At 33.4% G+C, this 63288-nt stretch overlaps 5 protein-coding genes and 4 pseudogenes across 6 annotated transcripts; 3 read left to right on the top strand and 6 right to left on the bottom strand.

Moving 5' to 3' along the window:
- Positions 1–4886: 4886 nt before the first annotated feature.
- LOC120170399 lies at positions 4887–5729 on the bottom strand. The gene has a single exon (XM_039178337.1). The coding sequence runs from the start codon at positions 5727–5729 to the stop codon at positions 4887–4889; it is 843 nt and encodes a 280-aa protein (XP_039034268.1).
- Positions 5730–8002: 2273 nt separating this feature from the next.
- On the bottom strand, positions 8003–15154 carry LOC120170443 (PH, RCC1 and FYVE domains-containing protein 1-like). 2 transcript variants are annotated; one of them, XM_039178379.1, is made up of 10 exons: positions 14600–15154; positions 13453–13539; positions 12523–12612; positions 11988–12068; positions 11673–11867; positions 11533–11590; positions 9461–11436; positions 9209–9355; positions 8510–8892; positions 8003–8414 (listed from the first exon to the last, which is right to left on the bottom strand). In XM_039178379.1, exons 1-10 carry the CDS (start codon positions 14666–14668, stop codon positions 8282–8284), a joined length of 3219 nt encoding a protein of 1072 aa, XP_039034310.1. In that variant the 5' UTR covers positions 14669–15154; the 3' UTR covers positions 8003–8281. The 2 variants fall into 2 exon arrangements, with proteins under 2 accessions (XP_039034310.1, XP_039034309.1); XM_039178378.1 differs by having other exon boundaries at positions 9461–11590; positions 14600–15153.
- A 17458-nt stretch (positions 15155–32612) lies between these two features.
- On the top strand, positions 32613–34626 carry LOC120170459 (protein LATERAL ROOT PRIMORDIUM 1-like). Its single transcript, XM_039178395.1, has 2 exons — positions 32613–34201; positions 34280–34626. The coding sequence occupies exons 1-2, from the start codon at positions 33487–33489 to the stop codon at positions 34603–34605; spliced, it is 1041 nt and encodes a 346-aa protein (XP_039034326.1). The 5' UTR covers positions 32613–33486; the 3' UTR covers positions 34606–34626.
- Positions 34627–37235: 2609 nt separating this feature from the next.
- On the bottom strand, positions 37236–41670 carry LOC120170458 (annotated as a pseudogene).
- Positions 41671–42223: 553 nt separating this feature from the next.
- Positions 42224–47004, top strand: LOC120170456 (annotated as a pseudogene).
- Positions 47005–49727: 2723 nt separating this feature from the next.
- Positions 49728–51328, top strand: LOC120170398 (annotated as a pseudogene).
- A 158-nt stretch (positions 51329–51486) lies between these two features.
- LOC120170397 (protochlorophyllide-dependent translocon component 52, chloroplastic-like) lies at positions 51487–54818 on the bottom strand. Its single transcript, XM_039178336.1, has 8 exons — positions 54278–54818; positions 54196–54200; positions 52861–53076; positions 52526–52721; positions 52275–52405; positions 52007–52194; positions 51764–51902; positions 51487–51717 (listed from the first exon to the last, which is right to left on the bottom strand). The coding sequence occupies exons 1-8, from the start codon at positions 54801–54803 to the stop codon at positions 51487–51489; spliced, it is 1632 nt and encodes a 543-aa protein (XP_039034267.1). The 5' UTR covers positions 54804–54818.
- Positions 54819–55890: 1072 nt separating this feature from the next.
- On the bottom strand, positions 55891–59167 carry LOC120170457 (protochlorophyllide-dependent translocon component 52, chloroplastic-like). Its single transcript, XM_039178394.1, has 7 exons — positions 58560–59167; positions 57554–57741; positions 57305–57390; positions 57033–57235; positions 56734–56922; positions 56386–56573; positions 55891–56207 (listed from the first exon to the last, which is right to left on the bottom strand). Exons 1-7 carry the CDS (start codon positions 59073–59075, stop codon positions 55952–55954), a joined length of 1626 nt encoding a protein of 541 aa, XP_039034325.1. The 5' UTR covers positions 59076–59167; the 3' UTR covers positions 55891–55951.
- Positions 59168–60196: 1029 nt separating this feature from the next.
- Positions 60197–62731, bottom strand: LOC120170460 (annotated as a pseudogene).
- Positions 62732–63288: the final 557 nt, after the last annotated feature.

The raw sequence follows: 63288 nt of genomic DNA, 5'->3' as shown, positions 1-63288 counted from the left end.
ATGTTAAAAAATTTATGAACTAATTTAAAATGAGGGTCATAATTTGGGATATATAATGTAATTAACTCTTATTATTTCTATATATTTGTGAAGCACATTGTTTTATAGTAGTATTTGAATTTGATATTATTTTGAACATATACTATATTTTAATCATTTCATACTAATCAAAATAATAATAATTTATAAAATATAACTATTATTGTAAGACATCGGTAAATTACAACATATGTCACTATATTATAAGTAAATTTACAATTAAGTCACTATATTTCATAAAAGTACAATTAAATCATTTTATTTATCAATTGTAACATTCGAATCCTTCTATGAGCAAATTAAACAAAATACGAGTTTCTAGATAAGAAAATTTTGGATCATATTTTAGATTTTTTAAATATTATTATACTATTGAACTTATAGTTGATTAATATATAACGTGCTATGCATATGCATGATCATGGGTTGAGTTGGATCAAGTTTTTAGCCTACATGTATATGACCAGAGTATAATATCGTCCACCTGTCACTCGATCCAAGGTAAGGAAGCTCCACCCAACATGAAATGTGAATCAATTTTTAAGATAAAATTTTACACCCAACCTGACATATATGTAATTCTCATTTTTCGTTATATGAAATCTAGATCTAACTGAAATAATTTAAAGAGATATTATAGTAATTATCTCTAAATATATATTAAGATTAGTTATATTATTTTTTTCTTAATCGAATCGAATCGAGTATTTTACACCCTAAACCCAAACCTGACCTCACCTAAAATTATCCTTTAAGAAACTCAACCCAATCCGAACCCTTTTTTTTAAAATAAAAAACCAATTTATAGAGTCGAATTTGGGTTAAATACCATCCCTAATTTTGTATGCGGTTGATTTTGGTTCGGGATCAAGTGGTAGCTCGTCAATGGTGATGCTCGATGTGTTTTGCTGCATAGCAATGCAATTTAGTTTAGCTGTCTAGTTTCTCTTCTTTATTAAAAAAATTGATCTCATTTTACATAAAATTCATTTTTATTAAAAATTTTAAATTTTAAAAATAATATTTCTTGTTCGGGGTGGAAATAATAGAGAATTTAATTTTTTTTTAAATTATTAGTCCAAATCACTTATTTAAATCTAATCTAAATATATGATTATTTAAAATACTTCCCAAATATCAATATTATCTCATTTAATATATCCAGTTCACTATAAAAATTGAAAAATAAAATATAATTTTATTTAATTCTAATTTTTATATTATTAAATTTTTTTATATATTTTATAAATATAATGAATTAATGATATCAAAATGGCATATTATTATATTATTTTTTATTAATGTTCTTGATTTTTCACAATTCATGTAACACCCCAACCCGTACCCGACCCGGATACGAATATGAGATATCACATTAACTTTTTAAAACACGTGTCTTACAAAATAACAAAACATTTGAATTCATATTAAGAAAATACGATAGTATACTATCTAATTATGTTCGTTACAACTAATTTAAGAAAATATATTTTTTTATGAACAGTGTATAGTGTACAATGCTACAGTGCATCGATGCATTGCTGCAGTGCATCGATGCATTGCTACAGTGCATCGATGCATTGCTACAGTGCACATATGCATAAAAACTTCGAATACAAATTGTGCATCGATGCACTGCTACAGTGCTACTACAGTGATTTCGTAAAACTTACTTAAAACTCGTAAAAATATAACCGTTCATTATTTTGCATTTATTTTTACATATAAATACGTTTAAAACATTAGAAAAGTCGATCAGAGTGTTCGTAACTAACAACTTATAACATGCCAACACACTTTATACAACTAAAATACATACTTTGTTGTTTACTTCTGATCTGATCTTCTAATGATGGTATGATGCGTTGCTGCTCTTAGGATCAATCTTCTTACTTTTCTGTACCTACGTGTAAATCACTTACACGTTAAGTCATAGACTTAGTGAGGCATATAAATATAATAATGATGCATTCCTTATGAATATGAACATGCAATCTATCCATTCAATCATATAACATGTAATTCAATATGGTAACATACAACAATAATAATGCAATTACCTTTGATAACATTTTATAAGCCCATGTACATTACTGAGAACTCAAGGTATTCGAGTACATTGAGGTTGTGCACTATTACTGTCACCACAGCTCGTATAAGTCCCACTGAGTGGCATATGAAGTTTGTCCCGAAGGACCTGTGAATATGTCCCGAAGGACCTATTAGTTGTCCCGAATGACCTATGAAAACCTCGACTCTTGGCATGCCAACTATACATATAGCTCTCATATCGTATATTATGAGCATTATTCTTATGTTTCATATGTTCATGTGCTCATGTCATTTCTCTTGTGATCGCATAGCTCATATCACTTATTACATCACACGTGCATTTGAATCTATTCACATATATCATTTATCAAATCATATGAACATATATACCTTATGCATGTATTATAATAATTATCATGTATGCATGTTCATAACTATTGTACTATAAAAATCAACATAGGAATTATACTTATCACAAGTCTTATTTCATTGTACTATACTTATAATATGCACTCACCTTGGCCTTGCTTTCGTTGATTCAATCCTAACTCTTTGATTGTTCCGGAACAAGATTACGTTCTATATCTACATAAACATAATTTTCATGATGGTTATCAGAAGCCTAACCCTTGTAATTTGATACTAACAACTTAGACTAATTTAATAACCAAACTTCAACCTTTTCCTTTAGGGGGAATCGATTCCCCCCAGGGGGTATCGGTTTCCTATGCATAATCTATAAATTTTACTGTTCAAATCCGAAAATTATCAACTCTTCACTAAATTTTCTCATACAAAGTTCCTTTCATACCACCAAAACTTAACTACAACCATTTTAACTAACTTCTATCATTTCAACACTTTATTATCTTCAATACTTCATTCAAATTCTTAAAACTAAGAATCATACCCAAATTTCAAACATGTTATTAATCAATTCTAACACTGCATATTCCTTAATTAACCTCTTGACAAGTTAAAAATCTTATTCAAACTTCAAAAACTCATCCATATCAAAATTTCATCTAAAAACTCATTTTTGAAATCTATCTCTAAAACACATATCTTATTGTTTTAACGCCATATAAGCTTTCCTTTAGCTTATATAACATCCAAACAATCCAAACCCTCTTTAAAATTCCAGAAATTAACCATAAAAATCCAACTTACCTTGTAGCCAAAGCCACCGTGAAGAAGAGGAAAACAAGGAGAAGAAGAGAAATAGAACTTGGAACCAATTTTGCCTTCCTTTCCTCTTTCACGTGGGTTAATATAAACCCATCCAAATTTTTAATTATTTTTCCTTGCAGAGGATCATTTTGTCCTTTAATTCATTTCATATTTACTAACAATCATTTTTGAACTATTCAATTATTCTACCTTAATCACCAAATTCTTAATTTTTACAATTTAGTCACTAACTCGTTGTTTGGGATGTTACAATTCATTTTCAAACTTATACATTTTGAATATTTATAAAATAATTATTTATCCAAAATTTTCAAATGAAGCATTTTGAACTATTAACATTTTTAAAAAAACTCCAAAATTTTAAAATTCTCTATCCAAGCACACCTTTAAGATTTCATAAATTTAAAAACAACCATTAAAACATAAATATTATATTTATCAAAAATAAAAATACAATATATGTAAAAAAAAAGTTGAAAATTTCTTCCCATATTTATTAAAAATTATATATCATATAAAAAAAATCTGGTTTTAAAAAAATCTAAAATATGCATAATGGGAACAAATAATTAATTAATTACCATTTTTTTGGTTAAATTGTTTGGGATAATTTTTTATTATTGGAAAGTATATCAAAACAGAGAAACACAAGAATCAATTTTAAAACCATTTTATGGGAAGCCAAACAAATCTTACTAATTAACTCCCTTTACTAATTCACTTCTATTTATGCTTTCTTTTTCAGAATATGATTAATCAACCTATGGACTAATCGATCATGGTAAATTAAACCAGATTTTATAGTTTTCTCTTCTGCAATACCTTGAAAGGGATTTAAGAATCCATTTTCTTTTTTTAAAGGTTAAAATTATTTATTTTAGTTTTTTGAATCCATATTATAACGTGGATTTCATAAAATATGAGAAATATTTTTACCTCAAAATTAGCTTCATGTTCCTGATTAGATTTTTACCTCAAGATATTCCTTCAAGCCATTCATTCAACTATCATCGAATACATAATTCTAATTAGGTCCTTATTTTATCAAATAAAAATATAATATTTTATGTTTTTATTAGATTGAGTCAAATATGGGTTTTAACTCAAAATACAAATCGAATTTGAGTCGAATGAGACCTCCATAAATTTAAATTGAGCTTGATTTGACTACAAGGGACATGCTTCGCGGGTCAGATTGGATTGGCTGAAAATTCAACTCAACCCTATTCGCAATCATCTCTTATTGATTATCATGCAAGATTAATGAAAATGCATGTCTTTACATATACAGATCATAAACTCAGTGAAAAACATCAAACTAGCATGTACAGATCATAGATTCAAGAAATATATAATATATACATGAACAGATAGAAGAACAGCTTGATTCATAATGATAAATGCCAACAAGAGTAATTGACAGCAACTAAATTATGCAGAAAACAAGAGTAAACAAAATGGGTTTCAGTCACAAATCCAATTTGAGAAACCTAAAAGATCTTTGAAAAAAACAAGAACCAGACATGTAATAAAAAGAAAATGGTAGCTGAAACCCAGAAATCTGTTCTTAAAAAACAAGCTAAATCCATAATCAGAACCATTATCTAAGCCTCACCATCAATTTCCTCAACGTAAGGTTCATTCAAATCAAAATCCAGCAGTGTTTTTGATGAACAAACCTTGCTGTTTGTCAACAATTGTTCTCCACTAGGGTTTTTAGGGTAAACGCTAGGTTTTTCATCAACCTGTTCTTCCTCAAGCTTCAATGGGGTCTTAAATCGATCAAAATCAAATGAATCACCTCGGGATAGCTTCATTAGACAATAAGCAGCCTCGGGTATTTCTTCGTCGTCATCATCGCCGTGATCGGAATCTCGTTTGAAGGTGTTGGTCTTCCAGTTTGGAAGTGATTTCAAAATATCAGAAACCGAGCCCTTGACCTGATCAACAACATGAGCTTCGTCGTTTTCCGAAACACTCGAACAGCAGCTGTTCTTGTCGGACGGAGGCGGCCTTATCCCTCTCCAGTTCCTCTCGGGATGGTTCCTCATGTGTCCGAACAACGATTTCATCGACTTGAAATCCTTGTTGCATATGCAGCAGCTGACTTTCTCGTTGCTGTCCTGGTTCCGATCACCATCCGGTGACGCCTTCATGTTCGAGATCGTCTTCTTCGACTTTGCGCGGTGATTGCTTCTTGGCTGACGTTTAGAGATCTTCCGATGACAGCTAGCTTTATTGCCCTTCATGTGGATCCTTATGTGACCACCTAATGCTTTCCCCGACGTGAACCCTTTGTTGCAAACCGAGCAGATATGATGGCTTCCTCCTCCGCCATGGCTGATTTTCTCGGAGATCTTGAGCTTTAACATGAGCTTGTTCGGCTTCAGTGCTGTTTCAATTGAAACTGACTCTTCTCCAATGATGTTTGTCACTTGATCATCCATCAAACACGAAGCTAACCCTAAAAGAAAAGAAAGAAAGAAAAAAAACTCAAAGATTTGGGAGTTTTTTTTTCTAGGGAAACTAACAGAGAAAAGAAATTCTGGTAATTTAGAAGATTTGAAGAATTAAAAATGGCATCTAGAGGGACAAAACAGCAAGATTGAAGTATTTAGGGCAATGAAATAGGGATTTGAGCTAATATTGATGGATAAAATAAATAAAAAAATTTAAAGACCCATAACTATCAAATATTAATTTAGTCCAGGAAGATGAGATCTTAAACTCCTTGAATAAGGTAGGGAGTTCAATTCTTGAATAGTAATTGATTTAAATTAATTGATTAATAAATAAATTTTAAATGATTATAAAAATATTATGATAAATAATAATATTTTCAATAGATTATTAAAAGTTTGATCGAAATTTTTTATTTAAGAAATTCAAAATGGAGATTCATGATCAAACTGTTAAAGGAATATCTTTAAGAGATAAACATGTAATGTTTGTTTTTATTGGTCCAAGGAGGATAATTAAAAGAAATAAAAAAATATCGGATCAACTTAATTTTTAAATTTTGAAAAGATAAATCCAATATTATAAATAGGGTAAATCATTTATTAGGATAGAGAAAATGAAAGAAAATAAAAAGTGTTACGTTGATATTGTCGTTAATTCTTTAACGACGAAGTATCAAAATAGAAATAAAACATAATATTATGTATGATTTTTTTTTAAATGATGACTAAAATATAAATATATAAATAGATAGATTACCAAATAAGTAAATTAATTTGCATTGGCATGCATTATATCATAAATGTGCTTTAATTAAAATGTTTACCTTAAACGGTTCATATGCCAAAATAATTATGTAAATAAAGATAAGGATAAATTTAATACGAGATATGTTTTAAAAGATATTCGGTGTATCAAATAAAATATTTTCAATTTTAGCATCTTCATCATCTTTCGTATAATTTACGGACTAAAGAAGTATCTTTTAAAATTATATTTACTTATTTGCTATTCATATAATTCAATTTTAACAATAATATTTTCAAAATTACTAAAGTAAATACTAACAAATAAGAATAAAAAAATACACTGATTTATACGAAAAAAACTAAATAAAAAAATTCACTATAACCGATGATAAATTACAAGAATATTATACGGGACTAGATCAAACTCATTAAATATATATATCGTCGTATAACTCGGGTGTTAATTGAGTTGAGCAGCTCGAGTTCAATTCGGTTAAAACTCGATGAACGTTTGACTCGACTCATATTCGAGCTCGACTCAAGATTTTAACGAATTGAGTCAAGCAAAGTTCAATTTGACTTGATAAGTTCACGAATAGCTCGTTAATTTTTTATAATATTTTTTATGTTGATTGTGTTATTTTTAGGATTGATTATATATATTTTTAAAGTTTTATTTTTTCAAGAATGATTGTAATACGTTAATTTGGTGTATTTCTATATTGTTCCTTTGGTTGTAAAATGTTAGTTGGTGCATCTGACAATTTGTGGATTGCTACTTTGGGTTTAGACTTTAGAATTGATTCACACCCTATTGATTATTTTTTCAAATTTTTGTTATTTTAGGTGTATATTAAGTTTTACATAGTATTACTAGATTTTACATATATTTTAGAAAAAAAACAAGACAAAAATATTTGGTTAGCTTAACAAGCAACGAGTCAAGCAAAATTTTATTGAACTTAATGAGTAACGAGTCGAACAATTTTCAAGTCGAGTCGAACATTACTCAACTCGTATCGACTCACTCAATAAACATCCTTAGTACAAACATAACCTTAACTGCACGGTTTGTGAAGAAGAATTCGAGAGTCTCTACATCTAATATATATTTTTGATTTTCCTCCGGATTTTTTTTAACGGTTCGTATCATAGTTTTTTTAGTATATATCAAATAAAATTAGAATCATTTTACTATTTTATTAATATTGTACGCGTCTAGAAAATAAGCTGTTAGCATTTAAGCTATGGTTTGTCTTCGTTCCAACACGTTAAAACCTAATCATCTTCCATGGAGTTTACCAAATCGCAGTAATCCATGGAGAAATCTCATACATTACAAGCCTTTACTTCTTTCCTTTCAATTGCTCATCTTTCCTCTTCATCATTTGCACTTCCCGACGCCTATGTATCATACTTCACTCGACGGTCGTCGCCAACTGTTTTATTATTCATATTCGAAACATAATCTTTTACCCACAAATATATGCATATGGCATATAGACCAAAAGAAAAGGAGTAAAACTGTTTGTTTTTCCTGCTGATTTAACTTCGCTTATGAATTTACAAGGCAACAAGAGCCAGCAACCCAATCAAAATATACATTATGGTCATTTTATAGGGAAAAAATGAAGTAAAATCAAGTTGGGGGTTGTTGGGGGGTGCAAAAGAATAATAAAAAGATGCAAAAACAAATGAAAAACCACTCTTGATCAATCAAGTTCCCAGTGTCGGGATCGGAATCTCGGAAACACTATATTGCATGTACATCATATAGTTACTTCATTCTGTTAATAGGCCAAGTCCTCGCTCCCAACACCAACGCTGGACTTGTCGATTGTGCGGACATTGTATTGTTCGTATACTCTCACTCTGTTCTCTGCCCACCATTGTTCCGCTTGTTTCTCACTGAACCGCTTACGACTGCGATCAAAGTTATTTGAAACCATTTAATTCCCGATCCGGGGTATAGCTTGTCTACACAAGTTAGAATTGCCAGAGAGTAATGCATAACATACCTGAACCGAACCCGTTTGAGATCCTTGGCACCTCCTGGTAGCGAGGTAAGTGTTATATACACACCGGGTTCATCTTGCTCAACCCATTCATTCCCGTTTCGAGATTCACCTTCTTTTGTTCTGCCTCCACTTTTAGTGGCTGGTTCAAGGCCTTGTTTGTTATGGCTTGAACTACGGTTACTTAAGGTGGTGGACCCATTAGAAAGAAACTGGCTGCTTGATACATTTGAATCCAGTTCTCCACATGATATTTGACCGTTTGATCTTTCAAAGGAAACACTAGAGACATCGTTGGAAGGAGGGCTAGAGCCAAACGAAGTAAACGAAGGTGACTTGATGTTCCAAGCAGCCCCGACAGGCAGTCTTTCAGCCATATCCTTTAACTGCTTAGCATATCAAATAGCATTCATATCAGTAGATAAACAAGATGAAAGTACTCGCAAGTCCAAATTGAAGTATAACGAAATTTGAGAATTCTCGTGATCTTCTCACATGCTCAGTTTGTAACCAAAGGTAAGCAAAGAGCTTTAGACATAAATAAGAAGAAATTGAAGTATAAAAACCCGGCAAAATGACAATATAGCTAAGTATAGTTCAGAGCTATGATTACTCAAAAACATCACAATGCAGAGACATGCGGCTAGAGCTTTTATTAAAACAGATATCCGTGGACGACCAAGATAAATTAATCCGTCTTACTTGTGCAGTAAGTGACTTGATGACTTCCTTTGCGGCTTTGCATTTTGCACTCTCCTCCTCTGCGATTGCAATTGCCTCCTTCAGCTGTTTGGTCGTTCTTTCCAGCTCAACTTCTTGAAGTTTTGCTTTACGGGTAAGATTCTCCACCTGAGAGAGAAGAATGGTGAGGTGAAACGAATTAATACTAAATAACCTCGCAAACAAAAAGTATATAAATCTCCGCATGAGTATTGAGTAGGAAAAACAAAATACCTGTGTTCTTAATCTGATAACCTCTTGACTAAGGCCATCATTCGTCTTCTTAACATCATCCACGACTATTTTAGGGGAGGTGAGGCCTCCTAGTGTTGGGATTGGTGTTGTTGAACGAGGAGGGCTAGGCCGTCTTGATATTGGTGATGTTGCACGAGAAACGATTCTTGATCCAGGAACAGAAGCCGAGAAAAATTTCTTGGATGATCCAAATACAGGATGAAAAGATTTGGAAATATTAAGTGCTCCCCTTTGGGAGCCTCCATTTGGGACGGGTGAGACACGACTACTATTAAATTCAAGCTTCTTGTTTTTCTTTGATCGGCCTTCCCCGTGCTTCAATGATTCCATTGATGAAAATCTAGTGATTTGTGCATGAGACCTCGAATCCAACTTATCATCTTTATCAACAAATTCACCAGTCCCATGATTTATGCTTCCTCGTCTACTTATAGAAGATTGAGATGATGCGTCGGTTTCAATGGCTTTCTTCAGCCTATTAAAACAATTGTCACAGACACGATAAGGTTTGTTGGGATTTGGAGCCATGGAAGCCTTAAGGCACTTCTTACTGCTGCATGTGTGACAAAAGACTAGTCCACAATTATAACAATTATGACGTTTTCTTTTGAAATTAAAAGGGAGGCGACAACCAGAGCACATTGACTGATCAACGCCCGAAACCCACTTGTGTAGACAGATTGCTGCAGTGAAGTTCGTGCCACATGCAATGCTTTTGACTTGCTTGTCTTTCAGAGCTTCTACCAATGTTGGGGAGTTCTTATCATCAGTATTCCCATGACCTAATCGACCGTTTGCTCCCTTTCCCCAAGTATAAACTTCAGTTCTGGAAGTCAAAACAGCAACATGATAAGAACCGCAAGAAATCTCCTCAACAAAACTCTTGGAGAGCTTTCCTTCAACACGGGTAGGAACCTTCCCATCGGCTTGTGGGTTTCCTAGCTGACCATAGACAGGACTTCCCACGGTGTAGACATGCCCTGATGTTGTAAGGACAACTGTCAGACTGTGTCCGCAGGCAACTTGGCAAAAGTTCGGTTCAACAAGAGCGTCGACACAAGTAGGAACAAGTTTTGTTTCCTTGTCCCCATGCCCGAGTCGACCTTTATCCCCATTTCCCCACGTGTATAGCATCCCTGAGGAACAGTTGCTAGAACTTGAATTCCCAACCATGACTTCAACAACTGCAGCAGTATGCCACACTCCACAAGCTGCTCGGACAGTGCGGAGCCCCTTTAGGGATTCCACTTCCCTCGGCAATGAGACACTATTCCGATCACCATGACCCAAAACACCGAATGTGCCATCACCAAAGGTAAACAACTGACCTGCAGAGGTAACTACGGCAGTATGCCATGGACCACAAGATATTGAGGAGACATGTATGCCCTCCAAGGGCCCATTCACCCGTTTTGGCACCCAATGACTTACTTCATTTCCGTGGCCAAGAAGACCGAAATTATAAGTGCCATCACCCCACGTGTACAAATCACCAGAAAGTGTTACAGCACAAGTATGGTACTCACCGCATACTACAAGCTCAATGTTAGTATTACTAAGAGCATCAATAAGCTTTGGATGTAAAACATCAGAGTCTACACCATGCCCGAGCCAGCCTCCCGACTCCTCTCCCCAGGAGAAAACCTCCCCCTGCTTGGTTACCAAGGCAGCATGTCGACCACCACAGGCAATGTTCTGGACATCGAGTACAACCGCAGATTCCAAAGCTTTAGGCAGTAAAGAATCCATTTTGGTACCACAACTGCCAACTTTATGAAGTCCACCACCCAAAACCCCATCCCCGGTGCCTTCACCCCAAATGAAAACATCACCCAAGGCATCCCCATCATCGTGGCCAGACCCTTGGCTAGATGAACTAACTGCACTTGAAAGACTAACCCTAAAAGCATCCAATGCCATCGTCTTCATGTGACCATGTACACTTTCTGATCCTCCTGAAGACAAAGAATGAACTGAACCACTAGCGGAATCTGGAGGAAAGAAACCCTTGGGAGGAACAGCATATAATATTACATCCGAAAATGCCTTACCCAGACCATTCTTTGGGGGACTTTCATATGGACTATGAAGGCGAAGGTGATCACCATCCTGAATTTAAGAAGAAAAAACATCTCAAATTCACAATCTTGTAGCGTTGAAAGCAGATTGTGTAGATAAAAGAGAACTATACCTTCTGCAAGCTATCATTACTACCAAATGGGGAATGTAAAGGTGAATTTCTTCGTGTGTATGTTCTAGGACTATTTACTTCAGAAGGAATGCCATCACTTCTTGACTCGGTTCTCCATTTTCTTTGGTGGCTACGAGAGATTAATGCTTTTAAACCACTAAACCAGACTTCAGCTTCATCCTTGTCCTTGCAGATCTAGAATAATTTTATTAAGAAATAAAAGAATTTAACCTTTCTATATATGCCACTCGAGAAGAGGTATGCAACATAACCAGATAAATGAGAATCCATGGTTACAAGAAAGCAAATGCTTACCAAATCCAGCGATCTGTCATTATATATAAGTGAAAACGACTGATACTCTTTCTCGGGCCGAGGATATCTTTGAAAGATAGGCTGGAAGAAAATATAGGCCATTTTTATAAGTAACAGAAGAAAATGAAAAGATTTTTTCGAATGTAAAGTTGTCATAAAATCGCCAAGACAAGACAATGAATGACGGATAATAGATTACCACAAAAGAATATAAAATAATTTTTTGAAAATAAATTGCAACTTCACCCAAAGTGGGTGAACAAGGAAAAGTTAAACAATTACATAGTAGTTCCATAGACTGGATAATAATGTAACTAAAAACATCTGAGAAAATAATATGTTCGCAACATATGTTATGGCATGTAATCAACTCTCTAAATATCGTAAAATTCATGGCAAAGTATGCAAAGATAATACACCATCTCGACAGAAAGAAACATATTTTTGTTTACATCATAAGTTACATGCATGTAAATGAACTCAATATTGTCAAAATCATAGCAAAATAGAAACAGATAATACACCATCCACTTACAGTGCGCTGCCCGGATATAATTCTAGACACATGACTTAGTTTGAGATGTTTCTCCTCTTTTCCCGAGAACCAGATTAAAACAGATTCGTCCTGAAGGCAGAATAACAATCAACGATTTAGGACTTTTATACAGAAACATAATTCATTATCAGCAGCACAATGAGAAGTGCATGATCAATGATGTATGTATAGAGGCAAATGATAGCATTCATAGCTTCAATTTTTATCTTACACAAAATGGTTATCCAGCATCCAATGAAGGAAACATCACTAATACATAACAAGCCAATAACACGTGATACAAGTTATGAGGCAAGTGAACTGTGCTCTCACCAAAACCATTTGAGCAATAAGTTAGGAAGGCATAGGGGCAAATAGAACATATTTGAAGACAAATATAATTATGAATTTCCCGAGTTAGCAATTAGATATTCAAATAGTCTTCATACCACAGTTTTAAACCTGAATTCTCTCAGTCTAATACAGGTATCTGAGCCAAAGTGGAATAGCATCAAATGTTTTTAAACAGTAAACGAAATGAAGAGTTCCCAAAAATTGGTTTGGACTTCTCAGGTTGGCACTATTAAACGAAGCGAAGGGTTCCCAATAATTGGTTTGGACTTCTCTAGTTGGTGCTATTAAACGAAGCAAAGGGTTCCCAATAATTGGTTTGGACTTCTCAGGTTGGCACTACTAATTGCTTTATATCAGCATCTTTGAACCTCATTTCCTCTATATATTAGTCATTCCATAATTCATTGCTTAAAATAGCTAAAAGTAAAGACTCCTTCACACATATTGTTCTTGGCTTGAACGTCGTCTAAATTGTTACATTTTCAAGAGACTAATTGACAACAAAAAAATATAACAGATACATAATTTGAAAGAGAGAAGCTCAAGCATGTGACCTAAAAATAGGAACAAACTTACATTTGAAAGGCGGAAGGGGCAAAATTTCGGCTTCCCTCTTCTTCCATACTTCAGCAGGCAAGCCCCTTTCTTCAAAGCAGTAATTGCCTGTTGCAAAGTGTACCACAATAACCTTAGGCATATTTAGGACATTTGCAGGTGGGAAACATAATTGTAGATCGAATATCAATTTCCATGCAGCATAATAATAAAGCAATGAAAATATCCACAGGTTCGCCAAATTATTCAGAAAAAAATACTCACCCTAATAGAAGGAGAAAAAGAACTATATATAAAGAAATTTTAGTGATTCCCAGAAAAGGAAAATGCTGTGTATACTAAAAACAATCACTACATGATAGGACCCACTGAAAAAACAAAGAGAAAGGGAAGAAGCAATTCTAGCAATCTATTTCCACATTGACTTGAGCACCACTATAAAAGCACTTAGCATCTAGGCAATCTACTTTCTGAATTATATCTAACCAGGCAAATATACATTTACCAGGTTACCTCCAGCCTACACTTGACATAGCTTAGACCAGGAACTTAAGGTTCAATGATCCAAAAAGAAATGAAGGATGCTCATTAAGTAAGGTCTGTGGAGCTGGATATAGATGTCATAAAACATATGACGGTATAGTTTTTTTAATCTATGGTTCAGTATCAAATTATTCAGCACTGAAACAGCAGTTAAACTTCAACAACCCAAAAAAGTAATCAGCATTAGTACTAGAACAACTCAGTTCCGATCCAACAACTCTTTCGCGCATGTGGTATATGGAATTGTAACAACCATGGACTCGTTGAAAACCAGGCCATGCTGAGCATGGCTAGCATAGTTACACGCAACTTTGTGTAACAATAAATGTCGGAGTGCGAGTATATCGGTATTTCGATAGATTTTAGCAAGAGCCGGACTTAGCTGCTTCTTGACTAGATTAGAAAATTCTAAGATCATTGAATCAATAATAAGATCAGCTAGTATTCCCTATTACTATCAAGGCTATATCATTCTCATGCTACTATTGTTTCTTCTAGCTCCAAAAATTAAGCTTAATCTAGACTGGCAAACATGTCAAAATTTATGTAACACAAATTAGAAGAAAAACTCAACAGATTCAATCAACCAAGTACAAAGAAAATAAGCAAAAAAAGAGTAGAACACCTGTTCGATGTCTCTTTCCACGGGACCAGTTCTGCTAAGATCGGAAGCCATCCTATCAGTTCTCGACATAGCCAAAACTACACTTTAGTAAACCGAAAGGCCAAGACTCCCTAAATCCTCCCAAAAAACAAGGGATCCAGAAAAGGAAAAAAAATTAAAAACCCAGTTAAGAAATGTTGAAGACAAATTCATCCATTTTCGAAACCAAATCCTTTCATCCAGAAATACCCTTTACTTTTCCCTCCACCCCATAGCTGAACACTAACTTCGACCCCCCAAATCCCATCCAATCTCCGAATAATTGGGATTCTATAATCGAAGGAAATTTCACTAACCCAAACCTTGCTTTCACTTTACACCTCTTTTGAAGCTTAATTCATCGTAATCTAAAGCAAACATGTAGGAAGATTTAAGCTTTTAGTAGTGAAAGTAGCCAAAGAGAAGGGGAGAGGAAAATGAATCAGCTGGCAATGTGTTTGGGAGGAGAGAAAATCTGGGAAAGCGTTGGGGGGGGGGGGAAATGTAATTTTTGATCTGATTAGAAGTTTAAGAGACTGAGAGACAAAGAAGAGAGGGAAAATAAGAAAAAGGTGAGAGACAAAAACAGAGAAGGGATAATGCAAATTGCAAAATACCCACAATTTTTTTTTATCTAAATTTCATAATTACTTAATTAAATCTTTTTTCTTTATTCCCTTTGCTAACTTTGCAGTATTTTTCTTTTTCTGTTTGGTCACTGAGAAAGTTGTAAAAAAGAGAAGAAAATACAGTGGACTGTAAATAGTAAAATCTAGTCAAACTCTTCTTCTCGATAAGAAAATACCAGATGGCAGTATTTTTATTTACACATCTTTAAATTAGATTTATAATTATAACATATATCCTTAAATTATGATTCTCATTTTAAATTGATTTCTAAACTTTTGAATACTCTAATTTTATTCTTAAATTATGATTCTCATTTTAAATTAATTCATAATATTTTAACATTCTAAATTCATCTCTAAACTATGACCCTCATTTAAATTTGGTCCTCAAACATTAAAATGTTCCAAAAATATCCCCAAAATCATTCAAAAGTTTGGGGAAATTGAAACATTCAAAAGTTAGGAGACCAAAATAGAATAGGAGACATATTTTGAGGATGAATTTAGAATATTCAAAAGTTTTGGAATCAACTCAGAATAAAGATATAATTTAGAGATGAAATTAAAATATTAAAAAATTTAGATATTAATTTGAAATAAAAGTCATAATTTAGGGATATGCGATACAATTAACTCTTTTAATTTTCTTTTTGCTCAATTAATATTTGTTTTTTCTTTTTACTATTATCTCGTAATCTGATAAAAAAATAAATTAAAAATAAATTATTTGAATTTATTTTTATCTATTTAAATTTATTTATTTAAAAATAACTTTTAAATTTTTATTGTTGACATTCAAATATCACTTATGATTTTTCAATAATGAATTTAGATTAAAATGATCTATTGAAATGTCAAAGAATGAATTAACGGGTTGGTTCAAGTGGTAAGCAACTTGATATTGTTTATGTAGGTCTTGAGTTTAAGGCCTTGTATATATAAAAAAATTCCTCGCTAGAAGACTTACCCACCAAAATTAGATGTATGACACAGATCGATTTAAATCTCCGACATACAAAAAATAAAATTAAAAAATATTGGTGAAGAAGATTGGAGAAGCATTGGCAAAATGGTGGGTTAGTTGATTGAAGTTTCTCATGTACATCCATAATGGCTCACCACTTTTGTTTACCCAACTTCTCTTGATTGAGACCAACACCACCCTCCATCTAATGAAAGGTTGCACACCTCCAATCAAAAAGTTAATAAAGTTGGAGAGAAATGACCACACAGTATCCCATTAAAAGAAAATTAAAATATATATTTTAAATAATAAGGTGTAATTTCAAATTCGATAAAATAGACCGAGTCTTTAATATTTTTAATTCGATTCGACTTGATTTATATATTTCACCTTTTCTCTTCTAAACCCCATTGCATCATTTTTATGATGTTTTCTCCAACTTTGATTTTCTTTATGTTTTGTCCATTTCATAGCTTGACTTTGGGCTATTTTTTAAGTTATAATACTTCAAATAGCCTTTAACGTTTAATCAGATAATTATTAATGTTTTAATTTTAGTCGAGATGATCTTTGTTTAGATGCAAATCGTCAATCGATTAATGATTAACACTTATTGTTAACATGATACGTACACGTGTACTAAAGTTCTAACGTCACATAATATCATGATAGTAAAAAAAATATTAATTCGATATCATTTATAATAAATTAATCTCATCCAAACAAGGATCAACTAATTCATCCTAAACCCTAAACCAAATTATTCTTCCCTCTTTTTTGTTTATATGTTTTTCTTTTACTTTGTGTTTTTTCTTCTTCTAATGTTTGAGTTTTTTTTAGAAAATGTGTTGAATTATATCTTTTGATTTGCAATTTCATGCTGCTCAAAATAATCAAGAGCTTATTTTGATACAAGCTTTCATGCCCTTATCGGGTCTTGTCCTGAATGACGACCAGTGATGAGCTTTGATTATTCGACAGTAACAATCGAAAGAGTTGATGATTTATTTTACAAAAAAGGAAAAAGAAATGCCAACGTCATCAAGCCGTCAACGATTTAATGTCTGGTGATAAAAAAACAATGTTAAAAGTTTAACTCTAGAATCGAAACATTTTAAAAATTAATGATTAAATCATTACACAAACTAAAATTAAATGACAAATAAGATAGTTTACCCTAATATATATGCTTCTTTTGAATTGTTGATATATACAACATGGTGAAAACCCTTTTTTTATAAAGGAAGCAAAATAATAATTGAGTTGGTAAAACATCATTTATTTTATTTTCAAAAGAGTAATTATAAAAAAATAATTAACTTGAAAATAAAAAAATATTTCAATAAAAGGGGAAAATCCCATCATAAAAAGGGAAAAAAAGGGCAATATATATATATTAAAAAGTAAATTATACGTCCAAAAACTAAGTTGGATGGTGTAGAATGAGCAAAAGCTAATTTGTCCTTGAGACAAGGCCATGTTCTAAACAGGTATTTATATGGACCACCCATGCAACTTAATTTGACCCACAAATAATAAAAGAGTAAATCATAAATTCCATTACTTGACCTTCTTATCACTCCTATTTTGATCATTAAAGTTTAAAAATTTTAAATTTATTCCTATTTTGATCATTTGAATGTTAAATTATAAATTGAAGGATGACATGAAAGTCACTTGTGCGATATGAACTACTTTTTATTGACATAGAATTCACGCGTCATCCACGTTATTTTTCCTTTTTTCTCCTTTTTATTGATTTTATCTTCTTCTTCAAGGCAGAAAGTTTTAAAATTACATTCAATATATTAATGAACTCGCTTCGTTGTCTTCTATCACCTTATTAATTTAGATCTTATCTAATTAAAACTCATACTCGACATTCAAATCCATGCAAGGAACCGTAGATATAGCTTTATGCAGATTATTCTTAACACCTATAACAGATTCAAAAGAGATTCATTCATTGATACATTACTGTTGATTGAAATAAATTGGTCTCATTTGGTAGCCGACAATTCACTTGTTATGATTTGGATAAAGAGTTACGGCTAATAAGAAAACAACTGTTGGTCGATGTTTCTTTATGTAAAAGAAGTGATCATAAGGAAGAAAATGAAGACGGGAGACCAAATATAGGATGTTCATCTCCCTTTTTAAGTCTTAACTAAAGGTATTTATAGTGTCCTTTAATGTATGTGTCAGACACAAGATTATTATAGTTATTCGTAAGTCGACTTACTAAACAAATTTAGTCTTTAAATCTTGAATAATGTTTTGATAAGCCATTATGTATTATAGGTGATTAAAAAGCTTGTATTTGAAGAACATAAACTTATTAGAGGCTCTAGTAGGTGGAGAAATATGTTTGAAGACTTTGATCGAGGGAGCGTCGACAGTTTCGATAAGTTCAATCGGGTGAACATTTTCGGATGTGATCAAAATTAAACGATAAAATGACACTTTCAGTACGCAGGTCCAAAAGAAACATGCAACAATTAGAAACAAACAGACGATTTTTCGTGGCTACAAACAACCTATAACATGAACAAAGCTGCCATGGATGAATTTTGAATAGTTCCCAGTTGCAACTGATGAAACAACACTAAACCATAAGAAATTAGGCTTACAATTAAGATGAGTGTTCGATCGAGTCGAGTCAAAAAGATTTGAGTTGACGAGTCTTATTTTATAATTCGAATTTAACTTAAAAAATATTTGAGTCGAATCAAGTCGAGTTTATATTTAAATTTAATTGTAAATATTTATAATATTATGATATTGTTTTTATTCCAATTTAAATGTTTTTTTTCATAACCATATATAATACATATATATTTATTCATATTTTTTTTCTTATGTAATATACATATATCATTCAAAGTCAATGGACTTGATTCAAATTTGAAAATCAAGCAGCTAACCATTAAACATTTAAAATTATTCGAGTTAAAATTTCTTATGTAATATACATATATCATTCAAAGTCAATGGACTTGATTCAAATTTGAAAATAGCTAACCATTAACATTTAAAATTATTCGAGTTGTATTTTATAACTGATTTGAGCTTAAATTTTTGACTCGGGTCGAATTTATGAAATTACAACTCGAGTCGAGTTTTGTTCACCCTACTTATAACAACATTCTAAAGGAATCACGCAGCTCACTCAACGAACCAAACTCGAAGTCAATTTAAATCAAGTTTGTTTAATAAAAAAAATCGATTTTTTTGAGTAGACTCGAGTATTGTTTGTCAATGCATGCAACTTACTCAATGAACCAAACAATGCTTATTGACATAAAATTTCTCAATGCATGCAACTTCTCTTCACAGATTCATTAAGCAGAAACCAAACAACTCGAAATACCAACATTTTGAAGAACCCGAATCTCAAAACTTTGATCTGAGATAAAGAAACAAAAGCATTTACCTTCCATGGTGAAATTTTGCATATCTTTTTCTTCTCTGGGTACCCTTTGTTCTTGTCCTTCAATTCCAGAGAAGAACCATTTTAGCCAATGCAAAATCTGGGTTTTCAATTTCAGAAAGCTCTTTTCACAATTATATCCTCGTTTTATACACTACATATACGTTTCCCGCGATGGAGAAAGAGGGAGAGGAAGAATCTTAAAGAAGAACGAAAAGCCTAAAGAGAAAGGGGGGATCTCATCATTTCATTGCCATTTTTGATCCGATTAAAAGGAATGAACGGTTGTGGATTTGGACTTGGATTTAATCAAAACCCAGATTTGGGTTTCGGCTGTTTATTCTTTTAGTGATTTGTCTATCCATTTTATAGTCGCCATTTTCTTCCCCAGAAAATAACAAATCAAATATGGTTTTCCACAAGGAGTGATAGATATCAGGGATTTCAATATGTTAGTTATTATTATTGCAATTTGTAATAAATTTAATGTAACTAAAAATACGACTGCAATCGCAATTTAAATTTTTAATAAAAACAGAAGAAACATCCCATTTTATAAGGATAGAATGGGCTCGTCCATCCTACCTTTTGGGGCCCCAAGTTAAAGATGATAAATAAAAGAGTAAAGTATTTGTGTGATATATCATTTATTCTAGTGTTTTTATTTTAGACATCAAACTTTTTATTTTTAAATCATACTAACATTATATTTTGTTTCTATTTTAATATCTCGTCATTAAGTTTAATCGTTTACTTAACGGAAATGGTGATGTACCATGGTATAATAATAATTTTAGTCTCAAAACGTATATATTTTAACAAATTAGTCATAATTTAATATAATTCAATAAATATTTAATATTTAAAATTAAAATAACGATTAAATTAATATTTTTTTTAATATTAACTAAAGATACACGATAATAAATTAAGATTGTTCGTAAAATCATCAAATCTCCGTAAATACATCTAAAATAATTTAAAATCTATTTAAATAACCTTGTTTTCTATAATTTGTATGTATGTTTTACGTCCATGTTACACAGGGTGAATTTATAAGAAAATTTTCAACGAACCAAAATATAATTATAAACTTTGAGGGAGTTGAAACATAATTTTGAACTTTATAACTTAAACTTTGTAATTGTTAAGGGACTTAAATTATATGTTTGTTATTTTTGAGGCTAAGGTCGTCACTTGCCCCTAAATACACTCTTAATATTATATATTTGTATTTAGGATTATTATTTGATATATAAGTTTATAAATCCATTTTACAAAAAAATATTTATTTTAAATTTTAATTTTAATATCTAAATTCTAAATTTTAAAATCTACAACTTAAATCTTAAAAAATTAAACCCTAAACCCTAAATAAAAATTTTAAACCATAGAATAAACATGTTAGTTTACATAATCATATATTTTTTTCTTATATAGTTGCATTACTTATAGCATTCTTGTTTGTAGATAAAGCCAGTTCGAAATTGTCTTTCATTTCAATGTATTATTTTTTTGTTAGTCTTGTATAAATATAATATAATATCTATTTAAAATACTCTCGTCATTTGAGTTTATATACCCGTACAAACAGTGACCATGTAGGCTTTGCCCAGGGGTGGCCACTAAAATCCTTTTTTTTATGTTAGTAGTTCATTTTGATATCTAAACTTTATTTTATTTTAAAATCATACCTATTGTTTAGTTTATGTTTCATTTTTGTACCACATCGTTAAAAACTTAACAATGATGTTGACGTGTCACCGTAAAGTAATATTACGCCATCATTGAAAATAAAAACATAATGTCAGCAGTTCTGTTAATTTTTAATGATAATGTATCAAATTGAAACTTAAGCTAAACGTTAGGCATGAGTTTGAAAAAAAAAATTATGTATCAAAATGAAATAAAGTAGCAGTTTTAGTACTAAACATATTGTTTACCCTAAATATTAATATTACTAATGGAAGTGAGCCCAACTAAGCATGCATAAAAGGACACTGTAATCCTTCGGCTGGGGAGAAAGGGGTAGGGGCCTCCAAAGCTTTGCCCATCACTATCATCTGTATGAGACAAGCAATGGATGTATGATTTGATTTTGAGAATCTGTGAAATTCATTTTACTTTATGTATTTTGTGCTATGTGTTCATATAAAGTTTATTCTATAAATTAGTACATAAAATTCGTGACTTTTTAAAAATTGATAGTTAATTTTATGTACCATATTGATATTTAAATTTTTAAACGTAATTTTAGATATAATTTTAAAAATATATAATATCAAAATTAATCGCAAATGTTTATCAGAATGATTATTTTAGTTTTTATTCTTTTTTAGAGCATGACCCATAACGTCTCATTTTAGGATTAAGAATTCTTAAATGTTTGACTAATTAGTCACTTTGACCCTTATTCTTTTAATTTAGAGTATATTAGCCCACATCGTATCATTTTACGATAAAAAACGCTATTTTGACATTAATCGTTTGTTTTTAAAGTAAAATAGACATATAATTATGACACATTCTTATAATATTTGTTATAATCACCCATTAAACTCTTTAACTTATGGAACTCATATGTATTAAATTATAATGTTAGTCCCTATAATTTTATTTTTAAAATTTTTTAAAGCATTTTTTAAAATTTTAAGGCGCAGATGACGATATGTACCTTCTCTTACGTAGTGTCAGCCCGAATAAAATCCTGCGAAGGCACGGATGGTTATCCACACCTATTTTTACGTGGTACCAGCTTGGATAAGGCACGGATAATCATATGCAGCTTGGATGGTTATCCGCACTTTGTTAGAAAAGTGTGATAGATTAATAAAATTTAACGAAAAGATGCCTGAAATGTTATTATTTCATGTCATAGTGATTTTTGGATAAAATCGTCTGGAATTGAACCTTTTTCATGTAATATAAATTATTAAAAAAATCCCCAGATCTGGCACGACCGTCCAATACGTTGGACGAATGGGGAGCTTACACGTGCCGTACTATAACCAATACTTTCACTGACGATTTCCATAGGCTTCACTTTATGCAGTTTTGCTGCCTACAAAATCCGACACTATTTCTTCCCTGTCGTCAAGCTCACCCATTCGCACGCACCATTCTTTCTCATCATATGATTGAATAAAATAATTATTTTAATGTGATTTTTTAATAGTTTATCATTCGATTTAAAATTAATATATACATATAATTAAAATTAAAATCGATAATCATATTTTATAAATGAAAAAAAAGATAATCATAATATATTTAAACTTAAATTAAAATAACGTTTGACCGGAGTTGTACAAAATAAGAGTTAATAAGATTAAATTTAAGATATAATACCAAAACTAACCCTCAATGTTTGTCATAATAACCATTTTGGTTTGTATTTTTTAGAGTATTTTTGCTTTCTATGTCTCATTTTAGGGGGGAAATATTTATAACATTTGATTAAATAGTTATTTTGACACTTATTCTTTTATTATATAGCATTTTAGATTCCAACATTTTATTTTAGGGTGAAAAAAACCCCTATTTTAGAACATTATGTCTCATTTTAGGAGGGAAATATTTCTAACATTTGATTAAATAGTCGTTTTGACACTTAATCTTTTATTCTTTAGCATTTTAGCTTCCAACATTTCATTTTAGGATGAAAAACCCTTATTTTGAAACATTAAACGTTTGTTAACTAATGATTTTAATGCATTTAAGAGCTTTTTTGTTTTAAAATGAAATATTGAGGGTCATTTTTTTTATAAAAATAATTAAGAATCAAAATAATTATTTTAACAAACGTTGAGGACTATTTTTTATATGATGCCTAAATTTAAACATCGAAAGTCTGAGGCTCCAATGTCACCCACGCAATTGAAACCTTGTTGATATATATTTTTCATTGTGTTAAATATGTATAAATATATTAAGTATGTACAATAGAATTTATATGTGATTATTTATAATATTTATAGCAAACACGTTGTTTTCTAACATGTAAGGAAATTTATCATATTTAGATAAAAATAGGGTTAATTCACTAAATGTCTCAAACTTTCGCACAATTTTTACATTGGCCCTTAAGCTTTTTAATTAAGTCTTTAAAGTATTAAGAGTTGAAATATGGGAGGGGGAGGGGTAGTAGAAGATGCAAAAGAGAAAGGAGGAGACAGTGAGATATATATCTCGGGGGGGTTTTGATGAACCGGCTGTCATTGTTTGCAGGGCTCGAGGCAAAGGAAAAAAACCGGACCAATCAATTTTAAAAATTAGAATTAAAATAAATAAATAAAACACTAACCTCGGCATGTGAACCCTACAACCTCCCCTATCATTACCTACAAAACCTATTCTACATACTTCAACTTAGATCTGCGCTGTAATACAATATCACCACGGCTTTGCCTTTTCAACCCCACTCTCTCCCAACGCGTGTCTCTCAAACCTCATCAAAAATAATAAGTAAAAATAATGTGATTTAATGATAAACAAGAGTTTGGTGCAATATTTATGACGGATACACGATTTTACGTTAAAAGAAGTGAATTTTTAAATTTTTAAATTTTTAAAAGAGAATAAATTTATATATTGACGAAAATAGATTATAAATCGATATCGAATAATATTTTTTAAGTTAAATTAAATAAATAATTATTTCAGTACAAGTCTATTTTATGAGAAATAATAATATGTGGCTTTTATTTTAAATTTGTAGGGGAAGAAAGGGATGGTTGGGGGTGAAGGGGAAACTGTGCGTATGACAATGTCTCCTCTGTCTATGGGAAATGGAGAAAGATAAAAGGGGTTAATGAAGCTTTTGTGTTGTCTGTCTGCACTTTCCACTACTACTCTGATATTCTACTAATTTATTCTAAACTTTTGGATTAACTACACATTTAGTACATCGACTATCATTTTTATTTCATTTTGATCATTCAACTAATATTATTTTCCAAAATTGATAATTGAAATATTAAACACATAGTTTATCCTAAAATTTTATATTTTGGCATGTTGCTTTATTTCAAGATTAGTAAAAGAATTGTTCTAACTCAAATTATATGGGTTAAACATAGTCATGGATTGAGTTGAGTTGAGTTTTTCTAAAATTTGTTCAAATTTTAGAAATATTTATGAATCCTGAATATGTACAGTACAAATAACATAAAAAAATGTGTAATAGACATAAAAAACAACAGCAAAATCCAAAGAGATGAAGAAGAATGTTACAAATCCCTAGGAAATGAGATTCGAGCGACATGGCTTCTGAATCTGGTTTCTGCAATTTTTCCTGAATATATAATAGTTGTGAATTTTATACTCATAAAAGCATAGTGAAATTATGATGAAAATATGCATGAGCTTTGAAATTAATAAATTACACGAGGAGAATATTTTAAAATTTATTTGCTATTATTATAAATTGAGTTTTAGATGGAAGGTGGGGACTGCTTAGTGGTCAAAGTGTGAAAAGAAGATGGAACGTTGATAAGATGTTTTGTTTGACATTGAAGAGTGAACGTGTGATGTGATACCCCCAAAGCAGCTGGACTCCATCGATCCTTTTGAATTTAGCCTTCTTCTCTTTCGCATGTTATACATATACATAGTCTAGTGATTGGTGTAGTCTAAAAGTTGCCGAATCATACAATTTACGATCGTCTTTCCAAGGACGTCAAAATACTCTTTACATCTTCTTAATAACATCATAATAAACATCCTTATTAAAAAAATATTATGGATGTGACATGCCATAGATGACTTTAGATGATTAATTAGTGTGCTTTTGCTTAATTAATGTAATAATTGGACAAAGGTTTTATGTTTCCCACGTGCTTGAAAAAGTGATGAAATTGAAAAGGCCTTGTTGTTATAGCTATTGGGTTAGGTGCTATTGTTTATTTAATTAAAAATAATACACAAGCTCACCTAAACATGCACACGAACAATCATTGTTATCTAGCACATAAATTGCTTGCATTTTGCTAACAAAAAAAATGCATTTTTTAATTCATATTTTATTACCTTTATTAAGAATATATTGAAGTTATGAATAATATTAACAAATAAACTATAATATTTTTTTCTTAAATTGGATATTTACTGTGTGGCAAGTAATATTTTATTGGCATAATTTTTAAAAATGGTAAATTATGTTAATAGTACCCTATGTTTTTGGGTATGACCGACTTTGGTCGCTATTCAAAAATTAAGGAAAAATAATATTTAACGTTATCGATTCGTTCGATTTTAGTCCTTAATATTTCATTTTAGGATGATAATGTCCCTATTTTGAAGTATTGATTATTTATTGACTAACGGTTTTCATCCACAACAGGATATTTTTACCCTAAAATAAAACATTGGAAATCAAAATACAAAAAATAAAAGAACCAGAGTGACTATTTCTTTAAATGATCTAAAGTGATTGCGAGGTAAAATTTACTCATAATTTCTTAATTTATTGATGGCACACATACCCTCTATAAACGTAGTTACTCAAATTCAGATCCTCTATGAAGAATAACAATCTCCTCTACCATTCAGATCCTCTATGAAGAATAACAATCTCCTCTACCATCGAAGTCACTTGATAAGCTCCAATGATTATTTAATTTAACGTTAATAATATTTTATTATTATTATGCCAAATATATCATATATGCTTTTTGAGATCACAATCCCTTATTCACTTGATTATAAGCACACCCTCTCTCTCACACCTATAATTTCATGGCATCTCTTTCACCAACTATAATCACACAAATATCATCATAATCAAAAGCAAGAATCAATGCAATCATGCCAACTTTTTAACAATGTTTTGCTTCTTTCTTTAAAATATTAAATCAAGGCAAGAACCATCTCATTGTTTTTTTTAATAAATTAAAAAGCATAATATAATTCCTTATGGGTTCAATCATAAGATGAAAGTAAATATATTAATATAAAAAAACATTTAAGTAGCATTGGTGTAATCCTTTTTCTAAAGTTTTTAAAACTATTTATAGTATATTAACAATATATAGCTATATGCAAGAGCATATTGACGTGTAGTTTATAGAGTTCAGTGATCTTATTTGGATTTATAAATTTTCTTTTAAAAGCAAAAAAATCTGGAAGAGAAAAATAATTAAATATACTTGAACACACTTGATCCATTACATGAATCCACTTGAATGTATACTCTTTTAATGATTTTATAATTTTAATATATATTTTATTAAAAAATATACGTCGAATATAAAATTTAATATTTATTTATGATTTAATGGTGGAACATTAAATTATATTTATTCTATATTTTAACTTTTTTTAAAAACTTAAATATGGTTAATATGGAAAGGACTTTTGAATGGAAGTGCTTTCCAAATCTTCCATGCTTTGAGAAAGAAATCAGGCGGGCGTGCTTTAAAAAATTGAGTTCGGCAGTAATAAATGTTTACGATCATAAACGTAAGTTAAAATGCATAATAAAAACATATTCGTATAATCATTAATATAATAAATTAATCACTTAAAATCACAAAATGATTATATAAAGAAAATGTTAAAAATTTTACCAACTAAATTTGAATAAAAAAGTATATACGAATAAATAGGACAATATCGATAAATAAACCACAAAAGTTGATCAAACTATTGAAATACTACCGACAAAATACAAATCAGAATCAAACGACTTGAAAAGACTATCTACGAACACAAATCATGTATACAAATTCAATCTGAGGATCCAAACCAGAAAAGATTAACATGATAACAAATGAACGTCTTCTTGATCAATTGTGACAATATCAAATATATCTTTAAAAAAATGATAAACGAAAATAACAGCCAAAAGGCAAATGAAACATACCGTAAAGCCAAAGAAAAATATGTCACAATAACAGAGTTACTAAAAACTAAAAAAAAAATATACGACATAAGAAAATAAAATAAAAATAATGAATATTGATGATCGACGATTAATATTAAAACTAGTATCGTTGTCTGTTATAAAAAAACTATCAACGACACAAATGAAAGAGAAAAAATTATGATTAAAAACCCTATTTGAATTATAGTATAAATGTTTTTAAATTATTAAATGACACTGATTAACACTTTTTAATAAAATCGGCAGAATTAAATCCAAGTTCAAAAGCAAATAGATAAGAAATAATAGGTATTGGTAAAATATTTGAATTTAATTTTAAATTAAAAATTCCAATTTAAATTTAAGGTAAAAGACATCTTTGATCTTATCCCTTTCAAGATAATTACTATAATGTTATTTATATATTTAAAAGTAATTATTATATTATTTATACATATATATATATTAATTATCTCATTATCATACCAAATCAAAAGTATTCGTATAAGATAAAATCGTAAATAAACTTTTACTTTAAAATTCGAAATAAAGTAAACATAGATAAAACATTATCAAATATGCATATATGAATTTCGTCTCTTGAAAATTTTAAATTTATATATAACTTAGATATTATTTTTTATATTTTTTATTGATAATATATTTTCATTCCTTAAAGTTTTATAAGTTCACATTTTAATATAAAATCACATGTTTATCTCTATAAACATAAATACATGTAAAAATTAAATAAAAATTTTAATTTTAAATTAAGATCAAAATGACTGAAAATTTTAAGTAGAATGATAGATATAGATGTTGTCTAGAGTAAATACTTATACACCCTGAAAATTTATTTTTTATTTTATTAGTAGTGTTTATTTGAAAATATTATTTGTGTTCTTATTATATAAAAAAATTATTAATAAATATATTTTTACTTCCACATTCTCCGTTTGGTTGGCCAGGAATGTCATTCCCAGTAATCTTACATTATCAATAGTGGATTTTTTGGGGTATATTACTGGGAATGTCATTACCTCCATTTCCTTAGATATTATTGGATTACCGATATTTTGAACTAAAATATTTTTTTTTTCTTTTCAAAACTATTCTTATTCTGTCATTGAATAATAAAAATTCTATAAAGGTTAAATTACAAATTTATCCTTAAACTATTTTAGATTTACAAAAAAAATCTATAATTAAAATTTTATATAAAATTTAAGTGTTAAAATATAATTTTATCCTTTCATTAAACCTTTTTATATTTTTCAATTTTGTAAAAAAAATATATATATTTTATGAATTTAATTTTTAAAATATATATATATATATAAATATTTTTCAACTTGTTAATAAATCAAATATATAATAAGGACAATTTGATTAAATATACATTATAATAATCTTTTATTCTTTTAACCAAACACGATAATCTTACATTCCTGCTAATCCAACCAAATACAAAATACAACATTCCTAGTAATTCTATTATCTGATAATCTTTTATTCCCACTGATAATCTTACATTCCGTGAACCAAACAAAAGCAGAGCAGATCCCATACATAATTTAGTCCAACACGTGGATTTTATCCACGATCCCATTTGTTTTAGATTTTAATTTATGTTAATTAAAAAGATTAATCTTGGGTACTAAGGAGCGTGGAAACACGCACCAATAAATGAGGAGTTCAAATGGTCGGTCCCTGATTCATTTGTTTTGTAGTTGAACGAGGAGTCAGACGCGAGTGGAAAGAGCGTGAAGCCACGCTTATTAAAAGAAAATGAAAAACATTAAACATCATTTTTAGAAAGAAGTATTGTCATTTAACGAACTTATCTTATTGTCATTCATCCATTTATCTTGAAAATTTATTTAAAACTTTCAAAATTAAATATAAAAAGATTGAATTTTTGGGATTTGAGTGTTTTCTTATATATGCAAATAACATGTATAAAATTTAATCTTATCAAACAATCATTAGAGAATAATGAAGTATTAAAATATGGAACTTTTAAATAAAATTTTTTTTATCAATTTTAAATAAAATTCATACAACAATCGATAATAAATAATGATTAATTGATATTAAGAACAAAATAAATTAAAAACTTTTTATAGAGAATAAGAAAAAATATATTATATCGATAATAATTTATTGATCCAATAATAAGAAAAATTATATTTCTCCTTTTTCATATCCTCTATCTTGTTTTGCTTTAATTTTAGATTAAATGGCGGTGACATCAGTTTTAGAATTTGTTTAATGTTGACCTTCTTTAATTTTTTTTATTTTTTTTTATTTTTAATAAATCTGTCTTTATAATATGTATTTTTATGTTTTATAACAAGTTTTTATGTTTTTTTACATGTTTTTAATCTTTTTTATTGATTGTTTGACTCTTTTTTTGGGATGTATTTGACATCGTATCAAACTTATTTATTATTATGTTGATATTTTTTTTTGCTTTAAACATTAAGATTAGATTTAGATACGTGATTTACGTTAGAAGATAGTTATCTCACGATGTTCGACTTTGATTTACGATTGTTGGTGATTTTTTTGATAATTTAATCCTTTATTGTGGTTCATTTATTGATATAATCAGATATGTTCATATAATTTTTTTTGTTCGAGTTTTTTAGACAAATTTTTAATTTTTTCCTTATATGATCTAAAATAACTATTTTCTTATATAATAATTATAATAAAATATCATAATTACATGTTTATTTTATATTTATAATTATAAATTTTTTATCATAATTTTATTTTTTTAATAAAAAATAAAGAATTATATGAATCTATTTACATTAAAAACTACTCTAAAATCTAAAAAAAATAGGGTAAAGTATAGTAATGGTCACTGAATATTTCTGAAGCTTGCATTTAGGTCCTCCAACTTTTAAAACTTGCAATACAGTTCCCCAACATTTATTCTGTTTGCAATATGATCCCCCAACTTAAATCACTGTTAGAAAATTATTGTAAATTATATAAACGGTCATTGAACTTTTCAGTCACTTGAAGTTAGGTCCCCAACTTTTAAAACTTACAAAACAATCCCCCAATAATTTTATTTTCTTATTAAATATAGATGTATAGAAAATATAAATGATTCAATTTATATTTAAATGTATGAATCATTTATATTTTTGATATATTTTATTTTTCTTGTATAAACTAGTATTTAAAATATGTTTATATTTTAATCAAATATTTCAATATACGAATAAATATATTTATATAAATGTATATTTATATTTAGATGTATAAATAAAAAATATATTCATATATTAATGTATGAATCGTTTATATTTTTTGAATATTTTATTTTTAATAAGAAATTAAAATTATTAATTATATTAAAAATACTCAACTTATTATATATATCATGAATTATAATATGAAATATAATTATTAAATTTAGTTTAAATATATAAATCTTAAATTTATTCTTTTAAAATATTGTATCAACTAATATTTAAAAAATATATTAAATCTATCAAACAATTTATCAAATATAATATTTTTTATTGTAAAAATATAATATTTCCCATCATTTATTGCTTTCAAATTTTTGCCGAAGTTCAAATCTCATTATTTCCATTTTCCATTATATTCTTTTTTTCTAGCATTGGCCATACTATTAGTATATGTATTATTGTATATCTCTTAACACAAACGATGGTGTTAGCTTAGTGGCTCTACCATGTATCTTTCATTTGCGTGACTCAGGTTTGAGTTTGCCCAAGACTCAAATTTTACTTCTTTGTAACTTAATTTTCTTCTAATTAGGTGGTGACATGTGTCACCAATAACATATATCATGATCATGTGTTAACACATGTCAGATCCTGGTTAAATGATTAATTTATTAAATTTTATTTAATTTAGGAACACAAACGATGGTGTTAGCTTAGTGGCTACCATGTATCTTTCATTTGCGTGACTCAGGTTTAGTTTGCCCAAGATCAAATTTACTTCTTTGTAACTTAATTTTCTTCTAATTAGGTGGTGACATGTGTCACCAAACATATATCATGATCATGTGTTAACACATGTCAGATCCTGGTTAATGATATTTATTAATTTTATTTAATTTAGGACCAAATTGATAGCATATATAATATTAGGTTGTGAAATGTGTCACCAATGACACGTGTCATTATCATGTGCTAACACATGTTAATCCTAATTAAATGATTATTTATTAATTCTATTTAATTTAGGACCAAATTGATTATAAATAATAAAGACTGAATGTATATAATGTCAATTCCTTTTAACTTTCACTTCATCATTTGTATCAATTGGTAACGACTAGGCTTAGTTGAAACCAGTTAAATAATTATGTTGTATGATTGATAATTTAAAAGATCGATGACAAAAGTAAAAGGGCTAATAGTTAAGTTGTCAACCTAGTATTTACACTTTTGTTTATACGTCAAAATAACATTTTATAAATTTAAAATTCGAATTATTTTCAACCTCTTCTATATCTAACTACTTTTTTAATTAAAAAATTTATTCAACAGATAGAATTATACTATATATTTATATAAAAAATACGTATCACATGAAATAAGATGAAATTAAATAATAATAATCTGACATAATTGAATTTAATTGAATTATTTTGGAATTTAGGGTTTAGAATGAAATTGAATTACTTTGGAAATTGGGTTTAGAATGAAATTGAGGACTGTTTTGCAAGTTTTAAAGTTAGAGGACCTAATTCAAGTGTCTGAAAAGTTAAATAACCTTTTATATAATTTACCCTAATTTCTAACGGTGGTTTAAGTTGGGGGATCATATTGCAAGCGAAATAAATGTTGGGGGACTGTATTACAAGTTTTAAAAGTTGGGGGACCTAAATGCAAGCTTCAGAAATGTTCAGTGACCATTACTATACTTTACCCAAAAAAATATTTGGTGTTACTTGTAAAGTCAGTATACACTCTAGTTAAGCGAAAGCAGAAGAACCCAAAGGAAAAGAAAGGCATAAAATGACAAAAACCAGAGAACAAAACTCTGTATACCCTTTCTTCTTCTATAGTAAATAGTGTGATTATTGGAGAGAGAGAAAGAGAATCGATAACAAAAAAAATAAAATAAAAAATTAATGGAAGCTAGTGAAAGTGAGAGACAAGAAAAAAGAAGAACCCATTTCATTCTCTTTCTAACTAAAAACCAGTAACAAAAAGGAAAACAAGCAAGCCAGAAGAAGACGATGAAAGGAGAAGGAAAGGTCGGCTACCCATAACAGCTGTAGAAGAAGAAAGAAAACAAGAAAAAAGGGTACTTCATAATTGGCTTACATGTATGTATATACATACATATATATATATATATACAGAGAGAGAGAGAGAGAGAGAGAAAGACTGATCTTTTAGGTTTTGTTTTGTTATTAGAAGACTACTGCAGCAGTTGCAGAACTCAATCATCTCTCAGTAGCAGCTGATTACTTGCAGAAGCCATATATATATATATATATATGTATATGTATGAGTTTATGTAGATATATATATTGGAAAGTCACCAACAAACAAGATCTCTCTGTCTTTCTCTCTTTCCAAAACCTTCCCTTTTATCTTCTGCAAAAATTTCAGAGATTTTGACCCCACCTTCATCCTTTTCTCTCTAAAACTTATATAACACCCACATAGATATCTTCTTAGATTGCCCATTTCTCCACTTCTGAAAAGAATCTCTTTTTTTTTTTATGTATATGTATATGTATATATAGTTTTGTTTTTATCTTTATCAGTCACTGTGGCTACTACAAGAGGCCAGCTACCTTCGGACACTGGCGCCTTTGCTGATTGGGCGACATCATCCTCCACAGCAATCCGAGCTGGTCCTGATGATCTTTCACTTGGTTTCGATGCCAACGCTGCTACGGCGGCGCCAATTGGATTCACCAGCGCTCAATGGCCGCCCTTGGCTCGACCGATCAACTATGGACTTCCAACTGAGATGGGGATGGTTGGTCTCCGGGATTTTGTTGTTGTTGCTCCTGCGTCTTTTAACCATCATCATCATCACCACCACCACCATACTCAAGATCCCATCATGGTAAACGAGCAAATCAACTGTCCGAGTGGCGCCACGGCACTCGGCGTTGGTGTTATCCCTCTTCTGACGGCGGCTCCGTGTTTGCCTCCACATTCTGTGGAGGATTCTGATTTGTTGAATAACAATGGTCGTAGTAAACTCAGTGGGATGCAGCTATGGCAGAACCAGAATTCTTCTTCTACTACTCATTATCTTAAGAAACCATCTTCACTCCCTGACAACAATAATTCCTCCATGAATTGGATACAAACCGGAAGCGGCGGCGGCGGGATGGGAGGAGGGAGCGTTGGTTCGGGTTCTAGCTCGGGGGCAACGTGTCAAGATTGTGGGAACCAAGCTAAGAAAGATTGTTTCCGTAGGAGGTGTAGAACATGTTGTAAAAGTCGGGGTTTTGATTGCCCTACTCACGTGAAGAGCACATGGGTACCGGCTGCTCGGAGAAGGGAACGTCAGCTCATGACGGCGGCTGCCATGACTGTCGGAGCCGGCTCATCGGGGTCGACATCGGGTGCAAAGAAACCGAGACTTGTAACATCTCAAACTACAACTACCTCTCATACATCAACTTCGAATACTACTCCTCCTAGAAGCTCTGACACAAGCTCTAGTCACCAGGGTAATTCAAATACATTGACATAGATGTTGTTCGGAAAATTTTGTTTTAGTTTTGATTTTATATGTAAATATTATGCAGATGCCGGTTTTAAGGAGTCATTGCCGGGGCAAGTACGCGCACAGGCGGTGTTCAAGTGCGTACGAGTGACGGCGGTGGACGACGGTGACGATGAGTATGCTTATCAAGCAGTTGTTAAGATTGGTGGCCGTGTTTTCAAAGGGTTTCTTTATGATCAAGGAATTGAAGGAAGAGATGGGATTCCTAATATATCCGAATTGCATTTAGGTGGTGGTGGGATAAATGGGGGGTCCTCGTCATCTCCGGTTCTCGATCCATCCGAAGTTTACGCCGCTGCCAGCAGTGGCTTCCTCGGTGGTTCAGGATATGGTAATCCAAGAAACTGAGATAATCTGTTCGAGTTAGAACCGTTGGATCGATCGGTCTCCGGGGGTATGCGTTGTAGTCTTTGGTAAATTCTTGTTTCTTGTAGACTTGAATCCTTATTAACATATATTTTTTGCTGTTACTGTCTTTGGCCTTCGACTTTTACCTTCGAAATCGCTCGATGAGGGTCTCGTAATCATATATAATCATATTTGATTAACTGAATTTCGAATCATGGAAAACAAAGGTAAGAAGGGATTAATGTCAGCTCTTGAAAGTTTCTGATATTTAGCAAAGGTGAAACCTAGACTGCAATGTTCTTTTCATCATCAAAGACATGTCATGAACCTTACTTTATGTGTATACATTATCGTGCTCGTCTCGAGTTCGAATGACAGTTTTCTTGTGGAGTTCGCTTTGTTTTCTTTGTTGGGTTTCTTGTTTTTTTTCTGATCATAACATTCGATACCGGATCGAACATAGCATTCCAATTGCATTCTGCTGGATTTTTCCAGTCTGTGATGAACCATGAGTTAAATGTGGATGTCGTGATCGTCGCACAGCCGCTTTATTAGACATTTTAGTCTGAGAAGTCGTTTGTGTCCCCAGCATTCATTGCTAAAGAAGACAGACCATTGCATTGTGATTGATTGAAAGTGAAATGTGCAGTGCATTGGACATTTGTGTGTAGGTTTTTCTTCGGGTCCGAATGCCGGCACAATGCCGGGGACGTGTTTCGCTGCTAATGATACTTACCCTTTTTTGGTTTCTCCTTCGACTTGATATATTTGTATCGAACATGTTGATTTAGAGTCCGGATGTTCTCGTGTTTTGATATCCTTCCGTATACGAACGCCGTAGATGGCGGCCTTTGGTGGAAGACGTTTCTGCTCGATTGATCTTTTTGATTAGGTTCAGCTTGGGCAAAACATTAGTTTGCACTAATGTTACAGGTTTTGTGGTGTGGCTCTTGTTCCTACTACAAGGATGGAAGAAGTATTTGACCTCATCTGCGATAAATACGAACATATAATTAGAGATGAGTATTCGATTTAATCAAATAAAAAAAATTCAGATTTATCGAGTTAATGAGTTACTTTATTTAGTACAAACAATGAGACGTTCATGACCAATATGCTAAGGATAGATGAAATAAGCGTTGCCAAAATGCAGAACATCAATATATATATATATACACACATATAGGTGGCAACTGAGTCAAGCTGACGGAGAGCAGGGTTTATAAAAGTAGTAACCGCAACAATCACCTGTGTCGCTGCCAATGCTTTCCCTCCTACTAATCCTTCAAAGAGTTGCCCTTGTGCCCCCAGCAAGAGTTGCACCGAAAGAGTAGAAGAGCCGATGAATGAGCCCGAGAACGAATGTAGCTCAAAGGGTCCAAGAAGAGAGTGCGGTGGCGCGTGACGTACAGAGCCAGTTACAGTGATTATAGTAAAACCAACGTGGTTTCTTCGAGCAACGATGATGATAATATTAGTAATATCAGAACCAGAAGAGATCTCGAGAATCACTGGCTTCACCGGACACTTCGAGGGCTGTGCTCAGATGAACCATTCTGCAAGTTTTAACCTCAGGAGGAGAGATAGCTCCGCCGTTGGATAGCCGGAGGAATTTTATACGTAGCTCATGAGAGTGGAACGGTGAGGTTTTAGCTGCTTTAGGGTTTTTTTTAATTATATTATATACATTGTCATCGAAGATAAATTAGAATAGAAGTGGGACCCTCGTCAAATTTGGACCAATTTGATACAATTTAATATATAGTATAACATGCTCAAATATATATATAACAAGTTTAAATTTTATACATTTAATAGTGAATATGTTATAAACTTTTAAAATTTTAATTTATTTTATTTGAACTTTTGAACTTCTATTTTTTTTGTTAAATTGAATTAATGTTAATCATTTTATATTTATGTTGATGTTGAAATTAAATATTTTATTTATTTTTGTAGAAAATTCAAAATATATAAAAATAATCAAACGAGTAAAAAAACTACAAGTACAGTGGCTACCACCTGAACTGGGGTGAATCGCTCTAAATACGGATGGTGCTGTCTCACACTCCACAGGATGTGGATTGATTGGAGGCATTTTCCGAGATCATATGAGTGTTTGTCTCGGAGCTTTTCTTGAAAATACAACCAAAAACAAATGAGGCACCTGACTATTTAACTAGGATGGCTTTCAGCAATTCTGACTCTCTTGTTGATGTTAATCCTTTGTCGATTTCGTTACTGTCACGGCTGCCCTTACTCGTGTAAGAACCTAATGTAATGGCTCTTTATTATTAATTTTTTGATATTTTTTTGGTTAATTTATTCAATTTGATAATAAATTAAAAGTTAAGAGGTTAAAAAATAAGGAATTTTTTTGAAGGTTAAAATAGCTTTTTAAAAGTTTTGAGGACAAAAAATGTTATTAGATTTTATTTTTAGTGCATTTCGTTTACAAACATTCCAATCAAAAAATTAAAATTTTCCTCCTTTAACCAATCTTCTCGATCAGTCAAATTCTCTCCTAATGTTATATTGTTTTTCTGTTACACGAAAATATTTGATCATAACGTTTAACTTTTTTCGACGAAGACATCATCACGTCGTCTTTTCGGGTTCGTTTCAAGATTTCATTTTCTCATCATTGCCACGAATTCATCGTAGTTTATCATTTCATTCCATAACAGAAAAGTATGTCAACTTTATATGTTTGTATGGATGCATGCATGCATGTACGCACGAACATACGTATATGTATGTGTGGATGTATTAATTACATTGTCGGAGTCAACTTCCGAAATGATTTCATATGTATATGTATATGTGGATGTATGAATGTATGTTTTACTTACATTGTCGGAGTCAACTTCCGAAATGATTTCATACGTATATGTATGTGTGGATGTATGTATGTACGTATTACTTGCATTGTCGGAGTCAACTTCCGAAATGATTTCCTTTGTTCCTTTGTCGTCATGCATGCCGTAGTCACGAAGACCTTGCTCTAGCTCTTCTATGGTGATGTACCTGCAAGTATGCATATCGCGATTAATTGTAAGGAGTATTGATACTAAATATTGGTTTTTATTATTATAATTACCTGCTATTGTCTTTATCAAAGTGTTGGAAGGCTCGATACAGATGTTCTTCTAGATCCATTCGATTCATGTGCATGGTGGCCGTGATGAACTCCTCATAGTCTACGGTTCTGTTGCCGTCTGCGTCGGCCTTTTTTAACAAAAAAGAGATGAATGAGTATTGAAAAAGAACACCATATATTGAATCTTTGGAAACAAAACTTACTGCCTCCATTAATTGTTTAGCTTCGAATTCGCTTAGCTTTGTTCCTTTCATCGCGAGGCATTATTTCAATTCTTTGAGCGTTATTGTCCCGCTGTTATCGGTACCCATGCCCTTGAACATCTCCTTCAGTCCCTGGATTTCTTCCTCCGAGAAACAGTCTGCAATGACCCTCAAAGCAACTTTCTTGAAGTTGTTCATCGCTTTGAACTGTTTGAACCTGACTAGAACCGAGTTGTCGAGAGGTGTATCGGGTGCTTCACGGTCCTCTTTGATCCACGGATGACCTGTTGGTGGCCATACACTTGGTCAGACTACATAATTTTCGATCTCATCGCATTTATCACGGTCATGAGCCACTAAGCAGATAATGCTACCAAGAAAAAAATCATACATACTTGTTGGTCTGTTAACCGTTGATTGGGATCCAAGTTAAGCATTTTCTCAACAAGATCCTTCGCTTGAGGTGAAATTGAAGGCCATGGATCTTTCGTAAAATCGACATCGCCACGTAAAATCTCACTGAAGATCGCGTTTTCGTTTTCTATATGTCGGAAACAATCATCTTAGCTTCATGCTTCAAGATATGTGTATGCGTGTGTGTATATAAGGGTGGAACACCAGATAGAAGAATGTATAACATAACTCCAATGCTCCAAATATCAGCTTCAGGTCCATATTTCTTCTCCAATACTACTGGTGCCATATAATACGCTCTACCGGCGATATCTTTAAATACATCACCTGTTCCGAAAGCAGGAATTCGCAAGGTTCGAGTCTAATAACGGTTTTTGATTTTTTCAAATCTTTACCTGGCTTGTAAAAGACCGACAGACCTAAATCCGTGGCTTTGAGTGGGGAATTTTCGTCTTGGTTCAACAATGTTGAACTTTGATTCAATGAATGCTTCATCTTCTTCATTTCCCAATTACCACATATACATCGTTTTACAATACCTGCTAGAATATTCTTAGCTGGAGCAGTTACACCAGACTTGCCTTGCTGGCACATTCTTCCTAACAACCCAATAACAACATATTTGTTACTCACTGCTATTATCATAATAGTTAACATTCTCCCTACTGTCTATGGACTCCAGAACTTTACAATAGATTTTGAGATTGCAGCAAAACAAAGAAAAATAAGCCCGAGACAAAGACTTCGTGAATCCATCAGCTTTTTGATGTTGAGCAGGAATATAATTAACTCGAACTTTATCGGCAGTAACCTTCTCCCGAATGAAATGGAGGTCTAATTCAACATGTTTCGATCGAGAATGCATAACAGGATTGGCACTCATCGCTATCGCACTCGTATTATCACTCCAAACAACGGGAGTGCTTGATGGCAGAATTCCCATATCTGTCAACAAGGCTTGAATCCAAACAACATCGGTCACAACATCTGCTAACGCACGATATTCAGCCTCAGTAGTCGACCGAGAGATTGACCGTTGGCACTTGGAACCCCAAGACACTAGATTACCTCCAAGAAAAACACAAAACCCGGATATCGAACGACGATCATCAACATTGCTTGCCCAATCGGCATCCGTAAAAGCTTCCAAGTGTAGACCGAATCCTGTCTTTTGAAACACTAGACCATAATCAAGTGTCCCACACAAATAACGCAAAATGCGTTTCACGGCCACCCAATGTTGAGTACAAGGCGCATTCATGTACTGAGCTACACAATTGACACTATATGAAATGTTGGGTCACGTATGATTTAAATATAGAAGGGCTCCAATAACACTCCTATATAGTTGAACATCTTGTAACGGGCTCCCTCCATCTTTACTTAGCTTCGGAGATACGACCATCGATGTTGGAACTGGACGAGCATTACGCATGCCAGTACGTTCTAATAATTCAAGAATAAACTTCTTCTGTCGTAAAATAAGCGAGTGATTCGTCCGCTGAACTTCAAGTCCCAAAAAATAGTTTAAGTCCCCCAAATCTTTTAGAGAGAATTCTTGACTCAATTGCGATATAACGCTTTCAACTTCAGTCTCATCTTGCCCCGTAACTATGATATCATCGACATAAACGAGAGCATAGGTGAAAGACTTCCCTAAGCAACGAATGAACAAGGATGCATCAGCTTGTGTCCCATGAAACCCAATTCGACCAAGAAAATCACACAGTTTCGCATACCAACTTCGTGGTGCTTGTTTAAGCCCATACAACACCTTTTCAAGTTTGCAAACAAGTCGTGAGCCATCAGCAGCAAGCTGTTCAAACCTGGGAGGTTGCACCATGAACACCTCCTCTCGTAAGTACCCATTAAGAAACGCATTATTCAGGTCAAATTGTCGCAATTTACAGCCATTCATAAAAGCTAAGGATAAAACAATCTTTACTGTGGAAGGTCTAATAACTGGGCTGAACGTGTCATTAAAATCTTGTCCCAGAATTTGAGCGAACCTTCGCTACTAAACGAGCCTTATACCTCGCAACAGACCCATCAACATTTTCTTGATCCGGAACAACCACTTACATCCAATTATCGTTCGATCAGGAGGTAGAGACACCAACCACCATATACCCTTACCAATTAGAGCATTATATTCAGCTATGACAACATCTTTCCACACAGGGGACAATAAAGCTTGTTCAATAGAAATTGGTTCTTCATCATCAATTATAGATTGAACCGAGAAGACTTTGGGTTTAAAGATCTCATCCTTACTTCTCGTAACCATAGAATGAACATTTGAAGAAGAGGTACGAGAAACAATACCAGGAGTATCCGTTGAAACAACCATGTTCGAACTATTGTTGTGGGAAGACAATTGAAGAGCCGAATCTGCAGCAAGAGTGGAGTGCTCAGGAACACGCAAATCACCAGAACCGTCAGTTTGTCTAGGAGAGACTGTGTGTCTCGCGGATCCATCCACATTATCACCGGACGTAACTTCATCATCAACTTTAGCAGAATTCATCGGTTCGTTCACTCTATGACATAAGCTACTGGTACGAGAAGTAGACGACTCATTTTCATAATGGTGCAACGTTGAGCATGGTGGAACTGCTTGATTATTTAGCACCTTGTCGATGCCATGTACGACATCAATAATGACAGACGGTTGTAAATCATTTGTAGGAGATGGATGAACAGCAGTAGCTTGACCTGCAAATGGGAAAACACTCTCATCAAACTGCACATGCCGAGAAATATAAATTCGACCTCCAGGTACAAGACAAAGATGAGCACTATATCCAAGAAAAGTACATGCTTGTGATCGATACTCAAATTTGTGAGATTGAAACGAACGAAGGCATGGAAAACATCTGCAACCAAAGACACGTAAATGTTTATACTTGGGGCGACGACCAAACAACTTATTAAAAGAGGTTGTCCCGAGAAACACCTTCGTAGGTAGCCTATTAATGAGATACACCGCAGTGGTTACAACGTAAGACCAATATTTCAAAGGTAATGAAGCAGCCGCACGCTCGGTTTAATGGCCCTTGGTGATGATCCTATCGAATAGTTCTCCACCGGCGCACAATTCCATCACCAAATGGACCGAATGTTTATCCTCGTAACCACCTTTGAGTTCGACGATGTTAGGCTGCCCCGTCAAATGGTGCATGATCTGCACTTCCCTCCTAACATCCTCGATATCTTCCTTTTTCACGAGATTCCTTTTGGCTGTCATCGATATCGAATAGTTGCCTTGTGTGCACACAAGTACGTGACCCCGAACTGTCCCCCGCCCAATTCTTCACCGATGTAATACATTATTCCAACATCTTCCATCGGACGACACAACCTCTTGTTGTCCTGTTGTGGATGCTATTTATTTGTATTTGTTTAAAAATAGAATTAAAGATCCTGGATACGCGCCTAAATAAGCGCGTGAAGAGTAGGACCAAGGGAAGAGCTAAAAGGAATTGCAGTAGACAACGGAAGAAGCAGAACGAGGCAGATGGATTAGATTACGAGATTAAGTAAAAGATAAAAGAAAAAAATTAAATATATATAGGATAAACTACAAATTTAGTAACTGAACTTTATTCTTTCTTATTTTACTCATTATTCTTTAAATCTTTTCAAATTTATCATGAAACTTAATACATTATATTTTTTATCACTCAATCCTTTTTTTATTAACAACGTTATAAATGGGCTGTTATATAGATGCAAAACGATATCGTTTTGATAATTTTTTTTATAAAAACAATATCATTGTAATACCGTTAAATAGTTAATGGCAGAGTGATAAAAAAATCAATGTATTAAGTTTGGTGAATAAATTGAGAAAATTTAAAGTGTAGTGAGTGAACGAGGGGAAAGTTAATTAATGCAATCAATGGCATTTTCAGCTATGGCTACTTCTTCTCCATCACTTTCTCTGTCTCATCTTCAGCTTCGATCATCTTCTATCATATCTAAACCATACCCTTTTCTCTTCTTCCCTTCTTCTTCTCGTTTGAACTCAAAGAAACGGTTTCAAACTCGTAGCATCACTCGTTTTCGTCGCGTTCTAGCTGTCTCGAATACTGCTCTAGGCTCGAGCAATGGGGCAGCCATTGCTGCTGAATCCGAGAACCCTTCTTCTTCTTATGGTAGACGGTTCTTCCCTTTGGCTGCTGTCGTTAGCCAGGTTTCGTTTAATCTCTTTCTCCATCTCCTTTGTTACTTATGCAATTTGAAGGAAAGGAATTGGATTCATATGTTTATCTGATGCTTGATTTGATTTACTGTTGTCACATAGGACGCCATTAAAACTGCACTTTTACTTGGGGCTATTGATCGCGAGATTGGAGGGTTGCTATCTCTGGAAGGCGTGGAACAGCCAAGACTGTGATGGCTCGTGGGTTGCACGCGATTTTGCCTCCCATTGATGTAGTTGTTAGTTCAATGGCAAATGCAGACCCAGCCTGCCCAGAAGAGTATGAACTGTGAACTTTTACCTCTTATAATCTCATTAATACTTTGGTCCCTGTAAATTGGATAATATATATGTTGAGCTTTCCTTCAATAGAACATAGTTTTGTGCTTTATATTTGTTGATGATAACGTGGTGGATATGTCTGCCGTTGGTAATTCACCCTTCTGATTTGGGCAGAGGGTTGTAGCCGGTGACTATATGGCCGTCGCCGGTGATGTTAGTAGAGAGAAGATGAGGAAGGATTATTAGAGTGAGTGGATTGGGGTCTCTTCTTTATGGACATAGGTTTAAATGTTAGCGTTAGACCTAGGATCATGATTGTTGTCGGTAGGCAGACATAGTAAATAAATGTAACTGCTAATTAGTAGATTTGAGTTTTATCGGATCTTCTTAGTTTGTCGACAGTCTTATCAAGAAGTGGTGACTGGCTGGAGAGTTCAAGTAACTCCGGAGGAACAACATTTGACTCCGGAGTTGTTGATTTGACTCCAGAGGTACAACAATATTACTTTCTTTTTCCCTATAATTCTTGTTTTTGTAGTTCCTTTTGAGAACATATCAGTATTCCTCTGAGTATTAGTATGTGTTCCGGCGATAGAACGGGACAACTTTTGCCTTAAGCTATCAGGTTGCATCGTTTATGTGATAAGATAATAGATATGAGGGCTAACTGGTTTAGTAATAGTTCATTACTTTCAAGAGAGTGACCTGGTTTTCATAACCTCTGAAGGTGGGAAGATGGTTTAGCTCAACGAGCCGAATATGATTCCGATGGCAATGTTAAGACTCAAGTTGTCCGGTCTCCTTTTGTTCAGGTAGGTTTCATGCTAGAAAGCCCTTGTTGTCAAGTTTGGTTTATTGTCTTAATGCCCTTTTCTTCACTCGTGCTGTAGATTCCACTTGGAGTCACAGAGGACAGACTCATCGGATCTGTCAATGTCGAGGAGTCTGTGAAAACGGGTACAACTGTTTTTCAACCCGGCCTTTTAGCAGAAGCACATAGAGGTGTATTATATGTTGATGAGATTAACCTTCTGGATGATGGCATCAGTAATTTGCTTCTCAATGTGCTGACTGAAGGAGTTAATATTGTCGAAAGAGAGGGAATCAGCTTCAAGCACCTTGTAAACCACTTTTAATTGCCACTTATAATCCAGAAGAAGGCGCTGTACGAGAACATTTATTAGATCGAATCGCGATTAACTTGAGGTATAAAGCTTTTGTAGATGATGGAATTGGTTTCTTAGCTTGTACGGTATCTATTCCCATACTATTAACAGCACACTTCCTTTGCAGTGCAGATCTTCCAATGAACTTTGAAGATCATGTTGCAGCAGTTGGTATCGCAACAGAATTTCAGGAAGCTAGCAATAAAGTTTTCGAAATGGTTAAGGAAGAAACCGAGTATGCAAAGACTCAGATCATTTTAGCAAGAGAGTATTTGAAGGACGTCGCAATCGGCCGGGAACAACTAATGTACCTCGTCATGGAAGCCCTTCGAGGTGGTTGCCAGGTGCTAAAGATGAATCCTAGTTTCTTACATTTCATGCACCATTCAAAGTGTTCCTTTTTCTAAATATAATGTTGATAGATAGTAAGATATCGTTTTAATCATGCTATGGAGAAATAATCAAGTACACGGACGACTTACAGGGACACAGAGCTGAGCTATATGCTGCCAGGATTGCAAAGTGCTTGGCCGCTTTGGAAGGACGGGAGAGAGTTGGTGTAGATGGCCTGAAAAAAGCTGTTAAGTATTCTTACTTTCGAGCATATTTCTGGTTCGGACTACATGATATTTATGGTGTTATTGCAGGTTTTGTTGAATTGTCTGCTGATTACTGGTTATATATGTGCACAATTATAGATTGAACCTCTTGACATAGCTACTGGGTTTTGTCTGCATCATGAAAGCAGAAAATTAGAAAACTTGCAAATAAATTTGTGTTGATATATTATATAATACAGGTGGAGCTTGTCATCCTCCCTCGTTCGATTATCAATGAGAACCCACCAGATCAACAAAACCAGCAGCCGCCGCCTCCAAAAAATGAAGAATCCGGGGAAGAGCAGAATGAGGAGGAAGAAGATCAAGAGGTATATTGTCATTTAAGCACTAAATTTTGCTGTTCCTTGATGAATGTCATCATTCGATTATTGTTGTTTGTAGTCAACTAAAATACATCAAATGTATGTATCGAGGATTTACTATCATCTATTCATCGAATATTTTACTGATGAAAAAATGTTCAACTGAAACCGTGAGACTTTGTTTACAACAGGATGAAAGTAATCAGGAGAACGAGCAACAGGAGCAATTACCTGAAGAGTTTATATTTGATGCAGAAGGGGGTTTGGTGGATGAGAAACTACTTTTCTTTGCACAACAAGCACAGAGGCGGCAGGGGAAAGCCGGAAGAGCCAAGAATGTTATATTCTCTGAAGACTGAGGCCGATACATTAAACCGATGCTCCCAAAGGTTAGCCTTGTCTCTTTCACAGATGTAATATTCTCCGAGGATAGAGGCTGATATATACATAATATGTTGTTTTTACCGCAGGGCACCACCGTAAAGAGACTAGCTGTTGATGCAACACTTAGAGCCGCTGTGCCATATCAGAAGTTGCGCCGGGAGAAAGACGTTCAGAAAAGTCGGAAAGTTTTCGTGGAGAAAACTGACATGAGGGCTAAAAGAATGGCAAGAAAAGCAGGAGCATTGGTATCCATGAACTAACTTCCATTGGAATGAATTTATCACTAGAGTGTAGAACTGATACGTAAAGATTGTTCGAACAAACTGTTCTAACTTGGATCTCTCAAGAGAGTAAAATAAATTCATGTACCAATAATACTTATGCTCGGGGTTCATTCGAATATATTTCATGCCAGGTAATATTTGTGGTTGATGCAAGTGGGAGCATGGCATTGAACCGGATGCAAAATGCTAAAGGAGCTGCACTTAAGTTGCTGGCTGAGAGTTATACAAGCAGAGATCAGGTAAACAAGAGATTGTTTTGTTTCTCAACTGTTCTGCAAAAACAAAACACTAAAGCTGATGTAATGGAACCATCATGAGTATTTCTTGGAATGATTTGTTTCTTTTTGCTCGTAATGCCGAATAGGTCTCTATTATACCTTTCCGAGGAGATGCGGCGGAAGTCCTGCTGCCTCCTTCGAGAGAGATCAATTGCAATGGCGAGAAAACGTCTCGAGAGACTTCCATGTGGTGGTGGCTCTCCCCTAGCTCATGGTTTAAGCATGGTATGCACATATAGTGAATCCCTTGATTTGTGGCTCGGATTTTACTGAAACAATCATTTTTAACTTGTTAATGACATACATTGATACCATATTGGATGCCCTTGCCATGTTCTCCTACACTGAGTTTCGAGTTCATGGGTTATGTTTCGTTGGAGTTACAGTCCATGACTTTTGTGAATGTTGATAAAAATTTTCATGTACAAACTAACAGTTTCATTTGCTAGTTACTTCATCAACTTCAATATTATCAGGCAGTCAGGGTTGGGTTAAATGCAGAGAAAAGTGGTGACGTGGGACGCGTAATGATCGTCGCCATTACCGACGGAAGAGCCAACATATCACTGAAACGGTCTACCGATCCCGAAGCTACTGCTTCTGATGCCCCTAGACCTTCAGCGCAAGAGTTGAAGGTACATTTTGGCATTATATCTAGTGATAATATCATTATGACTGCAAAAAGCATGCGAATCTGCTGTTGAACCGAATTCCGGCCTTTACCGGACTGTGGACATGCTATCGAAATATCATTCCTAACCATTCGTTTGATAGCAATAGGGGCGGAAAGATACACATCTAGGTTTCGGGATGTTATCTGGGTTTTTTCGATGAAATGATATTCGTATGATTTGTGTGAATAAATATTGCACAGGATGAGATTCTTGAAGTGTCCGGGAAAATATACAAAGCAGGAATGTCTCTTCTTGTCATCGACACCGAAAACAAGTTCGTTTCGACCGGTTTTGCCAACGAAATCACCCGAGTAGCTCAAGGTGCGTCGAAAGAAACATTCATTCGTTTTTATGCATGCGGAACTCAAGGAAATAGCGTCTCATCAATTTGTTCTTGCAGGGAAGTACTATTATTTGCCAAATGCTTCAGATGCTGTCATCTCAGCTACAACGAAGGAAGCATTATCGGCTTTGAAAAGTTCGTGATTTCGAAGAATTATCGAGTTTCACCTACTCGACGACCCTCGTGATCTACCCAAATGTAAGATATTATGCTAGTTTCATTCGAAAACCGACCCGAAACACTCGTTGAATCATGTCATCTGCATTTTTTTGTGTATCTCTAACATCATCCCCTTGTATCTCCATTGTTCAGTCATAAAACAGAGATTTATGGTACTCGAAACAATAAAGAACCGCGGTAGTGTCCGGAACATATTTAGATATGAATACGAAGATATGATCCTCTAAAGATTAACGAGAAATCATCTCGCGCATATATATATATATATATTGCTTAAATTGGTTTATGCTCCCTTGACCTTTCACTCAACAAAGCATTATATTCCTTGCCCAGGCTGTTATATTTCTCGCTCAAGTTCTTGAAAGCTTCCCTCCTCTCTTCCGCGATACGCTTCTTTGCTGCTGTCGTCATTGCCGTCTTCGTCATCTCGACACGAAGCTTCAGTGCTTTGATTCGCTTTTTGAGCTCCTTGATCTTCACTGTTTTCTCCACATGCTGTTTCTGTAGTGTTTCCAACTCTGATGGTGATTTCACTGAAGATTTTCAAGTGTTTTAGTTTGGTGTTCCGTATACTAAAAAAAGGTTTAAACATGTTAGAGGTTCATGTACTATTTCAAAATTTAAGATTTAATCCTTATACTTTAACTTTGTGTCCAAAATCGAATTAACTGAACTAAAAACCAATGGACCGAATCGTATATACCCTTACTACTAGGTCAACAATGAACGGTAAAATTAATTGAAGATTTGTGGTCTTTTTAAGTTTAGTGTCAACTCTTAATCTGACAACTATAAGAAAATGGAAAAATATTTTTTTTAGTTCCTATATTTATAATTTATATCAATGTGATCCTTTTTATAACTGCTAGGTCATCGGCTAACAGTAAAATTAAATAGAAATTAGCGGAAGGATAAAGATTTTCAGTTAAGAACAATATAAAAACTCAAATGTCACGAAATTAAAATATAAGATTAAATTTTAAACTTTGAAATAAATAGTACATGGATCTTTCAATAAAAAAAACTAAGAAAAAAAAATAGAACTGCCTGAAAATATCAAGAATCTAGTACCTGGAGAGCTGCCGTTGCCACTGCCTTCCATGATGTTTACAACTACTTCCTATCCATAATTTCGAAAACTTTTCATATATTTGAAACATCATATTCAATAATTTATCAAAGACTAAGGCAAGACTATATTTTTGGAGGACGAATTTATAAAATTAAAAAAATATATTATCAATAGACATATAGCAGTTGAGAAAGAGAAGACATAAAGATTACCTCAAAAGCTGAAGCTGTGGAGAGGCAGAGAAAATATTTATTGGGTATTTTAAAATTGTGGGTAATATTTATATATGAAAGGCATGCATGCATGTCACCAACGTGTCAACGTGCATTTAAACTAACCTTTCTGGAAAGCTTAACTTCCTTGTAATAAAAGCTCTGTGATGTAATAAAAGCAACAGCAAGAGTGTAAAGGTTTTATACGAGGTGGGTTTTGATTAGGGGTGCTTATCTTTTAGTTGAATAGTGTTCGATTCGTGTTTGTATAAAATATTTATTATTTAATACGTTCGATAAAATTTTAATTGATTTGTGTTCGTAAAAAAAATTTATTGCTCGATTTGTTACTCGTTAAGCTCATCAAAAAAATTTATCTTATTTTTTAACTACAAGTAAAATCTAGTAATTGTCATAATATATAGAATTTAATATAAACATAAATGAATAAATTTAATAAAAAATAAAAAAAGTGTACGTAGTAATTATTAATGAGACTTTTTTTAATAAAACATCAATTAGTAAATAATAATTATTAATTAATAATTTAATATCTTTCTTATTATCTATTAGTAAATAATTAATTATTAATTAAATTTTTTTAATAAAATAAATTATAAGGTAACTACTAAAAAACTATAAAAAAAAAGTTAAACAAATTGTTCATGAATTTATTGTATCAAGTTAAATTTTACTCGACTCAACTCGTTAAAATTTTAAATTGAATAAACTCAAATCAAACATAGATCAAAATTTAAACAAATCTAATTTAAACAACTCACCATACTTATTAAGCAACCCCGTCTTGACTCTTGACTAAAATTTTTGGGTAACGTATGTGAATCATTCTTATTATGAAACTTAAAGGTCTAATATTTCTCTAAGTCCCTCTACTATTGATACATAAAATGAAGACCCTCTATTTTTAATTCAAAGATTTTAATTCCTATACTCTTTTGATTTGATAATTGAAATATAATTGATAACATCTTCAAAAGACCTTCCCTAAATTATATTATTTGACTTTAAACAACAAAATTACTCATGTAGCCAATTTAAAACAATATAGTAAAGGAATTGCTTTTATTCCTTGAAGTCTCGGGTTCGAGTACCATGAAAGCCAGTGGTGTGAGCGTTCAATATCAAATGATTAAGAGTTATTTTTGAACAGATAATACCTTATATTTACCCAGATTAATATAGAATTCAAATTAAATTTTAAATGTAAAAAAAGTAAAAGGACTGTGAAAGAAATTAGACCTTAATTGAATTGATTAATTATTTAAAGCTAATAACACGGAAGGTTTGTTTGTAGAACGAATAAGTAATAAGAACAAACCTCTTCTTTCGCCCTTTCTATTTCAGTCCAACAGAACCAGAAGCTTCAAGGCAGTGTACCATTTCTCTTCTTCTTCTTCGTCTCTCTTTTCACTTTCCTTGTGGTTTTGAATCAAGAAATGGCAAATGAGAAGAAATCCCAAGCTGGTGTTTGGCCAAAAGTTAAGCCTTTCATCAATAGCGGTACCTCTGGCATGCTTGTCACTTGTGTCATCCAACCCATTGACATGATCAAGGTTAATTTTGGGTTCCTTTTTGTTCTTTAAGATCTGGGCTTTGCTTCGATTTGTTTTACTGATCGATGGTTGTTTGGAGCAGGTGAGAATCCAACTCGATCAGGGATCAGCAGCCACTGTCACCAAGAGCATGCTTCAAAATGAGGGCGTTGGTGCCTTTTACAAGGTTATTTTCCCACATTTTCATTCAAGTTTTGATTCTTCTTTTGATTCATGTTTGTATGATTGATCGTTGAATTCTGTTTCCTTGAATACTGGAATTTATTACTGTTTCATTGGATGAGATATGTTGCTGCTTGGATTTGTAATCTATTTCCAGTTTTTCCCAATTCAAGAATGTTGTTAGACTTTCTCGGTTGAATCTGAACTATAGCCATTATGTTACTCGAATTCGAATGTGAGTGTCTTATATGACATGGGGACTTTGGGCAGGGGCTATCAGCTGGACTGCTCAGGCAAGCTACATACACTACGGCTCGACTTGGATCATTCAAGTGAGTCTCGAGGCTAAATTCGGATTATCTGAGTCTCCGGTTTAGCTTTTGTTTGTGTTTTGAATTCGATTGTTTTTGTACAGAATGTTGACAACCAAAGCAATTGAAGCCAATGACGGGAAGCCCCTTCCTCTATATAAGAAGGCATTATGTGGTTTGACTGCCGGTGCCATCGGAGCCTGCTTTGGCAGCCCTGTGGATTTGGCTCTTATACGTATGCAAGCCGATGCCACTCTACCAGCTGCTTAGCATCGGAACTACTCGAATGCATTCCACGCTCTCTATCGTATCGTTGGAGACGAAAGGGTTCTGGCACTTTGGAAAGGTGTAGGTCCGACCGTAGTCTGAGCCATGGCATTGAACATGGGAACGCTTGCCTCGTATGATCAAAGCGTCAAGTTTTTCAAGGATTCACTCGGCTTAGGTGAAGCCTCAACTGTGGTAGGTAAGAGTCTTTCGTAACCTGTACTCGGTTTAGTCCGATAGCTGAATCATAGGGTACGAGAATATGACTCTCTCTCTTGGTGAATGCTTCTCGTTTTTGTCATCTCAGGTGCGAGTGCGGTTTCGGGTTTCTTCGCTTCGGCTTGCAGTTTACCATTTGATTATGTGAAGACACAAATCCAGAAAATGCAACCTGATGCTGAGGGTAAGTATCCATACACTGGCTTATTAGACTGTGCCATGAAGATCCTCAAGTCCGGCGGACCGTTGAAATTCTACACTGGATTCCCTGTATATTGTGTTAGAATTGCTCCTCATGTCACGGTATGTATGTTATACACTCGTTGGTATTCGATTCTCAATTCAAATTCGAACTGAAAGAATCAAAACGAGTTTTGAATTGTCCCTGATGACACTGAATCTAAAATGTTCTGTTATGCAGACCTGGATTTTCCTCAACCAGATTCAGAAGATCTCAACAATAGAGGATTAAATTCCATACATCGCAATAAAAGTTTGATTTTTTTCGGATTCATCGTTATTTTTAGCAGAATAAAACTCATAATCAAGTACAAAGCTTTGAATTTGAATCTTTAGTTAAGCTTCTTGATAAATGTTTTGTAATGTACTTTATGTGTATATTTATTTATTTTATGAGCGATCAGAGCAATTGAAGTCCTCACAATCCGATTTTAAGCTTGAATTCGATATGTTCTCTTCGGATTTTCCGATCCCGGTTTCAGAAATGGGATTGGGTGCCAAAGCAGGGGCTATTGCCGCCGAAACAGGGGGCGTAATATTCACATCAAATTTACACAACAGCATGGTTATAGTCATGATAATGGAAAGTCTTGTAGATGAAATGAGCCAACCATCTTGAAGCTGCAAGGCACATGATGGCCGTCGATACGATCGCAGTTCTAGTCACCATTGACATCATGTTCTGCTTCATTGCGGCAACGATCCCGATGGAAACAACCGATATGATCTGAAGCATTACTTCGAGTGCATTGAGACCTTTATATGCAGTTCTGCAACTCTTGCAATTCACTACATGAGTCCAGTAGCTGCTCAGTTCCGAATGGAAATCGAGGGTTGTAGCTTATGCTTCTGGGGCAAAGGTGTGTTGGATTCGTGTACATTTTGTATCAAGCAAGGCTACTTAATTTACCTGTCCATTAGCTGTTCTTTAGGAGGGGATGGAGGAAGAGCTCCAGTAGACTTCCCTTTCCAATCAATCTCGCCGCCAGCATACTTATTGAACCACCTCCGGAAACCGACCACAAAGGCATCTGACTTTGTAGGCACAAAACAAGCTTTTTGCCAATTGGTAACCCCTATTTCCATTATCTTACGCTCCTACATTGAGAACAAAAAAGTTTCCATTAGAGTGTTGGACACCGTTACGTGTCTGATACAAGTATGTTCGATTTTATCACCTCGACGTGAAGAAGATACAGATCAGAGTCAAAAAACAGATTCGATCGAATGTGAAACATCCATCTCGGAACAATTTTGTCAATCCAAACAGCAAAGTTTCTCGGGAAAGTCCAAATCACCCTGCTATTACCTGGGCTAACCGGAACACACATAAAAATCAAAGAAAGACTTTGATTTGGTAGTGTTGCCTGCACAAATTACTGTGTATGAGAAAAAAGAAAGTCACTGGCAAAACATAAAATAGTTAAACCAGATGTTCCAGTTTGAACCTTTTGGGATTCAGAAGATGCTGCATCAACCATGGGATCGGTATCATCATCGACGTAGGAATGAAAGATGCAAGGTGCAATAAAGAACGAATTGGTCCCGTCCTGCTTTCCGGTGAAACCATTGATGTCCAACTTCTTGACTTGCATCTCATATGGTCTGCCCCCTTCTCTGTCAACCTTCACTGTGAACCAGAATGTACAACATTACATGCATGAATTCCATATCTTGAACTACGATTTTCAATCAAGATGTCATACCTAAGAACACAAAGTTAGTCTCTCGAACGAATTTCAGCAAACATCGATGATTTTATGCCTCTACTCGGATAAGACGAGCTGCATACCCGTAAGGAATATCTCTGTTTGCCATCACCTTGGAAAATGAAGGATCATCCAATACAGGAATGTAAGGGGCCTTTTTGTTCTTTATAATATCTTTGTATTGTGGATGGGCATTTGGCCAAACCCACACAATATCATGCTGCACCGTGCTTGGATAAACCGCCACACATGCTTTCTTGAATGTATGCACCTGCAAATTCCAAAGCAAAGTTAAATAAAAGTTAACCCTTTCGCCAAAAACATCACACCAGATTGCTGAACATGAACTATGATACAAAATCAACATTGTATGACGAGAAACAGTATACACACACACACACTATGCTCAACCGAACGCGAGTGATTAGTACTATAGAGGAAAACAAACTTGCATGTAACCTTGTTTCTAAATGCTTATTTTGTTAGGTTGATTGATAAGAAACTTGATGCCTTTAGGAAGATCTTGAGTTTGAGTTTTGTGGACGGAGAAAACAATGCTGAAAAAACTTTTTCATAGGGCTATCGAACATCGGGGTCTTAGATAAAAATGCTTATTTTTTAACTTAAATATTAGCTAAAAAAGTTGATAACATGTTATACTACACGTACACGGGATAATGATAGTAAAAACGATCACAAAATAAAAGAGGACACCGAGGTTTTATATGAAAAATCTTAAACACAGTAAAAACCTAGTGCAAGGAACAGGGACGGAGCTCCCTTAGGGGCCAAGGAGCCCCAACCCTGTTAAAATTTATATATTCGATAAAATTTTGGTTTAATAGTATTTTGGTTCATGTAAAAATAAATATTTCAATTTAAAAAATATAAAAATTTATTAAATACTTAATTAAGTAGGGGTCGAACTAAAGAATGATAAGTACGTGTTCTCAAATTTTTGGTATAATTACAATTTAAGTCATTGTAAGTTTAAATATTAGACAAATTAGAAGTTGTCTTTTTGAGTTTTGAGTTTTTTTTTTTTTAATTTAGGGTGAATACAAAGTAATGTGTGGCTAAAAAGGTTAACTTTATACTAAAGTATAACAACAATCCCTTAATACTAAATCGCTTGTTTCATACTGAATTTCAAGTTTAAATATCTAATAAGTCTTTATATTTTTCTTAAATAATATAATATTTCTATTTAATTCGGTCTCCGTTAAGGAAGTTAAAAAAAATACTAGTATCGTAAAAAATACACGAGTATTACATCTATATTCGGCTTTATAAAGTAAACTTGTGTAACAATAAATCTATCAAATTAATTTTTTTTTCTAATCAAAACTTTTTGAATCAAATTGCGGAATTCTGATCACAAAACTCTTACCAAATCTAAGATAATAGCAACAATAACAAATAAAAATAACAGATTAAACATGATGAATATGACTTAAGAGAAAAGGGGTTACCGGGGGGTCCGTCGGAGGAAGCTTGAGGAATGAGTTTGCAGTCACCATTGCCACCAAAGCACCAACCATGGTAAACACACTGCAATCTACCCCATTGATCAATTCTTCCCTCTGACAAAGGAGCCAATCTATGAGGACACGTATCATCAAACACTTTCCATTCATTCTCATTCCTATCCCACCACACCACAAGATCAAGTCCCAATATCCTCTTCGCGTGCGGCTTCGTTTTATCCAAATCACACACCGGCATCACCGGGTACCAATGAGAATACCAATCGAATTCCTCTCTCCCACTGTCGATCTCAACTTCCGGCAGAGGTGGCTCAATGGATTCCGTTGTTGGGGACGATGATAAGGACGTAAACAACCTGGATTTTGATGGGTTTCTATGGAGAGGATTGAAAGATGATTTGATCCCAGATTTTAACAAAATGTTGTGAAAGATGGGTTTATGAAACTGGGTTTTAGTAGTTAAAATGCATCGTGCAGAAACAATGGAAGAAGAAGCTCTGACAACATCCATGGCTGCCGATTTTCGTTTGTTTTCTTCTTCTTCTTCTTCTTCTTGTTTAAACTCCTATTTAAGCTCACAAGCTTGAGTAAAGAGTAGTGGAGAAAGTACGCAAATGAAAATGAGTGATGAGTTGATTAGGGATTGGTATAGGAAAACAGTTGTGAGATGCTTCGTGTGGCTCAAATGAAGGAAACGAGTGATGAGTTGACTAGTAATTGCACAAGGAAAACAGTTGTGAGCTCTGCGTGGCTAAAAACGAAGGGTAAAGCTTTAGTTTTTGAGTTTTTTTTTTCATGTATTATTAGTCTTTGAATTTTATAGTCACATTAATTCTTCAACTTTCCTTTTATTTTATATATATTAGATTTAGTCCGTCACCTTAATATCATTATGACATCATTTATCAAGTCGGATAATATTTTTTTAAAAATAAGTTAAATTTAAATGTATTATTTTATTAGTTAAATTTTATTTAAAAAGTTTAAGTTAATAAAATTTAAGTCGAATGAAATATGACGCACATTTTAGATTGATCCCTAAATGTTTGAACAATGTGATTTTATCTTCAAACTATAACTCTCATATTAAATTGGTCTTAAAAAATTTAATTGTATAAATTTAATTCTCAAAATCATTCAAAACCTTTGGGATGCAATTAAAACATTCAAAAATTTAAGGACCAATATAGAATGTTCAAATTAATTTAAAATAATATTTGAATGTTTAAAAGTTTAAGAATCAATCTAGAATATGAATCATGGTTTAGGGATATATTGTGCAATTAACTCATTTTTAATGCTATTTTTCTTAAAATAAAGAGTTTTGAGGATAAAATATATTAATGAAAATATAAAAAATCAATGAAAAATTATAGTTAGATCAAAGTGAATAAAACATAGAACTAACCGATTAAGTTATAAAAATAAGAAATTGAAGGAAGAATCGGGGTGGGGAATGAAAGTTCAAAGCATAAAATAATTAAACTATTTAGTTTAAGATTAAAAGGATGTTTTAATTTTCTTACTTTTATGGTTCTTTAGATATTATAAATTCGAGTTCGAGTTCATTCGAATAACATTTATCAAATAAAAATGCATATTTTAAAAAGAAAAATTAATCTTACATACAAAGTAAAGGGTGTCATATTCACATCAAATTCACACAACGGCGTGGTTATAGTCATGGTAATGGAAAGTCTTGTAGATGAAATGAGCCAACCATCTTGAAGCTGCAAAGCAAACTATGGCCGTCGATACGATCGCTGTTCTAGCCACCATCGACATCATGTTCTGCTTCATTGCAGCAACGATCCCGATGGAAATAACCGATACGATTTGCAGTAATACTTCGAGCGCGTTGAGACCTTTATACGCAGTTTTGCAACTCTTGCAATTCACCACATGTGTCCAGTACCTGCAGAATCCCAAACGGAAGTGGAGTTTGTATCTTATGTTTCTCAGGCTAAAAGTAACGGGTATGTGTACATCCTCGATACGTCGGAAGGATATATCTTGGATATATGCCGAATGCGGGTATTCAGTACAGGTACTAGTGAAGAGTCGGAGCAATATAAATAAGTTACTAAATTTACCTGTCCATCAGCTGTTCTCTAGGAGGAGTCGGAGGAAGAGCTCCACTAAACTTCCCTTTCCAATCAATCTCACCGCCGGCATACTTGTTGAACCACCTTCGGAAACCGACCACTAAGGCATCCGACTTCGTAGGCACAAAACAAGCTTTTTGCCAGTTGGTAGACCCGATTTCCATTATCTTACGCTCCTACATTGAGAAATAAAAAGGTTTCCATTATGAATGTGGCATGCTCGATGCGAATCCCTTATAATCGTATCTAAATATACGTTAATCGTAGATATCCGACATGAATACTTCAAGAAGAACAAAGAACATGATATTGTTGAGACAGAGATAAAGGGATCACCTCAACATGAAGAAGATACAAATCAGAATCAAGAATCAGGTTTTGTCCAATGTGAAACAGCCATCTTGGAACAATTCTGTCAATCCAAACACCAAAGTTTCTCGGGAAAGTCCAAATCAATCTGCTATTACCAGGACTGACCGGAACACACATAAAAATCAAAGAAAGTCTTCGATTCGGCGGTGGTGCCTGCACAATCAAGGAAAATCTGCAGTCGAACTATATGCTACAACAGACACGACAGTCTGCCGGTTCAACCAGCTGATCTAAATAGCAACATAGTGAAGTGAATATAGAACCTTTTGGGATTCAGAAGATGCTGCAGATCCGTTTCCTCGATCAACTTCAGAATCAGTATCAGTATCAGAATCGGCGAAAGCATGAAAGATGCAAGGTGCAATAAAGTTCATATTGCTCCAGTCCTGCGTTGCAGCGTAACCATTTATATCGAGCTTCTTGACTCGCATCTCAAGTGGTCTGCCCCCTTCTCTGTCGACCTTCACTGAGAACCGAAATGTACAATTTCAGAAGCATGAATTCTGTATCTTGAAATTCATCGACAACTTCTTACCCGTAGGGGTCCTAGTGCGCATTAGTCCGTAATGTGCATACGGAACATGAGATGGATCCATAAGGTTTTCAACCAACACATCATACCTGAAAAATGCAAAGTTAGTTTCTCGAACAAACTTCACTGAACATCGATGACTTTCGTGTCCCCTATGTCACTCGGAGTCTTCGCTTTATTTATAGTATTCATGTTCCGCACATATTCGAGATATTTCCAACTAATAAGACGAGCCGTATAGAACTTGCATACCCGTAAGGAATATCTCGGTTTCCCATCAGCTTTGTGTATGAAGGATCATCCAATACAGGAATGTAAGGGGGCTTTTTCTTCGTTATAATATCTTTGTATTGAGGATCAGCATTTGGCCAAACCCACACAATATCATGCTGCACCGTGCTCGGATAAACAGCCACACATGCTTTCTTGAATGTATGCACCTGCAAACTTGAAAGCAAAGTTAAATAAGAGTTACCCCTTTTTCTGATAACACGAAACGCCTACGCATCACACGAATTCGCCGAACATAAACTACGGCACAAGTTCGACATTGTAAGAAGAGAAACTGTGTATATATACACACACCATGTTAATCGAACTCGAGTGATCAGTGATGAATATCATATGTCCAACACAAATATGCTTTATATATATAAATTTTTCCATACGCCTGCAGAGGAGAACATCCAAACTGTCCTAATTTGTATAAACAAATGTTGGACATAAGTACTACAGAGGACAAAGATTTTGCACGTAGCCTAGTTTCTAAAATATTTATCTGGTCAAGTGATAAAGAATGTGATGCCCTAGAAATAAGGTCGTGACTCCCTATATAATTAACTCGTGTTACAATCTACATAACGTTGGGTCTTAAACAAAAAGAAAAGTTCTTAATTCTCAACTTAGAATTACATAGTAGATAGTAACATCAGGATAGATCGAGGAATGTTGGAGTGCGGTCTCATCCTCTAAAAATTTTAAATTTCCTTATATTTTAAAGTTTTATTTTATATTTTTTTTTATTAATTATCTGATTTCATGCTCTAACAAATTTTATAACTTTACTCCCCTAAAATTGATAGAATTGCATATAATAATCATGAGAAGACAATAATCTTAGTTGATTAAAACCGCAAAACATTTTAGAACGGATCAAACAAAATTAAATCACAAACTCTGACGCTGATCATTCCACCATTAGAATAGCAAAAAAAAAAGGATAAACATGATGGATATGAAATGAAAGAAAAGGGGTTACCGGGGGTCCATCAAGGGGAGCTTGGGGAATAATCTTACAGTCACCATTACCACCAAAGCACCAACCATGGTAAACACACTGCAATCTTCCCCATTGATCGATTCTTCCCTCCGACAAAGGAGCCAATCTGTGAGGACACGTATCATCAAACACTTTCCATTCATTCTCATTCCTATCCCACCACACCACGAGATCAAGTCCCAATATCTTCTTCGCGTGCGGCTTCGTTTTCTCCAAATCACACACCGGCATCACCGGGTACCACTGCGAGTACCAATCGAATTTCTCTTTCCCACTGTCGATCTCAACTTCCGGCTGAGGTGGCTCAACGGATTCCGTCGTTGGGGACGATGATAAGGTTGTAAACAACCTGGATTTTGATGGGTTTCTATGGAAAGATGATTTGAACCCGGGTTTTGGTGTAAAGTTGTGAAAGATGGGTTTATGAAACTGGGTTTTGCTTGTTGGAATGAATGGTGCAGGTACAATGGCGGAAGAAGCTCTGAGAACATCCATGGCTGGCTGATTTACGTTTGTTTTCTATGGTTTAAATTAAACTCTCATTAGCTGACGAGATTAAGCAGAGAGGAAAGAAACAAAGAGTGAAGGAACTTGAGGCTGAAAGAGGATGAGCGTGTAAGCAAATGAAATAGCTACAGCACTCACTGAGCTTTGTGAGGCTGAAAGTGAAGGACGAAAGAGATGTCATCCGTTCGGAATATAAATGGACTACACACGTACACAAATGCATGTAATTATATTTTAAATTTCCCTATAATTAAAATAATTTTTTATATATTTGACTTAATTTCATATTTTTTATAAAAAATATTTATAATTTTGGATTCTAAGATTTTTAATATATTTTTTTAAAATTTTGTACCAATAATTTAAAATCTTACCGAATAACTATAAATTTTATCATTCAAATTTTTTCATTTGTATTTTAATAATTAATTTTTTATTTACTCTTATTTTAGTTGCTCAAGTATTAAATCTAAAAAATGATGATAGGACAGTCATATATACTAATATAGATTGTTTTTTACTGACAACAAATTTATGTCATTCTTGTTTTTTTTCTTTTTCTTTTGCTATTACTTTATTTTATTCTTTTAAAATAAAAGGTTTATAGTTTCATCCTTATATTGAGTGGATGACATAATTATAATTTTTTGGTGTTTTATTCGATTACTCAAGATATTAACCGGCTTGTTTCATTGTCTTCTACCATTTTGTCAATTTAAATTTTACTTAAATCACTTTAAAATCAACCCAAAAACTCATGGAATCCCAAATTATTCTGATCTATAATATTCATCATCCGGTCAATATGGAATCAAGATATATAACTTACTTCATCATCAAAAATTTAAAAGTAACTCAAAATTAAGATTTTTTTATAAAAATATGAAAAAAAATTGGGCTATTTTATACTTTTAAAGGTAAAAATTTCAATTATTTGGTTGTTAAGTAGTTAACGAGAGGGTGATTAAAATAAGAGTAAATTAAAAAATAAATTAAAAAATAAAATTTAATGACTGAAATAAAATGAAAGAAAAAGTTGGGTTGAGAAAATTCATCACAAACTAAATCTAAACAAATAAAAAAATTATATTATTTCTCCTTTGAAGAAAATAACTTCCTACAATTGTGATGTCAACTTATGATAAGAAATGAACAAATAAAACAATTGTTTGCATCTTTGAGTTTGGAAAAGAATGCCTAATATCATCTTCTCTATTCACACTAAAAAGAATCAAACTATTTGTAAAAACAATGTATTTGTATGCATCAAAACAATCTTGAATGGAGACTTCGCTGCAATAAATTTTCTTTCTTGAGAATAGGTAAACTTTGGGTTCCCATCTCTTCACTCATACCAGCTTCGGGTTCGGATAATTTCGGGTTTAGGCCACTGGTGTATCGAGTTGAAAAGTACGATTTTGTATAGCCATTACTTCTTGGAGATAAGTTCACTTGTTCCAGTGCCTAGAATTGGAGCTCCGATGGAAAATCTCTAACACAACCAATCCGGGGACCTGCCCCTGTAGTCCATTTGCATGACAGTTGCTTGCCCAATTGATATGATTTCATCCCTTTCTTAGAGTTAATCCTTTGAAGGATCGATTCTTCGGCAATGGCTTCGACACCGTGATTGTTTTCATCGATCTTTCCGTCTCGAACCATTGGATTTGAATGATTCAAATCTTTGTGTGAAGCAATGGCATCCTCAAATGATTCAGTCCTTACTGGTGCTTCAAGGGCTGCACCAGTTTCTTCTTCCATTGAATCAACTGAACTTTGGGTCGAATCTTTGACACCGGTTTCTTCAGCCTCTATGCTGTCTTCAGACGATGAATTGCATCGATTATGGTTACTTGTTCTATAGAAGCATTCTTCTTCATCAACCGGTGCCATCTGAATATAACAAAAACGAAAGCATCATGTTTAAGCCATCGGGTCCATTTGCAGAAAACGATATGAAATCATAGGAACACATTCCTTTTTTTTACCTTGACGTCGGTAAGATCGATATCGTTCTCCTTTAGAAACGAAATGAAGTCGTTGAAGTTCTCTTCCGTAGGACGATAATGACCGCTGTGAGGCCAAACGGCCTGTTCCAACAGGATAACATGCGACATAACGCGTGTTAGACATATGTACTTCGAAAAAAACGAGAAAAAATGTGAAAGAGTACCTAAGGATACCGTTGTCAACAACTAATCTACCGGCAGCAATCGTGGCGCCGCCAGCCAAGAAGCTAGAATGTTGAAATGTACCCTTCTTCTTCATGCCGACATACAAGACCTTCGATGTGCTGAGGACAAAAATCCACTTCGAATTGCTGTTTTCTCCTGTCGTTTGAAGAAGCTTCCCCGTCTGCTTGTATATGAACTTCCCATCTTCCACCACAATCTCATAAGGCTTCCTTTCCATCTGTATAATGAAAAAAGAAGATTGTTTCGTTTAGCATAAGTATAGTCCAAGTTAACATATGTTACTCGATTCGGGTGTGCACGTCGAGTATGAATATGTGCACCTAAACACTACCGGAGCGAGAAATAAAGACTCACCGGACCGAGATATTTGATGCACTGCTGTTGAAGCTTCGATCGAGGACATTTTTCGATATTCACTTCTCTGCCTTCCCCAATATCCAACCTGCATAATTAAAACAGGAATTTTCTTTTTCAGGTCTAACTTGTTACACAAGAAATCTAAATGTGTTTGCAAAGAATTGAAGAAAATTACCAGTAAAAGAAGGGTTCTTGACACTGAGAATGGAGCCATTGATTGTAATAAAAGTGCAGATTATGTCCATATCTATGCCGTGGATCAATCTGAATATATAACACGACGAAGCTCTCGAATCGGTATCGAATAATGAACAACAATGACAGAACTATCATTTCAGTATACTGCTAATTCAACTTACAGCCTCAAGCCAATGTTGTAAAGCAAGTTTTATAGCTTTATCGTTCTTTAACAAACCTTTCCCGACCTTTGCAGCTCTTGTCCTCGCCCTCGACCACCGTGAAATAGCCGTTTCGTGTTTATCTGTATCGAAAAACGATACGGAACTCCTTTTCAGCTCGGCAAAATCCAAGAGCTTCCACCTGCATTACAGCATACAATCTATGTTACTCGAATACGGTTACGCTATCGTATCTCATACACTCATGTCCCAATATATATATCGAATTGGCATACCAGCTCTGCTCAACAAGGACTGCACAATCTGCTAGCTTTCTTCTAGTCCTGAAGCTCTTGTAAACCTTTTGCAACCTTGTTGCTGCCTCCATTTGTGTGTTGTTTGGATCTGAATTCTGGGATTTTCTTGGAGATTCCAGGAAAGAATCTGGGTTTTGGTTTCTTGGGGATTGACTGTCAATTGCTTTGCCCTTTAAACACTCTGGATTGTCTGGTGATGAAGGTGATGAATCTGTTCCTTTGAAGCTAACAGATCCTTCCAATATCATCTTCCCAGAACCTAATGATTTTAGAATTGTAGGCTCTGAATCTGAGATTTTGAAACTGACGGATCTAAGTGGCGTTTTGATTCCTTCATCTCCGAAACTAATGGATTTCACAGTGATTGATTCTAAGCTTCCATTCTCCATCTCCGTGATGCTGCATTTGGCAAATGGCCATGAAAAACCAACACCCATTTCTGTCAAAAAAACTGAATTCAGATTCATCAGCGTTTTCATATGCTAAACATATATATATATATATATGAAATATGGGAAGAATGTAGTAGAGATAGACGAAGAACATTACCTTGAACTGTATGAAATCTGGGAATGTAATGAAAATGAACAAGTGAGGTACTGTTGGGTTAATGCTTGAGTTTGGATATATCGGTTTCTTCCTTCACTTTTCTCTCTGTTTGTTTCTCGAGAAATGAAACTAGCAGTGATGAGTTCTACCTGGGATTGCTTATATGATGGTGTATATATGATTTATTTACATAATATATTAAGACCCAAACCAGCGTTGTTTTCATTAATTAAAACGAAAGCTTTTTAAAAAGGTAGTTGGATTGAAACTTCTATACATGAATAGCTTTCATGGGGAAATGATCCTCTGGTTGACTTGAAAATCCCAGAAAGAGTTGAATCTTGATAGTTTTTTTTTAAATAAAAGAAAAATAAATTATTATGTCAATTGTATTATAATTTAATTCTATCTCACTCTTTTTTGTATTAATACAGATAAATATAAA

This window comes from Hibiscus syriacus, unplaced genomic scaffold (assembly GCF_006381635.1).
Source record: "Hibiscus syriacus cultivar Baekdansim isolate YM2019G1 unplaced genomic scaffold, ASM638163v2 tig00111779_pilon, whole genome shotgun sequence".
NCBI classification, from domain to species: domain Eukaryota; kingdom Viridiplantae; phylum Streptophyta; class Magnoliopsida; order Malvales; family Malvaceae; genus Hibiscus; species Hibiscus syriacus.
This window is presented reverse-complemented; position numbering and strand designations above follow the sequence as displayed.

What these genes read in the sequence shown, in the direction of transcription:
- LOC120170399 (XM_039178337.1), bottom strand. Translation starts at nt 5,729, where the DNA reads ATGGATGATCAAGTGACAAACATCATTGGAGAAGAGTCAGTTTCAATT.
- LOC120170443 (XM_039178378.1), bottom strand. Translation starts at nt 14,668, where the DNA reads ATGTCGAGAACTGATAGGATGGCTTCCGATCTTAGCAGAACTGGTCCC. An exon ending in GCCCCTTCCGCCTTTCAAAT is followed by an intron (nt 12,613 to 13,452) that starts GTAAGTTTGTTC and finishes TTCTGCCTTCAG; the next exon opens with GACGAATCTGTTTTAATCTG. An exon ending in CTCAAACGGGTTCGGTTCAG is followed by an intron (nt 8,415 to 8,509) that starts GTATGTTATGCA and finishes CTTTGATCGCAG; the next exon opens with TCGTAAGCGGTTCAGTGAGA.
- LOC120170459 (XM_039178395.1), top strand. Translation starts at nt 33,487, where the DNA reads ATGGGGATGGTTGGTCTCCGGGATTTTGTTGTTGTTGCTCCTGCGTCT. An exon ending in CACAAGCTCTAGTCACCAGG is followed by an intron (nt 34,202 to 34,279) that starts GTAATTCAAATA and finishes AATATTATGCAG; the next exon opens with ATGCCGGTTTTAAGGAGTCA.
- LOC120170397 (XM_039178336.1), bottom strand. Translation starts at nt 54,803, where the DNA reads ATGGATGTTGTCAGAGCTTCTTCTTCCATTGTTTCTGCACGATGCATT. An exon ending in CTCGTCTTATCCGAGTAGAG is followed by an intron (nt 52,722 to 52,860) that starts GCATAAAATCAT and finishes TTCACAGTGAAG; the next exon opens with GTTGACAGAGAAGGGGGCAG. An exon ending in GGTTCAAACTGGAACATCTG is followed by an intron (nt 52,406 to 52,525) that starts GTTTAACTATTT and finishes CGGTTAGCCCAG; the next exon opens with GTAATAGCAGGGTGATTTGG.
- LOC120170457 (XM_039178394.1), bottom strand. Translation starts at nt 59,075, where the DNA reads ATGGATGTTCTCAGAGCTTCTTCCGCCATTGTACCTGCACCATTCATT. An exon ending in AACCGAGATATTCCTTACGG is followed by an intron (nt 57,391 to 57,553) that starts GTATGCAAGTTC and finishes TGCATTTTTCAG; the next exon opens with GTATGATGTGTTGGTTGAAA. An exon ending in AGAGAACAGCTGATGGACAG is followed by an intron (nt 56,208 to 56,385) that starts GTAAATTTAGTA and finishes GGGATTCTGCAG; the next exon opens with GTACTGGACACATGTGGTGA.